This window comes from Pteronotus mesoamericanus, unplaced genomic scaffold (genome assembly GCF_021234165.1).
Source record: "Pteronotus mesoamericanus isolate MK-2021 breed Mesoamerican mustached bat unplaced genomic scaffold, CSHL_Meso_final contig_702, whole genome shotgun sequence".
Lineage (NCBI taxonomy): Eukaryota > Metazoa > Chordata > Mammalia > Chiroptera > Mormoopidae > Pteronotus > Pteronotus mesoamericanus.
The window spans coordinates 6,359,910-6,429,861 of NW_026555239.1; positions in this window are offsets into that span (position 1 = coordinate 6,359,910).

Here is a 69,952-nt window from a genome sequence, read left to right on the forward strand (position 1 = left end):
CCGGCTGCCTCACTGCGCGGGGGAGGGGCACGCAGGCCCCCGGACACCGAGGGAGCCTTTGGCCAGCAGCAGGGATGGCGGCCACCGCAGCCAGGGCGCCGCTGCTGGGCTGGGCCCTGGGTCGCCCTCGGGAGCTTGGGGGACGTGGTCTCACTGCCGTCTGACAGGCGAGGAGGCTGAGCTGAAGAGGGTCAACGTTGAGGTCTCAAAGTGTCATTAGGCCAGTAAGAGGCGGGTCCACCAGCTGAGGCTTCAAGGACATGTAGCATCCGCATCCGTGGCCTGAGGAGGCTCCTTGTCCCTCCGTTTCCCCAGGCGCAGATGGCAGCTGGGGTGGGAGACCCCGGCGCGGTGTCTGCCGCGGCCGGACCGGGGCTGCCCAGGGGATTGGCTCCTCTCCATGGAGGTCACCAAGGCCACTCCTGTCCCGCCGTTTGCAGACGACAGAAGAAAGGTGCCTTTAATTCCCCCAGGGCTGGGGTGGCCCATGGGAGTTAATGTGCGGCCAGGCGCCTGGCAACCGATCCATAAGGACCCGGCCCCTGCACTTTTGAACTCCCCGAGAAAGCCAACCGTTGTCGCGGGGGCGGCCGCCCCTGCACCCCGGGCAGCGAGCTGGTGAGGCCCCACTGGCCCGTCCCTCTGTCCCTCTGTCCCTCCGTCCCTCTGTCCTGCAGCTTTGCTGCGGCCCCACCCCAGTCTGGGGGCCCTGGGGTGGCTCAGGGGACTGCCGGCCCGCGTACTTATACTTTAATTTCCGGAAACGGCCGGGTGATGAGGCCTGTGTCCACACTACACGTGCACGCCGATCGCTTCTTCGCGTACCCTGCCTTGCGCGAGGCAAGAGCCAGGAAAGGCGGCCCGGAACCGGCCCCATTCAGTCCAAGAGGCACCGCCAAACAGCAAGCAACGTTACAAGCACGTTCTGCCTCAGCTAAGCTATGGTTTGGCCCCAGACCAAGGGGATCTCAACCGCGCAAAGGGAACGCATCAGATAAACATACACGGGGACACTGAATGCGCCACCTTCGCGGCGGCGACCCCTCCGCGCCACACGAGCAGTGGAGGAGCAGGGGACGTGGGTCCAAGCACCTTCCCACACGGCGCGGGAGGCTCAGGAAGCCACGTCTGAGAACGAGGCGCCGCAGGTCGGAGCTGGAAGCCTGTAACAAGCATCAGCCGCAGACCAGGCCTTCTGCTGGGGACGCTGACGGAAACTGCCCCAGTCGCAGGACAACCATGGAAGGCGAGTCTGCACGTGGCAGATGGGCCAGGCTCAGAGCAGCCTATGCGGCGGCATCTCGGGTGTGTTCTGGGGCCCGGGGCCCTGGGGGAAAATTCAAGGTGTTTATTAGGTCAGAACGATTGTCCTAAGCTTATTGAGAAGTTACGTGACGTGCCTTTTTAAAACTGTGTTGATGTTTGCACGGAGGCCCAAAGCCGACGGCAGCAGGTGAACCTTCAGGCCCCGGGCTGCCCGCGCGGGCTGCGCCCCCAAGCCGCGGCGCTGTCCTGGACCCTTCGCTGCCTGCCTCCCGGCAGCAGGACGGCGGGGGAGGTGCCAGGTCAGCCGCGGATGCGCCTGTTTTTTCCCCACGATGGCTCTCGTGGTGCTTGGTTGTCTATAACTTCATTCAAAACAGTTTTGTTAGATCGTATTGTGACAGCTGTCTTATCAGCGTGCCTTTAAAAACACACCCAAATTGGTGAATGTTTTTGCAGCCATTTTAATATTGACGATGGAAGGAAATAAACAACATTTTGGGCATGCTATGCGCTATTATTTCAAGAAGGGTAAAAACACAACTGAAAGCCAGTAAGATGAGTGCAGCACCCGGAGAAGGTGCTGGAATGGACCGATCCTGCGAAAAGTGGCTGCGAAGTTTCGTGCTGGAGATTTCTCGCTGGACGACGCCCCGCGGTCCGGCGGACCTGCTGCCGCTGAGAGCGACGAACCTGAGGTATTGAGGACATTCTGCCAGCTGGGAGACGGCCGGCATACTCGAAAGATCCCCGTCAATAAAGTTATTGGTGAAAATGAAAAGCGTGTCTTTTATTTGACAGAAAGGAACATACGGACGTTTTGGCCAACTCAATAAATGGGGGATGGATAAACGGATGGGTGGACGGATAGGTGGGCGAGGGGTGGGTGGGTGGGGGGCTGGGTGGGTACACAGATACGGGGACGGGGGGGGGTGGATGAGAGAGAGAGAGAGAGAGACCCAGACGGAGAACACCAGCTTTATTAAGAATGTTCCGAGAAAGTAGTAGCAAATACCAACTTTATTAACTCCCGGCCCGGGAACACACCTCACTTGGCGTCCGTGTTTTCATCGGGAACCCCCACAAGGCCCCCGTGCCCAGCCGTGTGGCGGCTGCGGGGGACTCGCTCGTAGACCTGGCCGCCCTCCCCGCCCTCCGCCCCGTCCGTGGAGCCGCGTCTCCCCCCGAGACAGTGCCCGACGCGCCCACGGGGCGACTCTAACCGGGCTCCTGGCAGACCCTTCCGCGAAGACCCTTCTGCGAAGACGCGCAGCGAGCCTGTCCTTCCAGCCGCAGCCGCCGGCGGTGCTGCTGAGCAATTGCAGGACAGAGACGCGTGGGGACAGCGGGCGTTCCGAACACTGGTGCCCACCCTGGAGGTGCTCACAGGGTCCCGACACTTAAGACTTTTCTGATGAGACAAGGGGCGATATTAAAGAATGTGATGTTTTATAGTCATCATTAATGCATTGATATTTGGAAGACATGCGTAACTCAGTGAAGACACGTTTTCCAAGTAACCATTGTAGATGCTACAAAACCACACGCGTGTAAGAGGTTATTTGAAGATGAGTCGATGTCGGTTTTTCTTCCGTGGAGTCCCCTGTATCGCTTCGGGGTCCACGCGGCAGTGAACCCTTAAACCAGGGGGACCGGCATCTGGGCATCCCTGGGCCACGCCGGGAGAAGAGGAGTTGCCTTGGACCACACATTAAATACACAAACACTAACGAAAAAAAAAAAAATCTCCTCGTGTTGTACGTAGGTTTACAATTCTGTGTTGGGCCGCATTCGCGGCCACCCTGGGCCGCGGGCTGGGCACCGCTGCGAGCGCGTTGGAACATTTCGTCACAGATCGAGAAAGGACGTCCACGCTCTGGCGACGCTGATTACAGCACCGACGCTCTGCGTGCCTTACGTAACTCCGCGTCTGGGCGAGGCCGACGTTCTTCAGTGGCGGGACCCACGGTGACATACTGCGGCCGTCGGTGGGCCGGAGCCGACAGGAGAGCCCATCTGTCTTCCACGAGACCAGGTGTTTTGCGGAATAGAAAGGAGGCCACGCTCCCCGCTAGCTTTCGCTTTGCTTTCGAAAGCACGCAGCTTTCCTTAAAAATAAGCTATTTACATTTATATGGGAAGACTTTGTTGCGCCTTTAAATTAGTAAAGCAGCACACGTTTCACATTCCTCGGTGCTAGTCCCTCGCACGGTGAATGTCTACAGACACAACCGGGCGAACGCAAGTTCTCTGGGGCCCAATCACTTCTGCGAAGAGATGCCCTAAGACCACAGGCTGGGGAACCGCCGACCCGGGTCAGCAGACTCCCGGCCATCGCTCGGCCTCAGGGGACCTGAAGGCTTGCTGTGTCTATTTGCACCATGTCCCCACCCTGTCCCCTCACAGGGGTGGCGTCTCTGGGCCCTGTGGGCACTGAGTGCTGTCTGCCCGCCCCCCGCAGGTGCCGCATGGGCACCCCTCTGCTGTCGGGGGCCCGTGGATTGGACGTGGGCTGCAGTCCAGCCGCGGGATGGATCGCTCACCTCCAGGCCTCGCTGTCCTCCGGCCAACGGGCCTGGACCCGGCCTCGTTCCTCCCCGCGCCACAGGGCTGAGAGAAGTGCAAACCGTGACTCTGAACATCCAGCTGCACAGGGACACAGGGGCCCAGACAGGGCCACCCCCGCCCCCGGCACCGAGGAGGGGCTTCCTGGTGCAGTTAGTCTGGGCGGGGCATGGGGCGGGGCACCCTAGTCCAAGGGCAGCAGAGCCAAGGAGCCCTTGGAGACCGGAGCGCTTGCAGGTGGGCGGGGCAGCAGACGCGGTGGGGAGGGGCCCCAGGGGTCCAGGAGACTGGGCACGCGGGCGGGAGCGAGGCTGCTGCAGGCGTGTGCCGGCTAAGACGCTCGAATCGCGCGCACAGCCTGCCAATGCACAGGGCGCGGGGCCCAATGCCCAGCCCCTCCCGCCTCTCTGCCCCACGGACCAGGGTCTGTTGCCAAGTACCCAGCTCCCTGCACCCAGACTTTTCCAACAGGAGGTCTCCATGCTCCTTGCCGCCCAGGACTGTCCTCGGGCCTGCTTCTGGTGCAGTCACAGCCTTCCAGAAGGGCCAGTGTGTGACGCGGGCCACCTGACATCGTGGACCCCCCGATGCGTCCCAGGCCCTGCCATGGCCACTGCTCGGCCGTGTCCAGGGACCCCTGCAGCGTTGCCCTGGGAACCGCCTTCTGCAGGGTCCTGGCACCCCACCCTTCAGGAAGGGCACCTGAGTGCCTTGGGCTGGGGGTTCTGGGAGGGGCCCGCACAGGACCCCGGAGGTTGAGGACAGTCACAGAAGCCTGTGTCAACTCCTATTCCGAGCGCCTACATTGTCTCCAAAGGTGCGCAGTTTGGATAATCCGAGGGCTCTGGGTTGATTTGTTTCTCCCGCGTCCCAAGCGCGGCGCCGCAGGCAGGGAGCGTCTCCCTCGCAGGCGGCCGCGAGCTGACTCACTGGGTTGCCCTGGCGGTCGCCGGCCAGGCCAGCCATCGCTCCTGCCTCAGTGTCCTCCTTGGTAGAAGTGGTGCCACTGCAAACGGCTTTTTTATAGTTTTGATTTTAAAATGATATGAATCACTAAATAATTTGTAAAGGCTGAACTTAAAAAACATAAAAGTTTAAAAACAATCGGAAAGGACCGGTTGGTGGCATGTGCGCACACACACACAAAATAATTACTGTAATCGACCTTAAATCTCCGGTGCAGACTCCATCTCTCTACAGGAATAGATCTTAAAAACAAAACAGCTGCATTCGGGAGCCTCCTTAGAAGCAACACCATTACTTTGAAACTAGGGTGCGTGTGTTTGTGCGGGACAGAAACAAACAGCAGTGAGGTTGGCGTCCGGGTCCGGGGAGTCCGCGTTTCCCAGCCTCACGGGAAACAGATTCGCAGGAAACACAGAAGAAGTCGCCCACAAAAAGCCAGAGGCCTTCAACCGTAACTGGAATGGCATATCTAAATGACTCTTCTTTTGAGGGTCCCGAGAGATGAGCACCCCCGGACCTGCACTATGTTCTCTCAACATAGTTCCCATGGAAAGAGTCCGGGCTTTTCCGACAAAGGGCAGGGTCCAGCTTCCGGCGGGACGTCTGTGCGGTGAGTGAGTCCGGGGAGCATTTTGATACCTGAAATCGAGGACGCCACGCGCAGTCTCTGCTTCCCCTGCGCACAGTCTACTCCAGGGAAACTGGAGTGTGGGCAAATGAGATCTTTAGAAGGATGTGCCAGGTTCCAAGGTCCAAAAGATGACAGAATGACAAAGTCGCCATGGCGTGACCCCCATGAACTCACGGACCTAGGACGCTGTCCCCCGTGGACGCGACAGCCGTGGGTGGAGCCGTGGGTGGAGCCGTGGGGACAGGCTGGCCCTTTAGGAACCAGGACTCAGGCAGGTGGCGCGGCCGGAGCTGACGCGGCTCCTGCTGCGGGACGGCCCACGGACCTGAACCGCGCCAGCCAGCCTCTGACCCCAGCCACCGTTGGCCGGCAATTCGCAAGTTACAGGGACACATTAGGGAACAAAAACGAGAACCATCGGCAGGATGAAAACCGCCCTCAGGTCGGACAGCCTGATACTTCCACAAGTTTCAAAGCGCCCCCAACACGCCCCCTAAAGGGAGGCGACGCTGTTACAGATTATATAAGACTAGACACACGATAAGGGGTCCTCTGGCCCTGATTCAAGCAAATCGCTACAAAGAGACACTTTGTGGCTTTCGAGGAGGCTCGCCCTGGAAGCGGCCTGAGGTGGCTCTTGGGCGAACGGTGGAGAAGGGCGGCAACTCCAGGACATCGCAGCCCTTGTTCCCGCAGCGCCGTGACCGCCCTGGGCGTCGCGCGAATGCAGCGCGACGGAGCCTCCTGAAGCCGCGCCGGTGAGGGCTGGCGGGCAGGGCCTTTGCCAGAGTTCGACGCGCGAGCGGGCGGGGGGGCCGTCAGACAGGGAACCTCAGCATTTTGACAGGACAGTCCCCGTGCAGTCGGTGCCCACTCTCCTGGGGGCCCCCCCCGACGGAGTTCACAGGGGGCTCGGGGGGCTCAGAGTCACTCAGACATGTGTCGCCCTGGGGCCCCGAAGCTGCACGGGGCTGACTTTTCTTCCAGAAGCCGAACACGCGTCACCACGAGGAAGAAAACGCAGACCTCGCGGCCGGTCAGCAGGCACCGCGCCGGCGACAGGCTCCGCCGGCTGGGGAGCGGCCGGGCCCGCACGTGTCCGCCTGCACCATCCGAACCCGGGCGGGCTGGGCCGGGGGGCCAGGGGGCCGGAGCCAGAGCAGGGAGCGGGTGTGAGGGCCGGAAAACAGAGCCCCCACGTGCTAACTGGGACACGCAGCCGCGAGTGGGCGCTAGGAGCATTTCACGTAAGGACACACGGCGTCCTCCCGGGCTCAGAAGGCGGCTCCTTAGGAGAACACAGCTAAGCACTCGAATCTCTCAATGCCACGCGAGAGGCCAACGGCAGCTCAGTCAACAGGCGCACGTTCTTTACATTTTTTCTGGAGGCTGCACTGCCTGCCCAACAGGAAGCAAGTGGGCCCGGCGTGGGCACTGCTGGGGCGAACGCCGGGCCCAGGGGGCGCCCTTCCCTCGGCCCCCGGAACCAAGGCGGCTGTCAGGAGGATCCCCGACCCCCCCGCCCCCGCCCCGGGAGCAGCCAGCAGCGGGGACGCCGCGGCCCCGGGCCAGCGCAGGCGGAGCCGGGACAGGGCAGTTGGCCCGAGCGCCCGCTGGCTTGCGGGGCTGCCGTCCCTGCCCGCTCAGGGCGAGCCTCTGGCGTGCGCACCAGCAGGCGGTGGCTCCGGGGGCCGCCCCGGCTCCCATCTGGACCCTGCCTGGGGGCACGCGGCTCGACCTGCCTTTCGAACTGAGCCCACCTGCGCCTTTGTTCCCCTTCTCTGTGTCTTAAGTCTCATTTTAGCCTCATGGGCAGATTCCAGAGGTAAATTCCAAAGCTCCTGGAGGCCCGAGGCCCGGGGCTGCTGACACGGGGCGTCCTCGGGGACCTCCCGGTGCCCCCACCTGGGAAGCGGGGTGTGCATGGCCGGGACCGCCCCCCCGGGCTCCCTGACAGGCGGCCCGCCGGCCCCGGGCCTCCCTCGCAGCCGCCCGCACGGGCCGCAGCCCCCGCCCCGTCTCCGAGGCCGCGCTCGTGCTCCTGTGAGAATGCCCGTCCCCGCAGCGAGTCGCGAGCCTGCCCCCATCAGCTCTGCCCAGCGGCTCTCCTGCGAGGAGGGTGTCACCTCTCCGGGGGCAGGCGCTGGCCGAGGGGCTCTGGAGAGGCCCCCTCCCGGCGCCCTGTTCCCATGTGGCCCTGGTTCCTCTGCCCGGGACGCCTGTCACCAGCCATGTCCTCCGGAGGGAGGCGTGGCCGGCGGGCGTGGGCGTGACGGTGACCGGGCGCAGCGGGCAGGCCTGCTCTCTCCGCGGCTGGCCCTGCTCTCGGGCCCGGGTGCCGGCCGGGGCGAGCGGGGGCCGGGGTGCCGGGCAGAGCTGGCTGCTCTGAGGCGAGGCCACACTCACGGACGCCCGTGGGCCAGGCCCCTCCCGCGTCTCCTCAAACACGCGCCGCCAGTTTCCCCGCCCAGCGCAGAGGACACTCAACCCCACGGTGTCCTGCCTTGTTCACTCCAGCCCGCTGTCCCCGCTGGTCAAGGAGCTCTTTGTCCTGAGTCTCTCTTCCACCACATTAACTGTCCCCTGAGATTTCATCTGCAAATTTGACAAGCTGGCTTGTGACGCCTTCATCCGGGCCGCTGATGGAAGCGTCCGACAGGCCGGGTGAGGACGGGGCAGGCCCCGGGGGCCTCCGCCGCCTGACACTGATCCGTTAATCGATGCGCTCGGGCGGCTGCTGACAGCTCCGCCGCCACCCCACGGCGAGGCCCCGGTCTGGCCGGGCGGCGCGGCGGGGACTCCGCAGAGCCCTGCAGCCTGCCTGGCCCGTCTCAGGGGCCCAATGAGCAAGGCCCCCGACCGTGCCCCCCGGGAACCACTGCCGTCCGCGGCCTTCCTCGCCCCGCTGTGTCCTGTCGCTCCCGGCCGGCCACGCCCTCGTCGGCACGGAACCCCTCCGGCCTCGGCGCGAGCCTCTCCCGAGCAGCCGCCCCGGGCTGCCCAGGCCTGTCCAGCTGTCAGGAGGCGCCAGGTCCTCCTGGGCTGGACACCCACGTGTGGCACCCACGGTGTCCAGGTGGGGCCCCCAGACTCGCTCCGCTCTGCTGCCCCTCCCCCAGGCAGGGACGTGGCTCTCACCCAACCAATGCCCATGGACGACGACTGTGTCTTCCCGTCCCCACGCGGACCTCGTGAGGCGGGATCAGCTTGTGGGGCCAAATGGGGCCTGTTCCCTGGTTTTGCAAGAACGTGAGTAAAGACATGCACATCTTTAAATGGCTGGAACAAATTATGAATGATACTAGCTCATGAGACCGGACAACAGCATGATGTCCCAGCTTCTGGGCGCATAAAGGCCTGCCCGGCGCCCCGTGCGCAGGCGCCCGCGTCCTGTAGCTGTGCACGTGGCAGCCGCCGAGGGACTGCGGGGCAGAGGTGCTGGGCCTGCAAACGCCGGGATGCGCTCGCCGGCCCGCCCGGGAGGTGTGCTGGCTTCCCCCGGAGGGAGGCGGACCCGGAGCCGGACAGAACAAACGTCCACAGAACGAATTCACTCATTTATTCAAGGAGTATCGATTTGCAGCCACTCCATGCTGAGCAAGGAGCTAAGTGCTGGCAACGTGAGGAAATCACCTTTAATGGGGGAAAGAGATAAGGGAGCCAGGAAACACACCAAGTAATTCCTTCTTACGAAAAAGCGGCCAACGCTAACAGGGCGGGGGCCTGCGGCGGAGCAGAGGGGTGAGCTTGGATGGGGGGGGCAGCTGCAGATGGAAGATGTGGGAAGGAGGCCCGTGCAGGCGGGAGGGCTGCCTGGAGGAGGGGGCACGGGGGGGGCAGGCTGGTGAGCCTGAGGCCCTGGAGCCGGGCTGCAACAGGAGCCGTGCTGGATGCACGTTCCTTTCCTGCTCTTGCTCCAATCCACACGGCGGCCACTATGGCCGTTTGAAGTGTGACACACACGTGTCCCTCCAAGTGCCACTCTGAGGACAAGCCAGCGTCCTTCTCACCGCCGGGGAGGGCCCGCCCCCTCTGACCTCGACTCTGACCCCTGCCCCTGGCCGCGGGGCCCTCTCTGTCCCCCTGCACTGGCCTCCCCATGGCTCTGAGCACCCGCGCTGGCCCCGGGCCCTGCTGCCTGGCTCCCAGCACCTGCCCGGGAGCGGCCCTGCTGGACGCACAAAGCGCACCCACAGGTGCCTGGCCTGCCCCTCCGCCCACAGGGACAAGGAGCGTCCCCAGAGCCTGGAACGCAGGGTGGGCGCTCTGAGGACGGCGGGATGGACCTGAGGCCCGCCCTGCCTTGCGGGACCCGCGGTGGGGCGGGCGGGCGGGCGGGGGTCCCCACGGTCACCTTCCCCTCTCAGCACAGCTCCCAGGTCCAGCCCTCCCCACACTCGGTCCTCTGGGTCCCGGGATGTAAGGCCCCCGCCCCTCGCGGGGCCCCCGTTGCCCCTGGCTAAGGCAGGCACGAGGCCACAGCCTCCGCTCAGCCGAAGGGGACCTCCTGGGGGGCGGGGTCAGCACAGCTGGCCTTGCCCTCGCTGGTGGCGCAGCTGGATGGAGCGCCGTCCTGTGCGAGAGAGAGGGGCAGGTTCGGCTCCGGACCAGGGCACACGCCCAGGCTGCGGGTCCAGACCCCCAGGCGGGGCGCAGACGGGAGGCCCACGGAGCGATGTTCTCACATCGATGTGTCTCTCCCCTGCTTCCTCGCTCTCTAAAACAATAAACCTGCCCTCGGAGGAAGATGGAGGAGAACTGGAAAAGCGCCGGCCCCCGGCCTGGCGTCTGCCTCAGACCCCAGGCCGGCACCACGGGTCTCTCCCGACGTCCCCACGCCCCCAGCGGCCAGGGCCCTCGCAGACCCTGCGTTGGGCCCCAGCGCTGAGCCACCCCAGGCAAAGCTTCAATCTTCGCTCTCTTTCAGGAGAGCCAGGAAACAATGGGGAAGCCCGGGCCGAGGCAGCAGATTTGCAGAGGGGCCCCGCTGGAGTGACGGGGTGAGAGCCTCTGAAAACCCACTCCCCACAGAGCCGTGAGGGCGCGTGGGAAAACTGTTAAAAGCAACCTTTCCATAACTGCATTTTCAACGAAGCCGGGCAACCGCACCAGGAGCGTGCGTTTCGGGAACGTGGCCGCGCCTCTGGTCCCGTGCCTGGCGCCGTCCCCGCCTCCGTCTCCCTCCAGGCTGGCGTCAGCATCAGCCCCAGCAGCACTGCTGTCAGCAGGCTGCGTTCGTCAGAATTTTATAGAGAAGCAGCACTGACCATTGGGCACGCACATGTCCTAGGATGTGCTTCTAAGTGTCAAAGGCGCGGACGTGAATTTATGGAAAGAAGCGGGCTCGCGCGGTCCTGGGGGCCAGGCGCTCCCGGGCCTGCCGCCTGCGCCCTCCGGACAGCTGGGTGCTCGCACCCCTCTGAACGCTTGAGGCCGGGAAGGGTCCGTCTCGCAGTGCGAGCCCAGACGGCATGAGAAGGTCGGTGCCCCTGCTCGTGCCGTCCGCCGGCCAGAGGTGCCCCTGCCTTCAATTCCCTCCCCGAGGCCCACCCACGTCGGGGCTGAGTCAGTCCACCGGCTCAGACGCGAATCTCTCCCAGAAACGCCCTCTCAGACACACCCAGGCTCGTGGCGCCCAGGTGGCCGGGTGGCTCGTGTGCCAGTCACGGTGACCTATAACCTCAACTGTCGCACGTGGGAAGAGCCGGTGGCCTCGGAACTGGAGACTGCCCGCCGAAGAATGAAACGCGCCCGCACGTGGCACCGCGCCTTTCGCGGGGCCGGGCCGGGAGACGCGGCGGCTGCAGGTTCGGCCGGAACCCTCCCCGATCACTCGCGGCCAAGCGGTCACCCAGAGCCCAGAGTTTACAGAAGCCACTGAGCGAGGGGCAGGAACGACACACGGGGTGGGGGGGTGAGGGGCGATCTGATATCAGAGCGGTTGCGTAGTATGATTTAAAATGTAAAGGGTTGAAAAAGTATGACACACGCACAGGAACAGGAATGTGTGACGGGTACGTGGCGGGAGGGGCCGTCATAACCTCTCCTTACGGCGTCCAGAGGGAGGCTCCCCCGCTGGCCCCGCAAGGAGGCAGGCGCGGCCACGGCAAGCAGGCTGCAGGTCGCTGTCCCCGGCGGAGGCGGCCCGAACACCCTCCGTGAGGCCCCGGAGACCGATCCAGCAGCGGATGAAAAGGATTCCGTCCCGCGCGGCCGAACGGGACCTCCGTGTCCAGCGTCTGCAAATCAATCGGTGCAGTTCACTGTATCGACAGAAGGAAGGACAAGGCAACGTGACGTTTCAGTGCGCGGAGAAAACGCGTCTGACAAATTCCGACACACTTTCATGATAAAAAGCATTCAAGAGACTAGGGATTGAAAGAACTTTCTTCATCTTTAATGAAAGAAATATACCAAGACCTCACAGCCCACACCGCCCTTCAGTGGGGAAGCGGGGAAGCACGGCCCACGCTCGGGCGCGAGGCGGGACCCTGGCTGTCGTATGTTCACCGGCAGTTTGCAGAGGGGTCTGGTCGGGACACCCAGGCGGGAAAAAGCAGCAAGCGGCCTCCAGGCGGGAGGGGAGAGAGCGAAGCCTCCCTGCGGGCAGACGTCATGGGTGCACCTGCGGGAGGAGCCAAGGGGCCCCGCACTCTCCCCAAGGCGATTTGCGCTAATACGCAAGGCCGGCGAGGCGGCGGGCCCACGGTCCTCGCGCAAGACCAGCGGCCTCCACGGACTGGGGACGCGCAGTCCGAACACCGCACGCTGACGCTGGACATGTGCTACGGATCACCGCGCTTTATAGTGAGGATGAATGTGAGAAATTAGGCCCCTCAACGCCATCCTTCTTTTTAAAGGTTCTTTGGACTATTCTGGTATCCGTATGAATTTGAAGACCAGCTTGTATGTTTCTGCCAAAAAAAAAAAAAAAAAAAGAGACATTTGGGATTTTGATAGGGATTATATCAAATTGTAGATCAATTTAGGGAAATGGTATCATCTTAACAATATGAGTCTCCTGGCCCAGGACTATGATGTGTGATATGTGGGTGTCTACATGCACATATATGATGCCTATAAGGGACCGGCGCACACAGTCCCTGAGATGGGGAAGCCCCAGGCGCCTCGGGCCGGCCCGGTGAGGTGGGGACGCAGGGCAGCTGGCTGGCGGTGCAGGCTCGGTCTGAGTCCGAACCCTGGGGTGCAGGAGAGCAGAGGAGACGGCGGTGCAGTCCTCTGTGAAGGTGGGAAAAGCTGCCGTCCAAGGCCAAAGCCCCCCTCTAGGCAGAGGAAATCCACCTCATGCCGGGGAGGGTCCCTCTCGGCCCCACCCTGCCCTTCAGTGGCTTGGATGCCGCCCACACCCATCAGGGGCCCCCGTCTGCTCAGTGAGGCCACCGACGTACACGGCAGCCTCATCGGAACACCCAGAATCCCGCTGGACCAAGTGCCCCACGGCCCGCAGCTCAGGGGGGCGACCCGCACAGGCACCATCTCGGGAGGCTGCCTGGCATTCCTGTGGCCGTGCCCTGGGCCCTGCTGCTGGGTGCAGGAGAGCAGAACCGGAGGGCCACGCGTCGTGGGTGGGGCTGCCACGCGCCCCCCGCCCACCTTGCCTGCCCGGCCCGCTCCCCGCCGCTGTGGACACCGAGGAGCGCAGTCCACGCCTGAGCGCTGAGGGGGGCGCCGAGGGCCGCGAGAGCCGCCTCCACCCTGCTCCCTCCGTCCGCTGTGATCGCTGGATCTGCCCTTGGGGAGCTTCACCTTCTTCCTTGCCTGCCTGTCCCCACTGTTCCTTCCACGTCTCGGTTCCATTCTCCAGAATGCGGGGGCACCCTTGGCGATTCTTCGCTTTGCTGTTGTACCTCCTCGGCCGGGAGTCGGGCCGATGCACGTTGGTGTTTGACACTTTTTTGAGTGAGTAGAATAAACTGAATTATACATGGGTAACTGAGCCAGAAATAAAGTAAGCCAGCGGGCAAACGGGGAGCTTTGGTCTTCTGCTGTCACCGGCGCATCAGGCAGGCGCCTCCGCCACACCTATCGGAACCCGGCAGCAGGAGCTCGGGGCACCCCAGGCCGCGCCCGCACCCGCCAGCGCCGGCCAGCGCCGGCCGGCAGCCCGCTCTCTCCGCCCTGCGTCACTTGAGCCCGGCGGTGCAGCCGGTTCCGGTTTGGGTCCCCCAAGCCTGATGCCCCAGACCCCCGGCCCAGCGCGCCGCTGCGGGGGGCGGGGGCCCCAGGGCCTAGCACGGCAGGTGCGGGGGGCACCCCGGCCCACCTCCTGGCTCCCGGCATCTCTCTCTGCCTCCCATCCAGCTCGTCCCCCTTCGCTCCGACACGAGCCCCCCGAGCTTTCTAGCTCTCCTCCTGTTACCCCGACAACACAGCTCTGCGGTCCGCCCGCCGCAGCCCAGCACGGCCCCGGCAGGGGAGCCCACCCAGGAACAGGACCCGCTTCCTGCAGTGTCACGGTCAGTGTTGTTCCAGCGATGCTATTTTTGGTCCGTTTCTGTGGTTCCCAATGTATTCACGCAGATGCATGTTATTTTGTGCTTAGGAAACATCAGCACTGTTTTTAAAATCCCAAAATGGCTCTCCGCTGCTTCCACAGCAGGCCCGGCGCAGCGAGGGTCTGGACGGCCCCCGGCCGCAGGCCTTGGATCGTGCCGCGCCGGCCGCCCCTCCCGGAGGCCACCCGGCACATCAAGTCCATCACCAAGACCCCTGGCTGGGACGCTCCAGGTCCCCTCTGCCACCCGGCTCTGCCCCGGCGCTCGCTCGGAATCCAAGGACGCCTCTCACAGGCACACCCAGCTCCCTCTCCGCCCTGTGGGCGCCGCGGAAGGCCTGTCTCCCCACACCCTGCAGTGGGTCCCTCCGTCCATGAGGTGAGGCCCTGACGCCCCGGGATCGGCTGGCTCACCGGTCCCACTCAGCTCTACCGGCCCCCGGCCCCACGTGCACGGAGCGTCCTTCACAGCCTGGCACCGCGCAGCCTGGCACCGCGCAGCCTGGCACACACCCTCGCGGCGGCTGGTCCAGGCTGCCCTGGGGACGCGCCGACAGACGCGGGCTGAGCACCCGTGGGTCCTTCCTCCCTCCCTTGGACCGAAGGGCGTCCCCGCAGGCAGCGCGCGGCCCGGGTGTTCGGGGGTCTCCCCCCGACGCCCGGGCCGGGCCCCCCTCTGCCCACCGCCCGGCACGTCCACGCCTGGACGTCCCCCCAGGTTCCCCCGCCTGCCGGCGCGCCCGAGGGTCTCATCTGAGCGGCCGGGTCAAAGGGCGAGGCCCTTTACGGCCAACGGGGGAGAACAAGTTGCCAGGGAGAACCACATACGAATTAATGCCACAACTAGCTGCAAGCTCGCCCTCCGTGTCTCCTGCAACCGGACTCCCAGCCAGGAAAGCGTAAGGGCGGAGGCGGCCCGACCCGGAGGGCGCGGGGTCAGAGGTCAGCCTCATTAGCGGGCACAGGTGAGCTGAGAAGGCGCAGCCCGGCACGTAAAGGAGCAGCTCTCTCATCTCCGACTGAGAAAGCGGGAAGTGGAGGCGCCGAATCCTTCCAGGTTCGCCTCTTTCCTTCGGCTCCTCCCGCGCTGCCCCCCGCCCCCGCCCCATTATGTGGCGCCGACGGCAGGCTCCCTGCCCCACGCGGTGCCCGGGCCCTTTGACTGAGCGGCCTACGGGCTGCTGTCAGCACCTGCGTGATGAGTAAACACACGTTTCACCCCTGGGACACGGACCGGAAGTTTCTCAAGGAGGGAGGGACGGCAGGGAGTCGGCCTGAGCAGGCCCCACGTGAGCAGCAGAGGTGTGAACTCAGAGCACCAAGTAACCGAGCGCCTTGAATCCCTACTGTGCGCTCAGGGCTTGGGGACCCCATGTGGAATAGAGCCAGCGGCCTGGTTCTCACCCAAGCTGGAGGCGAGAGCACCCTGCACGCCGTTGCGAACCCCGAAAGGCAGCGCACGTGTACACTGATCAGGGGTTACCCTGGGGGGAAGCCCGGCCTGGTCTGCCAGCCGCCCCGGCCCGAGCTGCGAGCACGCAGCCATCTGTGCCCGCCCAGTCCCACGCGGGACGCGCCTGTGCAGCCGACCCGCCCGGCGAAGACAGCACCGCACCCCCGCGGCTGAATCCGGCCCCGTCCGGGCACTGACGCCTCCGAGCCAGGGCGGCCTCAGCCGGAGGGCGGGCCCGTGCTTGAAGCCCATCTAAAACGCGGCGAGGGGGAGTCGAAACAGAGAGTCTACGACGCGTCCGAGTGCCCAGGGCGCCACGCCGGCCGCCCCGGGGGCGAGGGTGGGAGCGGGGCGCTGCCTGCGGGCGGCTGCCTGTGCCAACCCGGCGGCACCACGCGGGCACGGAGCCGGCGCCCGGGGATGCGGGTGGGACCTCCGCACCGACCCTCGCTGTCCCCGAGGGGCCGCCCCTCGCTGCTCCTGCAGCACGCGCGACCCCGAAGGCCCGTCCCTTTGTCTTGCTTTGCTTTGTGCCACGGGCTCGGTCTGTCCAATGATCTAACTTTTCACTGTGGATCGCAACCCCCAAGGAAAACGCGAGTTCGACGATAACCGGGGCTTGTTCTATTCGGTGCCGCGGGGGCCCCGCAAATCCTTGTGAAATGGAGGCACGCACGCCACCAAAAGCTGCCGAGGCCGGCAGTCAGCCCCCGAAGGCGGGGACTCGTCCATGTCACGCGCAGGGGCTGGAGCAGAGCCCGGCACACACTCCGCTTTGCTGAAGGAGTGAACTCTCGCCCTTCTCTGCCTTTCGTAAACGGCCGTAGGTTAGAGGTGTCTCTGGGCGTTTCGGGCGCCCGGTGCCTCAGGTTCGCGACCTCCTCTGGCCGCTCCGCAGTCTACCGGAGTCACCCCGTGGCCCTGTCCCACGGCCGGCCCTGCGGAGGCCCGGTGCGAGCTGCCCCTCTGTCTGCTGGGTGACCGAGTGCCGCCCGCCAGGAGGCCGCCCTGAGGCCTGCAGGGGTCCAGAGACACGGGCCGGGCAGACGAGCCGACTCCCTGCCTGCTCAGCATTTGGGGAGACCTGGTCTTTATTGCAGAGAATCAGCATTTGTATGGTTGGTACCTTGTAAAATTTTATAGCTGTGAAGTGACACATTTTCCTAACTGGTCCCCAAAGGGACATGAAACCCAACAGCAAAAGTTTCCCGGCGATTCAGGCAAAACAGGCAGCGAGAGCTGAGGGCGTGGGCGTGGCCCGCGCCGCCCCACTGTCCCCGGCGGCCCCCCCGCCGCCTCTTGGGGAGGACAGGCAGGCTCAGAGGTGCGAGGCGTCCCCCGCGGGCCCACTGCTCGCTCCCGGCGGGGCTGGAGGCTGGCCCTGGCGGCCGGTCCCCGCGGCTGTGCCCTTGGCCTGTGGCACCGCAGGCTCTGAGCAACCATGACTTACCTTTCACGTCGATCCATAGGCTTCACAGAAGCACAATGCAGATTCCAGGAGAAACTCTGTAGGGAGCAGACGTTGGCAAGTTGAATCTCAAGTTTATACGAAAATGCAGAAGGCCAAGGGGAGCTGTGGGCTGGGAAGGGAGGGGACAGAGCGGGGTCACGCACAGGACCCCGGTTGGGGCCCCAGCTTGATGCCGCGCCACTTGAGGTGGCCTGGTGTCAGCGCAAAGTTTACAGGTGAGTGCGCCGAGGGGACCCGGCAGAGCCCGGTACGAGGGCCCCGGCCTCGCCTCCCACCGCGAGCAAACGTCTGTTGCAGGTGGATCTTAGCGCTACGTACAAAAGGTGAAACCACCGAGGTTTTGGAAGAAAACCACGTGACCTCGGCATGGCCTTGGAGCAGGTAAAGGTCTTAAACTTGATGTGAACGTTGTTAAGCATTTTACACGGAACAAGACTGGCTGTGTTCAACCCTGTCCAGGCCAGGGGCTTCTGTTCGCCGAAGACGCCGCTCATCCCAGCACAAGCCACGAGGCAGAGTGGGTGGAGGCTCTCGTGACAACACGCGACAGGCGTGGGCGCCTCGTGGGGGGCTTGCATCCAGAGGGCAGCAGAATACGGGTCCCTTAACCGGGCGACGCAGAGGCAAATCGGGTCAAAGAATTGAAAAGACGCTTTAAAAATAAACCCTCAAGCGACAAGCTAAGAGAGGAAATTTGGAGAACAGAGAAGCAAGCACTTGATATTAACGATGTATAAAGAAGTTCTTTACCTCAACGGAGCCCGACGTACAAGTGGCCAAAATACGGGAATAGGTTTTCACCCCAGAGGAAACATGACACGGCACGGTCGCGAGTGGTAACAGGGAAACACGACCGAGGCCGCAGCGGGGTGCTGTCCCACGCGTGTTTGATGGACACGGCTTTTTAACGTCCGCCAACGTGGAATGGGAGGTTGGGCGCCCGGGACTGTCCTGCGTGGCGGATGCGAGGCTGGACCGCTTCAGGGACACGGGAAGCCAGTCGTTACATCCGGAAGCTGGCCATCCACTGCTCCCTGGCCCTGCAACCCTCCCGCTGGGCGTTGACCCAGGCGACCCCTCCCGGGCCCACAGCAGGGACGGGCAAGGGACTGGTCCCTGCTCCAACCGCCGCCCGGGACGCGGGTCACTGTGCGTAGCCAGGAGAGCGGACCGTGGGCTTCCCGGCAGCGGCTGCCTGCGTGTCTCTGTCCCTCGTCCTGCCTCGTCTGTGAGCCAGAAGCTGGGCTTGCACATCCGCGTGAGCTTGGCGTGTTCAAACCCAAGACGCGCACCGCGCTGCTTCGGCCCCCCGGCCCCGGTCCCGCCCCTCTGTGCGCACGCCCCGCGCCCCGGGCCAGCGAGGCCGAGGCACGCATGTGGCTCGCCCCCACGGCCCGTCCTGTCCCGCCTCCCTTTGCAGCTTGTGCCCCGCTGTCTCTCAGCTCTGAGCCCTTGTCACCATCTCTTACTGAGACAGCGGCCGCCTCCTGCCTGCAGCCTCTTCTTGGTGCAGTGGAAGCATCTCCTACGTCCCCGGCCTGAAGCCTGGGGGGGGTCCTGGTAGTTAGAGCGACACCCCAAGACCGCTCCCAGCCCAGGACGCGCCCCTTCTCATCCTCGGCGACCCGCTCAGCAATCGAGACTGCGGGGCAGGCTGCCTTTCACGACCACGACACAGCCAGCCCCTCTGGATGGGCGCGGACGCCAGCGAGGCGATCGTAACAAAAACAGAAACGCCACGTACGTCGAACGGCTGGTATCTCGAGGCAGAGACCCGTGATTCCATCATCCCGCGAAGCCCCAAGGAGGTCAGAGCGCCGGCCAGTCCGGCAGAAGAGCCGTGTCCCGGGCATCAGGTCGCACATGGGCTCTCGGCGAAGTTCAAAGCCTCTCCGAGGACGCGGCATGTAAACAAGACGGGACTGGAACGCGGTGGGTGACCGTGGACGGTCTCCGCCTTCCGAGACAGAAATAGAGGATAAAGACAAATGGAACAGGATGGGGTCCATACGGACAGGCCAGTCCTGGCCACCAAGCGCCTGTCCAAACAGCCTTCCCTGACCGAAGGAGGACACGCCATTGAAGAGAAAAGGGCCCCTCCCCCCACAAACACCAACAGCCAGAGGTCAACTTCCAGCTGCCGCCTCCTGTTGCTCTGAGTTTTCAACAGACGGAAATATTTGCATCAAAAATATAATGAGCTTAAAATTCAACCGCGAAACCAATGACAAATATCTTTTTTTTTAAATGCTTGCGTTTTAAAGACATGAATGCATTTTAATGTTGTGATTAATTTTATCCTATGTAGTCCTTATTTCAAATCCTTGAGTTTTATTGATTTTTCCCTCTGATTTATAGAACAGCAGTGTGTACTAACTTCTCTATCTTGAAATTTTGTATTTCAGTTCGTGTTTTAAAATACGCTTGATCATTTTGGTATTTAAATATATGATCCAGTTTCGATTTTTAAAACAAATTTTTAATGCTTCAACCGGACTCTCCGCATCTTGGCTTCACTTAAGATAAATGCTCTGATGCCGGCAGTTACTTTGCTGAAGAGCCCCCTCGTCACCCCGGACCCCCCCGCCCCGTCACCCCACCCGGCCCGGCCCCGCCTCTGGGCCGCACACGCCCCTCCCGTGACGGAACTCACGGCCTGTGTGTCCACAGGGCGCATGCCGCTCTGGGCCTGCCCCCCATTAAAATTCAGCACCATGACAAGGGGCGCCGTCAGGGCGGTGACGGAACAGCACCCAGCACGGAGTGTGCAGCTCCGTGAGCGGCCATCGGACACGTGAGCGAGCGTGAGTTCAGGCCAGAGGAGAAGGGGCCGGAGCTGCAGAGAGTAAACCACAGGCGGCGGCAGAGGGATGGGCCCCCCGGACGCATGGCGGCATTTCCCGGGACGGGGCCCCCGCCGTCACAGAAACGGCTCGACACGCCGCCCCAGACACAAGGGGGCCTTCGGTCTACGCAGCGAAGGGCACCTCATGGCCTAGGAAACATCGGCATCGGAAGAGCAGGCTCTGAAGCTCATCCCAATCAAATCCCTTGCATTTGAAATGATGCTAAGGGGTGAAGTTGTCGAAAAGGAGAGAAAAGTCTCTTTGCTTAAGACGCCTCCCCGGTCATGTTCAGCACAGTGACAACAAAAGCACATTCCTCAAAGGAGGACAGAGACCAGAGTTCAGTGCCCAGCTCTGCTCTTGGCGAAAGAGCAACAACAGACGCCATCGCCCACACAGGGGGCCCGTGGCCAGCGGACACACGGCCGAGGGGATTTAGCAGGCGGGTGGAGAGACGCTGCCGATCAGCAGTTGTACGAGGTCGACCAGTGACCACAGGAAAAAGTAAAATAGGCAGGTCTGTACTTTGCTCCAAGGGGACAGGGAGTTTCAGTCCTCAAATGTAAATGTCAACCTTTAATCGTTTAGAAGAAAATATCAGAGGAAGGTTTTATAAATACATAATACCGCAAACACATCCCCAAAACTAATACAAGGATATGTCAATTACATCTCAAGTTTAAATAATATCAGTGCAAACTGTAAAAGAAAAAACTTGTTATCATCAAAAGTGAACTGAAAGTGGCTTCCGGCCGCGATGGAGGCACAGGTGGATCCACTCTGCCTCCTCGCACAACCGAAAGGAGGACAACAACAGACTGAAAAACAAAAATTAACCAGAACCGCCAGAAAATTGAACGGTATGGAAGTCCGAGAACCAAGGAATTAAAGAAGAAACACTCACCCAGACCGGAAGGAGGGCGCAGACGGGCAGCCGGGGTGGACAGGACGCGCGGCGGCTGCAGGACCGGGCCGTCCCACATGAGTGTGCGGATAAACCGGAGGAACCGCTGGGGAGTGAGACAGACCACGCCACCCAGGGTCCCAGTGCGGGAACAGAAAGCCTCACAACCTCTGGAGGTAAAAACCTGAGGGGGTTGGGGCAGCAGGAGAAACTCCCAGCCTCACAGGAGAGTCCCTTGGAGAGACCCCCGGGGTCCTAGAACGCAGACAAACCCACCCACCTGGAGTCAGCACCGGAAGGACCAGTTTGCTGGTGGGCGGGGGGGGAAGTGATTGAAAGCTGGTGAGAGCCGCCGAGGAAGCGGCCTTGTTCCCGCTCCAACCCCTCCCCCAGACAGCGTCACAACACAGAGACCTGGGGGGCCCCGCCCCGTGAATGCCTGCAGCTCCGCCCCCCCCCAACGTCACAGGCGCACCGCGGCGGAGAATAAGGCCCAGGTGAAAGAGGAGGCCAGAGCTCCAAAAACAGGGCTAAGCAATGAAGAGATAGCCAACCTATCAGACGCTCAGTTCAAAACACTGGTAATCTGGGTGCTCACTGAATTGCTAGAGTATGGTCGCAAAATGGAGAAAAAGGCTAGGCAAAATGAAACAAAGGAAAATATACAGGGAACCAACAGTGAAGGGAGGGAAAACGGGACTCAAGTCAACGATTGAGAGCAGAAGGAAAAGATTATCATTCAACCAGACCGGAGTGAAGAAATAAGAATTCAAAAAAATGAGGAGAGGCTTAGGAACTTCTGGGACAACTTTAAACCTTCCCACATCCGAATCATAGGGGTGCCAGAAGGAGAAGAGGAAGAGCAAGAAATGGAAAACTTATTTGAAAAAATAATGAATGAGAACGTCCCCAATCTGGCCAAGGAAATAGACGTCCAGGAGATCCAGGAAGCTCAGAGAGTCCCAAAGAAGTTGGACCCGAGGAAGCACACACCAAGGCACCTCATAATTACATCACCCAGGATTGGAGACAAGGAGAGACTCTTAAAAGCAGCAAGAGAAAAGGAGACAGTTCCCTGCAAAGGAGTTCCCAAAAGACTGTCAGCCGATTTCTCAAAAGTCACTTTGCAGACAAGAAGGGGCTGGAAAAGGAGCATTCAAAGTCATGAAAGGCAAGGACCTGCTTCCAAGAGGACTCTACCCAGCAGAGCCATCACTTAGAACGAAAGGGCAGATACAGTGCCGCCCAGAGAAGGTCAAGTTAAAGGAGTTCATCATCACCAAGCTTTATTGTATGAAATGGTAAAGGGACTAATCTAAGAAAAAGAAGATCAGAAACTATGAACAGTAAAGCAGAGGGGAGGGGGAAGAATGGGGGGAAAGGGACAGGGAATAAGCAGCATAAATAGCAGGTCCCACAGGCGGGGGGAGGTGAAGAAAAGCATGGGAACTGGAGACGCCGAGGAACTCACATGTACGACCCACGGGCATGAGCTGAGGGGGGAGGTGCGGGGGGGGCACGGGTGGGGGGAGGGGAATAAAGGGAGAAAAACATGGGACAACTATAGTAGCATAATCAATAAAATATTAAATAAATAAAGTTACAGGTGAAAAAAAATAGTGACCATAAGACAAGGGCTGATTCAACCTACAAAACGTATTTGCAACTCATGTGGCTGATAAAGAACCGAAATGCAAAACGTGAAACAAAAAATCTTTGAAACGCTCATTTGAAAACGATCCCACTAGGCACAAAGTATGAATAAGTGTTTCACAGAACAGGGTGTTGAAAGGACAATTAACACGCGTCAACAATGCACCCAATTAATGATCAAGAAAATGAGGGATTAAAAATATATATGTTCAAGCCTAAAAGACTGATTGCTGGTTTTTAAAAGGTAGCTTTTGTTGACAACTGTGTGAAACAGCCGGATTGTTTAAATACCGCTTGTTCCAAGCATTTTGGCAGTAAAAATAACGAGGCTTTTGTCTTGTGCAAAACCCAACATATTCATGACCCACGGACCCAGCAAAACCCGTCCACTTGTGTAACGCTGAACGAGAGAGGAAATAACCCGAAAGCACAACTGCGGGCTGAACACGGGGGGGAACTTGCAAACCGGCAGAACATGGGAGGGTGACCGCGCCCGCTGTGTGTGACATCACACCGTGTCCACCCCTGCGGGTGACCCTCCGCCCTTCCCGTCAGTGACACCAGCAGACGGCGGGGTGGGGGCAGAAACACAGATACCGTTTCTAGGACGTGCACGGGCAGGAAAGCGCCGGAGCCCCGTCGCCTGGGGGTTCACGCTGACTTGGCCAAATAAGGAAGGTAACCCAGACGGCGGGGGGGCTGGCGCTGGGCGGGCAGGGCTGGGACCAGGCGGGAGCGCGGCCGGGGACCGTCCCGCTGCCGCCGCTGCCTCCTGAGGGGCGGTGAGGGCCCAGGTGCTGGCTTCCTCACACCTTTGGTAACGGTTCATTTCACACCCGCGTCCTCAATAACATGCCCTGCTCTACCGCTTGTTCCCTGTCCCGCGTTCCATGTGTAGCTGCCGGGGGCGGGGGGGCGGGCCGTGTCGAAGCCTTGCGCGCGATCGATCGATCGCACAGAGGCCGTGTGTCTACTGAATTGCTCCCGAGCCCAGCACGCCGTTTCTCGGGGGGCTCCAAGGGAGCAGGGGTCGTCCTCTGCAGACACGTGACCCAGGGGACGGCGCCCAGCAAAGAGCGCGGTAGAGAAGTCTCGGCGGCCAGGGGGCCTTGGCCTGGGGAAGGGGGACAAGGGGCGAGGCCGGAAACGGCACAGCAGGCGGCCGGCGTGCCTGCCCGGGACACCAGAGGACAGGCTACAGCTCTCCAGGGGTCTCCTGAGGGCTTCGCCGGCGCCCACGGGACAGCAGAACGAGACGCTGAACCCCAGGAGCGCAGGGGTCGCCGCCGACAGGGCTTCTCAAAATCCTTCCCAACCTCTGCACTGTATCTTCTGATGCTACTTGTTAAGTCATTTTCACACATCTGGGTCTCGCCCAGCGACAGACGAAACCGCCTTCACACGCTCGGGCGGGATCGGGTCGTGAGCTCCGGGACACAAGCGGGGCTGTGGGCCGTTTCCGCTGGTTCGTCGCTCTCCCCGCCTCTGCCCACCGCCCGACCCCGAGCCATCGGGAGGCTCAGCACCTCTCTGGGGGACACGGTTGTCCCCCGGCCCGCCGAGCACATGGAGTGCGCTCTCACGAGCCACGGAATGTCCCTCCAGCCTGTCCGCTCTGGCTGTTTCAACAGCGCGGTGCCCACCTGGTGCCCGGGGAGGCCGTGGCGGACAGAGCCCCCCCTGCTCCTGGCAACAAGCCCCTGGGAGGCCGTGGGCAGGGGCCGTGGCGGACAGGAGCCGCCAGAGCCCCAGGGCAGGCTTCCTCCGCTCTGACGCGGACGCCCGCCTCCGGGACCCCTGGCCCCCCTTTCCTGGCAGGTCCGCCTGGCCACGCCGCCCGCCCGCCTCCTCTTCCCACAGCTCGATCATTTTACAGCTCTGGTGCCGAATCTCTGCGATCTCCCTCGTAACTTCCTAAGGTCCTTGGGCAGGAGTACGTGGGTGCGCTACGTGCTCTCACTTGGATGTGTCAACAATTTGTATTTGAAAGGTAGAGATAAGAGGAAATAGTCTCTTTATAGGGGGATGTAAAATTGTAAAAGTTTCCAAGTGTTGACTGGATAGACGTGCGTGCGATCCCAGCGCCTCCCAGGGGGCCTGGTCTGCCTCCCCCTCGTCAGGGGCTCCTATTCTCAGCTCGCGCTCGGAAAGACGCCGCGTCGCTGTCTCGTGTGGGCTGTGCCTGATGTGGAGCCTGAACCTCCGCCAAGCCGCCCTCACCACGGTGCCCGCGCTGTGGTGGCCCCCGGTCACCCTGGAGAGGGCCTCCCGCCACCCCACCCGCTCCCTCTTTGCACCCTGGGGTTCAGGGCCTGGCTGGTCCCACAGGTGCTGGAGGTGGTGGGGCAGCCTCTGGGGCTGGGCCAGCGTCCCTCGCGGGAATCCTTGGGGGCAGAGATCTGAGCCCGGGTCCGGGGACCTGTTTGGAGGCTCCCATGGCACTGGCCACGGGATGCCAGCCAGCGGGGCCTCCCCGTGCAGTTCGGGGCCACGTGCGGCTGTTGCCTGGAAACAGAAGACGTGCGTGGGCTCCGCTCCGGGCTCTGCTCTCAGGCTGCAGCCTGGGGGTGAGGCGGGGGTGGGGGGGGGCGGGGGGGCGGGTGGCGGACTCTGCCCCGCTTGGCCACCACATCCTTAGCCGAGGACCCTCAGCCGCTCCCTGCTTGTGGGACCTGGTCCTGGGCGCACGCATGTGTAGACTGGTTCTGCCCCCTCCCCGGGTGGGGTCTGTCGGCCTGGGCGAGGGCGTCCGTGGCCCCCAGCGCCCGGGCTCCCGCGAAGCGGGGAGAGGAACGTGCACGTCGGGTGTTCCCGCAGCCGCTGTGAGCAGGGACCCCCGTGCCAGCGTCACCTGCGGGCCTCCTCTGTCCCGGACCCAGGATCCCCAAGTATTCTGGTCCCCTGAGCTCAGGACTTGGTGGCAGCTCCTGTCGCTGTGGATTGGGGACCTATTGGGGTCCCGGGTGGAGCGAGGGACCTGGCGACAGCTGCCTTTGCCGCGCGTCCCCCGCGCGGAGGCGTCTGCCCTTTGATGTCCCCGTGACACTCTCAGGAATCTCGCCTGCTTGTTTCTCCGCATCGGACCAGTGAACGGGGTCTTAAGGAGACGCAAGTAGACAGTGCGCTCGGGGCCGGGGGGGGGGGGGGCGGCGGGGCGGGGCTCCGCGTCGTGCCCGGCCCCTCCTAAGAGCGCAGAATGCGTTTCCACCCCCTTCACCCCGCCCCCCTTCATCACCATCCCCCGGCCCTCCGCATCAGCCCACGTCCCACAGCCCCCGGGTCTGACGGCGGTGCTCACCCCCACCACCCAGGGCTGGGGCGCCGACCCCGGGCCTTGTGCCTGAGACAGGCTGCGCCCCTGCTCACGGGCCCGACCCTTCCAGGCGCTCTGGGCCCCCGGGGCAGCGGCCGGGCACTTCGTGTCTCTGAGCCCCCATGCCTGGTGCGAGGCCGGCTCCCACGCGGCTCTCCCGGGGGCGCTGGAGCTCGCTCCCTGCGAGGTGTCTGTGAAGTCGACCCCGAGGACGCGGGAGCGGCACACAGCGGAATCCGTGCGCGCCGTTCTCCCGCGGCGCCTGCCGATCTGCGCGTGCCGCCGAGCCGCGGGCGAGGTGCGGGGCCGGCGCTTTGGAGACAGAATCCCACGTTCTCCCAGGATCCCAGGTTCCTCTGGTTCCCACGGCTCCTTTGCTACATAAGCTGCTGTTTTAAGCCGCTCCTTGTACGTGATCTGGACACATTTACAGTCTCCTCTGTTGCTTTGAATTTCATGATTCTCCATGAATGTCTCTTGATATTAAATTATTTATATTTATCTGGACTGGGATTTATGAGGCTCCCAGCGTGCAATGATTCGTGGCTTTAATTCACTCTCAGAAGTGTTTTTGCCGTTATGTTCGATGGTGCGTTTCTCCACTTCTTCCTCTTTTTCCTCTTTCCTCTCTCCCTCGCTTCTTGCTTTATTTCCTTCCTCGTTTCCCTCGAGGTCGTATTTGGGTGGAGAAACTATTTTTCACTCTATTTTTCCTCTTAACCTTTCTTCCATATCTAAGTCGCTCTGTGTTGAATTTTGGGCCTGTCGTCTCTTCAGCTTTTTCAAAACTCGAATATAACCTGCCCACTGGGAATTAAATTCCATTTTTAAAGTCTCATTTGCTTTTAAAATATGCCTGACCTTTTTAATTGTCTCTTGGTTTTGAATGCCAGTATTCAAAAATGTATTTCTTTAAACATATTAAACATGCCTATTTTATTTTTATGTTTTTAAAGATTTTATTTCTAGAGAGAGGTTAAGGAGGGAAAGAGAGAGGGAGCAAGGCCTCGAACAGCCGCCTCTTGCAGGCTCCCGAGAGGCCCCCAACAGGGGGCCTGACCTGCAACCCAGGCTCCTGCTCTGACCAGGAATCGAGCCGGCGACCGTCCGGTTTGCAGGACGGCACTGGAGCCCGAGCCATCCCAGCCAGGGCCACGCCTTGTCTTTTAAAAGGCGGCTCTATTTCTGGTGTTTTCCCCTGGACCTTTTCACCTGGCGTGCGCCGTGTGACTGCGCCGTTTCCAACCGCCGAGGGAGCGCGGCTCCGGAGCCCGGGCGGCCGCAGACGGTGTCTCCGCGGCTGCGGCCACGGGGCAGCGTGTTTGCGCCGCCCTGTACTGGCAGCGACGCCGTCGGAGACCAACAGTGATGAGTGTGCACAGCGGGCTTGCAGCCCCCCCTCCCCCAGGGGAGCCCCTGTCCCCTCCCCCGTATCCCGGGCACATCACCTCCTGGTCTCCGTTAGCCCGTGGCGGGGCGGGGGGGGGGGGACGGGACGGGATGGGACGGGGTTGCTTTCCTCATCCACTTCTTCGTGAGGGGCGGGCACTCACCCCAACTCCTCACCTGGGGCCCCTCCCGCACCCCCACAGCGCAGGTCCCGGGGTCCTGGGACCCACATGTCTTTTGGGACGGCGCGGCCGCCCGTGTGCAGGGAAACTCTCTGTGCTTTCTCATAAGCCCAACTTTACATTTAAAAGGCGACTTCAAAACCCCTTTCAGCACCGGCGGGCTGAGCCCCGGCCTTTTTCCCGAGCCCCGGGGGCCTTGGCGACAAAATGCGTCTGGTCCCTGCCCAGGGAGCACGTCTGCGGTCTGCGCCTGCGGCGGCGGCGGCGCACGGGGAGCCGCCATGTGACTCGGGTGAGGGCCCCGGCCGCTTGTGCCTCAGCGCTTCCAGGGCTGAGCGGCGGCCATGTTCTCCTTAAAAAAAAAAAAAATTCTTTGAGGCGTCTTGGGAGGCTTCCGCAGGCTTTCGCTGGGGAACACAGTTGGCGGAGGAGGTGGGGGATGTAAGGGGGGCGGCCACACACCGTGACTTGGACCAGAGGACCGGCCGCGGCTGCCTCCCCATCTCCTCCAGACCCTGCCCCCTGCCCCTCCTCGCTCGGCGCTTCTCAGCTGTGCAGACGGCTGCCCCCCCCCGCCCCCCCGCATCGGGCCCTCACAGGCCACGCCGGGCCCAGTCTCCAGCGGCCGCTCACAGCATCTGCCAGGCCACGCATTGCACGTTCTTCTGCTAGAATGTCAGCGCCATCCGTGAGCGACGCGAGCTGGCACCGCGTGCACGCGTCTCTAATCCTGAGGCCGGTGCCTGAGCGTGTTTATAAACAGCTCAGGAGCGAGGGCGAGGATACCAGGGACAAGTGCGTGGCCTGTTGTCATCATTCCAGTAAGACTCGCGTCCGTCTGTTAAGGCAAGTGAGGGACAGGAAATGATGGGCGTGCAGCAGGGACAGGAAGCGACAAGCGTGCAGGAGGCCCGGGCGACGGCTCGGGTCTCGCGCGGCGCACGCCCCGGGTCCCCCGGGGTCAGACGAGAGGCTGCTCATCCCACGATGCGCTCCGCCGGGCCGCGCTGTCCGTGAGGGCCGCCCTCTGAGTGGGGCGCGGGGCCCCGGGCCGGCCTGTGCTGCTGAGAACGGCAGAGCCGGGAGCGCGACCGCGGCCGAAGCCCCCGCCACGCCGGGCCACGCCCCGAGCGCGCCTGCTGCCTGCGGACCCGGAGGCCCGGTGTCAGGGATCCCGGCCACAGCTCTGCCCATGAAGTGCCGCGTGGCTGGCTGTGGGCCACGGGCTGGGTCCTTCCCTCCCTAAATTGACATCTGTAACTTCTCAGGAGGCTTCTGGGCCTGGGTTACTGTTTTTGTTACTGTTCTGTTCTATTTTATCATTGGCTTTGTTACTGTTACCGTTTGGGTGCGCGGCTTGTCTCACAGCGGATCTCACCAGCTCCAGAACGCGCTCCTTCCCCGTGGTCTCCCGCACCGGCAGGAGCCCCGGGGTGGAGGGGGGAGGTCCCGGTCCCTCCGCTCAGCCCACAGTTCTCTGAGCTGCGTTTCATTACGTTTTCGGGGAATCTGTGAGCCACGCGGTGGCTTCTGTCGAGCCCGGCCAGGGGCAGGCTTCCGGCCACGCTCGGGAACGTGACGACCGAGGTTACAGACGGCTCGCCCCCTCCCTGTCCGTCTTGTGATTTAAATAAAGCGCCAGGGACGGAGCCTGAACCCCCCAGGGCTGGTCGCCCCCACGTCCCGGTCAACGCTGCGGCCCTCGGAGGGTCCCGGAGCCCTGGCGCCCGTGCTCGCTGCTCCTCTGTTTTGACGGGCGGCGACGTGCCGACTCCCCGCCTCTCAGTCGTGGCCACCCCGCAGGCCCGGTACCAGCCGGGCCCCGCGTCTGCCCACGTGCTGGAGGAGAGGAAGCCCAGCCGGGGTGAGAGGTGAACAGGCGTGAGGGGGCGAGGGCCGCGCAGTCTGGGGTGACAGACGTCAGCGACGTGAATGACACCAAGGGCGATGAGACGCTGTCTCCTTGGGGAATACGCGACCGGACTAGACACTCCCAAGTTCCTCAGGTGCGAGTGCCAGCCGCATCCTGTGCCCCTTGGCGCGCGCTGAGAGCCCAGTTTGGGATGCGCGCGTTCGGAGCGGAGGCCTGAGGCACCGTCTCTCAGTACCAACTCCAGTGTCACGTCCCTGTCCTCTCAGCCCAGCGTTGGGAGCAGACGTGACCAGGTTTCCAGAGGGCAGAGGCTGAGTCCTGCTCGCTTGCTTTTGTGCGCTGGGAGAATGAACGGTGGGGCGGGGGACGGGGAGGGGAGGGGAGGGGAGGCGGGGGCTTGTGTGTTCCGGCTGAGGCAGGTGTTGGGGGACAGGGCGGCCCAGGAGAGTCGTCCGGGCCGGCGGATGCTGGGTAACCCAGAGCGCCAGCCGTGCGCACCGCGGAGACCGTGGCGGCCCGGCCACCCTTGCCGTCAGCGATGTGGCTGGCTAAACGCCACCAGGAACGCTGCATTTGATTGGCTTGTCCCCGGAAACGGGTTTCCTCTTCCCCCAAACACTCCATCTCTGGCGGATGCCGCTCTGCCTCGCTTTTCAAGGGAGGAGCTTCAGTCACAGAAAAAGCGTCCTTGGGACCATCACGCAGAAACCCCAGGCAACCCACACCTGGGGGCGCAGGGGGCGCCTTCCCTGGACCCCGGGCACACGGTCACAGGTGGCAGCAGAGGCCTCTGGGACCCAGGGCGGGCTCTGTGGGACGGAACCCCGGTGACAGTCCCGGGCAGGGGGACGTCCCGCCAAGAGCGGCCGAAACTGGGCAGGGGGACAAGGCTGGGGAGCGAGGACTGGGCACATCGGTCCGCCTGCCAGGGTTCGGTGGGTCTCGCTGTTTGCAGACAACTGTGCAGAAACGGCCCCGATCCTGTGCGGCCATCAGTCAGCGTGTAGGAATCAGACAGAGCCCCGTGCAGGCATCTCTGCATCTGTGGACATGAGTCCCCGCGCTGCGACCCACAGGCGCACCCACAACCGGACGAAAGCTCCTGTGGGTCGGACGACTCGCTGCTTCTGAGCGTGCCCGCGACGCACAGGAACGGCACCTCAGGTCCGTCTGCTTCGCTGTGGTGAGCCCGGGACGGCCAGAGAAACGGCTCCCGTAGAGCTGGGGGCAGGGAGGCGGCGGGGGGCGAGGACGGAGGACGTGGGGGGCCCGGCGTGGCCCCGGCGGCCCACCTCTGCCGCGGCGTGTCCAGGCCCCTCCTGGCCCTGAGGCTGGACGCCCCTGCCCAGCGCTCACGGCACTGCCGGTCTCCAAGGGACCCGGAGACAGGGCTGCTGGGAGCCCCTTCCTGGGGGGGATTCAGGGGATGATCGGGGTGGGCGTGGGGGCCCATTTCCGAGCACCCGCGCTGCCCCAGCCCCCCCGCCTGCCTGCCTGCCGTCGGTGCTCCTCTCCCTTCCCGTCCAGGAGGCGGGCGCGCCAGGGCCCGGGGGGCGTGACCGGGCGCCTCGGTAGCCGGGGCCGTGTCCTCGGATCACCCCCGCCCTCTCACGCAGCAGACACTACCTGGCATCTCCGGCGGCCAAGGCGCTGTGTTACCTGTTGGCGTTTCACTCGCGGGGAAAAGAAGCCCCGTATCCAGGACGGTCCCTGCCAAGTCGGCCTGGTTCCTGCCGGCAAGCGGCAGCTGCTCTGCTCTTGGCTGCTGTTCTCAACGTCTTCCTGGAATGAAAGTCACACAGAGGTGCATCGCAGGGAGGGGACCCTTATTTCTTCCGCCACTCACGGGCCTTAGACGCCTCTTTCGCATCTAAGAGACGGTGCCTCCACAGCTCAGCTCTGTGGCCTGTCCCTCGGGGCATTTCCTCTGCCACTGTCTGCTCTGAGGGTGCGGGTGGGGACGGTCGGCTCCCTTAGTTTCCTTGTCCAACCATCTGTTCATCTGTGTGTCCATCGATCCAGCCATCCATTGATCTCTATCCACCCGTCCACCCATCCATCAATCCATCTATCCACTGAACCCTATTCAAACATCAATCCATTCATCAATCCACCCATCATGGATCAATTCATCCTTCCATCTACCTATCATCCATCATCCATCCATCAGTCCCTCTACCCACTGATCCCTACTCAAATGTGGATCCGTCCGTCCATCCACCCGTCCACCCGTCCATCGATCCAGCCAGCCATCGATCCCTATCCAGGCCCTTATCCATCCATCCATCCATCCATCTACCCATTCACCTCTTCCTTCTCCAGCTTTTCTCCACCTCTTTTCTCACCATAAATCTAAGAAACCTGAGCCTTCCCGGTGCCTCTGCCTGGTGCAGGGGCGGGACGGAGAAACGCACGTGCCCCTGGCCTCGTGGACCGGCCGCCGTGCCCTGGGACGTGCGATTTAATGCCGGTGCGGCATCCGGGCCGGGGCCAGCTGCTCCTCGGCCGCGCGGTGCCAGACCCGAGCGCGGAGGTCAGCCAAGGTTACCCCACGGTCGCTGCCCCTGGGCCATGTCAAAGACTCCTGGGAAAGCGTTTTGGATTTCCCTGCCAATTCTTGCTCCAAAGGGACAATTCTTAGCCGGGGATCCGCCAGGAGCTTTGGTGGCGTAAGAGCCCGGAACGTCGGGTGAGGCTGTGGGCACCGGTAGCAGTGCGTTTCCCGGGAGACCCTGCAGGCAGCCGCTGACGCTGGGAGGACAGTGGGGTGTCACCAAGGAGCCCGGCTGCCGCCTCGCCTCCGGCTGCGTCGTGACGGTGACGGTTGTTCCCGACTCCTCTCGGTGGGGCCTAGCAGCTCACGGCCCGGAGATGGGAGCTACAGCGACAGGGCCCGGGGCAGGAGAATTCACCCCCAAGAGCCCGGCTATTCCTTCAACAGGAGGCCGCCTCCCCGTTGCATTGTCCGCTGCAGAATCCGCGGCAGAAGCGGGGCCACGGCCGTCCCTGGGCGTCTGCCGGGGCTGCTGGCACCTCCAGGCGCGAGCAGGGGAGCAGGGGCCACCGAGCTTCCTCGGCGCAGATCCGGCCGACGCGCTTGCGCACGCTCGCGGGGTCACACGCGGGCGCACACCTCTGCAGTGGCCTCCCGGTCTTCTCGCTCCACAGCTCCGTGCGGTCGTTCCCTCGCACCTCCCCCACCCCCAGCGCCCGGCCCGCCCCCGTCCTCCAAGGGGCCATTCCCGTGCGGGCCCCTCACAGGAGTCCCCTCGCCCGCCTCAGCGGCGCAGCCCCGCCTGCCACCCTCGGGCCCCTCCCACCCCTGTGGCCGGCAGCGCGCCCGCGTCTGCTCCACAAGGCCAGGCCGCCTGCGTCCTCCCCCCGGGCACCCACGGTTCTCCGCCGTAAGCTCTGCCGGGAGCGCCTCCGCCGCGGGGCGCGGTCCGGGAGCGGCCAGGCTCGGGGGCGCTCCGAGGTCAGGCCCTGCGTGAGACAGTGACATGGGGTGCTCCCTGGGGGGCAGGCCCGCCCCTTCTGCACCTCCTGTGCCCCCGGTGCAGCGTCCTGCATGCGGCGGGGACTCACGTGACCCGCAGGTGACCCTGCAGGACGGCGGGGGAGCCGCAGTCGTGCCTGAGCCTCCCCGCGTGGCTGCGCCCGATGCTTTCGGGAGGCAGGACAATGATGGCCGTGCCCCCTCCGCAGGCGGGGCAGCCACACCCGGCCAGCCCCCGCGCCTGCTCCTCTCCCGCAGGAACCCCGCTCCCGGGGCCCAGCTCCTCCTCCGGCCATGGACCTGCCCGCTCACTGGGAGCCTGGCACCTGTCACCTCACGGGAGAGCGTGACACCTGCGGGGCCTTCCGAGCCGCACAGTGCGTGGGCCAGGAACACACAGGACTGCGTCCTGCCTTTGCCACCGTCCTCTAGTGTGAGACCCCCCCCCCGGGGGCTGTGCGCCTCGCTGGGCGCCGGGCACAAGTCCTGCGGAGAGGCCGGCACTTGGGTCCTGGACTCTCCTCTCCCACCACGGTGCTGAGCAACGTTACACAGGTGCAGAGTGCGCTGCGCCTCTGTGCCCTCAGGACTCTAATGACAATGACCGAACGGTAACAGCAGCAGCTACCACACAAGCGAATGAAGGGGCGGGCGGAGTCCCCGCGCGGCCGTCCGCCCAGCCCGGCGCCGCGGTCGGCCGCCCCGACCGCCGCCCTTCTCCCTGCGTCTGCGTCTGTTCCCCCCAGTGCCTTCCGCCCATCTCCTCCCGGTCCCTCCGGCCCACGGAGCCGCCCGCTCCCTCCCCCGTGACAGCCTCCGAGACGTCTGGAGACAGGGCCCATCTTCCTGCGGGTGCACGCTTGTCTTCCTGCGCCGACCAGCTCCCTCACGGGCGCCGTCCCTGCTGGGCGGCCTGTCCAGCGCGCGGGCTGGCATGGGGCTGCCGGCGAGGCGGGCCCCTTGTTGTCACCATCCTGCGGACCGTGCATGATGGGGTGCCCCATGCGAGAAAGGTCTCAGCAGCCCTGCAGGCGCATCCTTCCTTTGATAGTTTGTTGGGAGCACCGGATCTTCCAGAAGGTTACCTTTTCACTCGGGAGCTCAGAAAGGGAAAGGTGTGCAGGCTGCGGCTCCCTGAGGACCCTGCGTGCTGGGTCCCTTGATCGGACGGCCTACCGAAGGCAGACCCCTGAACACGGGCTGAAGAAACCCCAGGCTCCCCTCGGAGGGCTCCAGGGTTCAGACTCAGCCTGGCACCTGCGCTGGGTCTGCCGGCCCTTCCAGTGACGCATGTGTCCGCACCCTCGGGGGCCCTCTGTGACCTCGCAGGGCTCCAACCGCCCACCATGAGCTGCTGGGCCCTGCTCAGCGTCAGGGCTTCCCACGTGGGATGGACTCGCCCCCCCACCTCCGCCACATCCCTCAGCCACACCCGCGGCCCGTCCTCGCCCTCCTGGCTCGGCCTCCGGGCGTAGTGGGCGCCGGGGCGGCTCCGTCCGCGGCAGAGACCCCCGCGCTGCGCGGGCCCTCCAGCGGCGCTCAGGTCCACTCCGTGAGCACGGCAGGCCTCCGCTTTGCACTGGGAGCGTGCCGCCCTCCTGCTAGACCTCGTCACACGCTGACTCACTCAGAGAAGGCCCTGCATCGTGCCGGGATGCGCCCCACGGGGGGTCTGCCCACGGTTGCGTGACCTGCAGAGCTGGGTTTACCCCCGGGTGAGGATTCTGAGGCGTGGGGGTCTGCAGACGCGCCCGAAGCCACACGCGGCTTTTGTGAACAGGTGGTGAAACGGAGCCGCCGGCCCGGACTCGGGCAGCTCTGAGGCCCGGCCCCGGCACCAGCTTCAGCACCTCCCGCGTGGACAGCGACTGCCCCCTGGGGCGGGGTGGGGAGGGGGCTGCGGCAGAGGGGGATCAGCCGAGGAGAGAGGACAGAGGCGCGCAGACAGGAAGTCAGTCGGGGAGGATGGCTCTTGAAACCCCGCGGCCCCGCCCGGGGCCCGGGAGCCTGGGGAGCGGAGGCAGCTGTCAGCGGGAGCGCTTTGACAGGTTGCTTCTGTCAGCCTCCGAGAGCCACAAACAGCCCCGCACCAAGACTATTTATAACTCGGAGCCTCTCGTCACCCGGAGACAGAGGCAGCCACACAGAGCCATTCGGCGAGGGGCTGGGGCAGCCTGCGCGTGGGGGCCGCGGGCTTCGGGGCAGAGCCGTCCCTGCCGGTGGCAGGGCCACGAGGTCTCCCCCGGGACGGGGCGCCCGCTGCCACCCTCACCGGGAGCTCCGAGGCCCTGGGTGCCGCAGGCACCCCCTGCACGGTCTGGCACGGGGCCGCACCCAGCCCACCCGCCGGCCTCGCTCGGGAGCCTCAGAAGCGCGGGGGGCCCTTGGTCCCGCCCCCTCGAGGTTCTGGGGGCCTGACCTCTGGCCGCCGGGATTTTCTCAGGCCCTCTCAGTGATTCCAGCGGCGCTACGTGATGGGGACCTAGAGACAGGACGTGTGATTGGGGGCAGGCTATTCCTCCCTCAGAACCTGTTTCTTCTCTTCTAAAATACACAACTCAGACTAGACCATCCACAATGTTTTTCTTCTTTTAGCTTAGCCCCTCTGGGACGCAAAATGCTACATCCTCACACCTGGGCCCCCGTAACCCACAGCTTCCGGGGCGCCCTGCTCAGTGGGTTTCCTCAGGCTGCTGAAGAAAACAACGAGAGAGGAAAGGGCTGGGCTTTGGGGACCCCCGGGCCAGGCGGGTGCCCCGCAGGTGCCTATGTGCCCGGGGCCACCCTCGCGGGAAGGGGCGGTGCCCCTGGGGCAGGTCTGCCGCAGCGCTTGCCCCGCGGCGTTCCCTGCCGGAGCCGCCCACTGTCCTGCGCGTCCGGCCGCCCTGGCACCCTGCCACCCGTCACCCTTCCCGACCGGGGTGAGCCTTCGGAGGAGGGAAGGGCTGCGCGGGGCGCTGAGCGACCCCTCTGTCCTCATGACTTACGGAGAGGAAAGAGCCACCCCACACAGGAGGCGGGCCGGGGAGCGGCCAGCCCGCCTGTCCCACCCCCAGCGGCCGGCCTGGGCCTGCGCCACAGCGGACGGCGGTTCTGGCGGCAGCTCCGCGAGCAAGGGGCGCCCACGCGTGCCACATCGGGCCTCGTCTGGGGCCAAGTCACCGCTCCTTCCAGGGTGGACGCGGCCCAACCCCCCGCCCCTACGAGGGGCGGGTCCCCAGGGAGTGGACCGGGGTGGGGGGTCCCTAAGGGAAGAGGGCAGCAGGGGCCAGAGGAGGGCGCGGTGGCGGCAGCGGCGGATCCCGGAGCGAGGGGCGGCCCCAGCCAGGGAGTGCGGGTGGCGCTGGAGGTGGAACAGACGAGGCAGTGGGCTCCCCGCCGAAGGACGGCAGCCCCGCCCCGCCTGGGGTTCACCCCTGTGAGACCCGCGGGGGGCAGCTGAGCCCCGGGAGTGGGTCGCAAATACATCTGTGCTCTTTTCGAGCCACTGTGTTTGCGACGTGCACCTTCCTATTTTCTGTTTCTGTGCTGCTATATATGTTTATCAATCTCCTTGTCCTTCATAAATGTAAAATTTATATATTACTTCTGTTTTCGATTTTATTCATTTCCGCTCACCCTTACGCTTCCCGCCTCCGGCCTGCCTTGCGTTTATTCTGTGCTTCTTTTTCCAGTCAATGTGAGAACGGGGGTGGTCGGTCCCGGGCTTTTCTTCATGTCCCCTGTCCCAACGCTGCAGTTCCGCTCTGGGTGCCGCCGCGGCTGCTCCCTGCAGCTCTCGAGAGGCCGCAGCTTCGTCTTCGTTCTTTTCGCAGTAGGTTTTTTTTTTCAAATGTCTCCCAGAGTCGTCCTTTGTGACCCGAGGGCTATTTAATAGTGTGCGGTTTAATTCTCACGTGTTTGGCGCGCTTCTTGATACTTTTCGGTGACTCAGTTCCAGCCTAATTTCACTGTGGTGACAGAACGCACTTCGTGAGGCTTCCGTTCTTTTACGTCTGGTGCGTCTACGAGCCCGGATGTGCGCATTCTGCCACTGGCGGTGAAGTACTGTCACGTCAGTTTGGTTCAGGTGGCGGGTGCTGTTTCCCTGACTCCTCGAGGCTCATCCACGTTCTGCGGCTGGTTCCGCCTGCAGAGAGAGGAGCGCGGACGTCCCCGGCGGACGGTGTGCATCAGTCCGACCCTCCCTGTAGGTCTGTCAGTTTTGCTTCATCCCTTCTTTTTTAGATTTTATTTATTAGAGAGAGGGGAAGGGAGGGAGAAAGAGAGGAAGAGAAATATCCATGTGTGGTTGCCTCTCACACGCCCCCAAGCTGGGGACCTGGCCCACAACCCAGGCCTGTGCCCGGACTGGGAGTCGAACCGGTGACCCTTTGGTTCACAGGCCGGTGCTCACTCCACCAAGCCACGCCAGCCAGGGCTGCTTCATCCACTTGTGAGCACTGCCGTTACGAGGTGCCCGCGCGTTTATGATTGTTACGTCAACGTGATGACTGGTGTTTTATCACCATGCTCCTCTCTATCCCTGGTAATTTTCTTTGTTGTATAGTCTAATTTATTTGCTATTACGAAAGCCACCTGGAGCCAGCCCGGCCATAATTTGCTTTTGTCTTCTTTTCTGCCGTCACTTTATAATAATGTGGTGTGTGTTGCAGTAACAGCGTGCGTGCACTGCCTGGACCACACACGCACACCCTGCCCCAACGTCTCGGCACAGGCTACCGACGGTGCTAACTTCGGGCGGAGGTGATGGAAAGATGGCTCGACAAAGGGGTCTGGATTCCTTTCGACACGTCCTGTGAAAGGCGAACACATCCACTCACTAAGTCATTCCCCTGCCAGAGTTAAAATACAGAGCTCAGTGCCCCCGCCCGACTGGAGAGGCTCCGAGCGCGCCCACGCCGACCGCACACACGCGGCGCGGGGGCGGTCGCAGCGCGTGAGCCGGGAAGCCCGGCGGCGGCCGCGCAGGGCTGAGGCGGCGCACGTCGGCCGGCCTCGTTCCCTCTCCTTCCCCTTCAATTCCGGAAGCGACGCTGAACAAAAGGGCCCTGCCGGGCGGGCCTGCAGCCGGCTGCATCTGGCCCCCGGGCTTTGAAGTGCCAGCCCCTCACGTGCCAAGGCTCTCCCGGGTCGAGAGGTGCCACCACACACCCGTGTTCAACTGCGAGGAGCAGGGACGTGACGGGGCCTCGTCGGCGCGGGACCCCTTTGAAGCCGCGTCCCATCAAAGCCGCCTCGCCGCTCGCGGCCCCTGCCTTTCATGTCCGGGGCGCCCCGGTGCCTGGTGCAGCCGAGCGAGTTCAAAGCGCCTGTCAGGTGAGATCTGGGCTCTTTTCAAATCGGGGCGTGCAGTGTCAGGCTCCACGACAGGTCTGATAATTAAATTTTCATGACTCCAACCAGGTCAGGCGTGCCGGACGCGCTTCCCGCAGCCGGGAGTCACGTGCGCGGGGCGGCAGGGTCTCCGTGCTGACAGCAGCCCTTTGGCTGAGGGGGTGGCGTTCACCAAGGGGTGGCCGGAGGCTCTGGTTTAGACTAAACGGGAGAGGGAGGAGGGGCAACGCAGGGGAATTTGGTGCATTTGTTCCTTTTGTAAATATTAACCGAGCAGGTTGGTGGCCCGGGGGTCTACACGCAGCGAAAAGGGTCTCCTCGGGCACCAGGGGGCCAAATGCAGCTTTTTCTATCTTTACTCCCATCGGCGCCCCTCCGGGGCCACGTCCGCCGCCCCCAGGCTGGAAGGGGAGTCTCGACCTTGCCCGCCGAAGGGGCCCCCGTCACGTTAGGGCTGCTCGCTGACGTCAGTGGAAGCCAGTCCCATCCGGCGCTGCGCCACGACCCTCCCCCCCCGCCCCCATCAGCTGCGTCTGTTGAGAGCGGAAAGGGGCTTGTTGGTGATGCCATGCGCGGGCGGCAGGGGACATCGGGTCTCCGGTTTCTGTCGTTGGGCTGCTGGTGTTCTGTGGGCACGACGTCACGTTGCTGGCGTCTGGCAAACACGCCTTCTCCCCTGCCTGGCCAGTGGCGACAGAGTCCCCCTGGTCTCAGCCCATGTGGCCCAGGGCCCCCCCCCCCCGCCCCCGCCCGGGGACCAGGAGGCCCCGCCGCTCATGCCGCGTTTTATCGCAGGGACGATGTGTCATGGCCCCTCCGTCGAGCCAGCGTCTGCAGGGGACCCCTGGCCAACGTCCACCTGGGCCGCTGTCTCCGTGCCGTTCACGGGGCTCCCTGGGGCAAGGGCGGCCCCTGCGCGGGCAAGCCTGGGACCCAAGGGACAGCGTCTCGCTCGGCCGTCCCCCTGGGCCCCTGGGCTCCCGTCACTGCCGCCCACCCTGCTGGCTCCTCGGGGACCTTCTCAGGGCCCCCAGCAGCAACTCTCGCTCTCGCTCGACTCTTCTGCCCGCCCGGCGTGCGGCACGGCCGCCAAGGCCGAGCCCAGCCGTGGCCCGCGACTCGCGCCGCGTGCCCGGGTCTCTCGAGCTCCTAGAGTCTGGGGGCCTCCAACGCCCTTCCTTAAGTTAAAAACCGATCCCAGCTCCTGGGGGGCCCCAGCTCCCAGTGGGACGTGTGTCACTGCGGTCCCGGCAGGGAAGGTCCGCCCTCCCGGGGAATTTTCGGCGCGCGGGACGGCGGGCCGTTAGCGACGGGCCCAGTGTGCCGGGCCGAGTCTGAACCTGCTGGTCTCGCGCAGCGTAAATGCTGCGCTCCTTGGTGGACACAAATGTTTTCATTTAAAACTGTCCGGGGTGGGAGAAAACTTCTGGAGGGGATGGGTTCGCAAAGGGTCTTCAACACGACGACAAGCCGGCGGGGCACACTGATCTCCGAACGCACAAAGTCGCACATTAAATGTGTACCGTTTTTGGTAGGTCGGTCGTATCTCAATGACATGTGTTTTGTTTTGTTTTGTTTTGAAAGGCTACTCTATCTGATACGCATCTCAAAAACTTACTTTTTTGTAAAAAAAACTAAGTCAGATCTTAGACTCCGCTGCTGCATCAATCCGCTTCTGATGCAGCAGCCAAGGGCCAGAAGGGCCCTTCCGTTTTCTAAAAACGGAGCCCCGAAGAATAACACACCACGGACAAATAGTTCAAGAGGAGACAGACCAACTCTCTAGCAGTACCGCGGTTCACCGGAAACACACCGGTGAGGGCGGGCTGAACAGCAGCGGCCGGGGCCACAGGCCCGGTACCCGCGGCTGTGGCCGGGGTGGGGGTGGGGCGGGGGCGGGGCGCGGCGCGGCGCAGAGGTGGAGCCCTCCCAGCCCGAGCTCTGGCCTGCGGCCACTGAGGCTGTCCTGGGTGCGGCTGGGGATGCTCTGCCCGTCAGCCCCGCGCTCCCTGGCTCGTCCTGGCAACGCCAGGAGCCGGGGTGGGGCGGCATGCGGGCAGGAGGGTGACCCACAGCACCAACTTCAGACCCTGTCCCTCCGCGAAGCTGCGGCGCCGACCCCATGGGCGAAGGAGCGAGCGCATGGCCGGGCAAGCATCGTGGCCGCGGTTCAACTGCTGGTCACCGATTAGCCACTTGTCATTGTCATCCCATACAAAACATGCTCCCCTGCCCCGCGTGGAGGACACCGGCACGTCCCACTGAGCGACTTTATCCCGCTTCCAGTCGCGGTCACTGGAGAGCGCCCGGTCCTTTTCACAGCGCACGCGGCTCGTAGCCCCGCCCCCAACACACACCGGCTACTTGCGCGGTGGGGCAGGACCAGGGTGTCTGTGCAGCCAGCCCCGTGCGTGGCCGGGACCAACGCGGGGCAGTGCGCACCCAGGCCCCCTGCCCACGGGAGGTCCTGGGTCTGCGCCCCAGGGGAGCCTGTGTGAGCTGCGGCCGCCACCGCGCACAGCCGCGCACAGCCCCGCCCATCCCGCGCAGGACCCGCGTGTGTCCCCGGGCGTGCAGGTGGGCGGTGAAGAGGGAGGGTGGCGGGGAGGGGTGTGTGTCCGTTCTGCAGGCTGGTCCAGTCGGGCTCCATGGGAAGGGTTGGGCTCCGGGACCCTCCCCTGACGCGGGCACCTGCTTTTTGCTCCCTGTTCCCTTCTGTGGGTAGGGTCTGGACAGCAGAGAGGGACTTGAAGTGAGAAACAATCTAAGAAATAGACTTTTTAGAACAAAATTTTGAAAAACAGAAATGGGATTTATTCAACTAACCTTCTAACCCCTGGTGAGATGCAGCTGATAGAATGGAGGCTTTTGGGGGAAGAACTGTTGTTTTGCTACCTGGCCACGTCCGCGGTCACCGGGGCCGGCGGGACCCGGGCTGCGCCCCAGGCTGGCCTCGGTGGCCTCCCCTGGGGTCCCGGTGACAGAGTTTGTCACATGCCCCTCCGCGTGGATTCTGAGCGTCTTTCCACACGCCTCTTCTATCGCCGGGGTTCTGGGGGGGAAGACCAACATTAGCACAGGGAGACAAAGGACACCTCTCCCTAACAGCTTTCCCTGAGGAATTATGCGATTCTACGGTAGAATCCACCAGAAGCCTCTTCACGTCCCGAGGCTGTCAGGGATAACCTGCCTGTCTTCAGAAACAACTCAAAAACGGAGGAAAACCATCCAGGAGAGCGATTATGAGACAGCAAGAGAAAACGGTGGAAAATGAAGAAACACCTTCTAGGAGCAGCAGCTACATCAGAAGCGGGAGCCTCTGGGGCAGCCGAGTGCAGTGGATAGTTGTGTCCTGTGAGGAAGGACAAAGGACAAACGATGCAGATTGGCATTCTTTTTTTTTTAAAGATCTTATTTATTTATTTTTAGAGAGGGGGTGGGAGGGAGAAAGACAGGGAGAGAAACATCCATGTGTGGTTGCCTCTTGTGCACCCTCCGCCGGAGACCTGGCCTGCACCCCAGGCCTGCGCCCTGACTGGGAATCGAACCAGCGACCCTTTGGTTCACAGGCCGGCGTGCAAGCCACTGAGCCACACCAGCCAGGGCTAGACTGGCATTCTTGAAGAATAAAACACAAACCTGCAAACACTCACACACATTCTTAACAGCGGGACCCGTGCGTGGGCAGCCGGCAGCGCGTCCTGAGCCGGGAAGGGCTGCTCGGAGAAGCCTGGCCCTGCACGGCGCTGAAGGGCGGGGGACCCGCAGGGCATCAGGGAAGGCCCGCAAGGCGGGCGGGCTCCGGCCCGATCGGAACACAGGGAGACACGAGGTCCGCGTCTGCAGAGCTCTGGCGGACAGAGGCAGCCTGTCCTTCGGGCGTGAAGATGAGAGAGGCGCGTTCGCGTGTGCAGAAGGGCAGAGACGGCTGAACCCAAAAGCCCTTCGTGGGGAAAAGAAACTCTGTCTCACGAAGAGAAGCATCAAAATGGACAGAAACAGAGACGCCAGAGAGAAACAGCCCAGGAGGGGGCCCTGCCGCCTGTCCGCAGGGAATCGAATTTAAATGGCTGCGGAAGCCGGGGCGGGGCTCCGGCGCCGGCGGCTGCTCCCCAGCAGCCAAACGAAAGTAACAGAAGGGCAGAAACAGCGGCGAGCCCGAGACGGGGCTCACGCTCCGCTCTGATGGCAGAGCGTGGCTCACGCTGCATGTACTTCAGCCCCGGGCGCTCCGCGTTCGACAGCGACACCCGGAGGCTCAGCGGGCACCGGACGTTTGCAACACAGGGCGCGGGCAGCTGCGCGTCCACGTGGGGAAGAACGAGGCGGGGCCTCCGATCACACCAGCCACACGCACTGACCGGAGGCGGGTCACAGGCCCGCGCGAGACCCGAGACTGCAGCACCATCAGAAGAAAACAGGGGCGGACCGTGGCGGACGCGGGGCAACGGCACAGGCAGCGAACAAAAATGGGCACGGGGAACCGGGTCGAAGTTAGAAAAGTGGGTGCTTCACACGATGCCATCAAGAACCTGACAACGTCCTCGGAATGAGAGGGAGTATTTGCCAAACAGCCGTCTGCTAAGGGACCCGTGGGTCCAGAGCAGGTACAGATAAATGGTCAGATGGCTTTTGAATAGATATTTCTTGAAAGAAGAGACCTTCGGTATCATGAGGTATTAGGCAAACGCTAAGCACACGCCCAGCAGCTAGCGGTTTCCCCCACTAGGGGCGCTGTTGTGAAAAGGACAAACTGCGCAGCGTCGGGGAGGATGCGGAGAGAGACCCTCGGCCGTGGGCAGGGCCGGGCCCGGTGCAGGTGACTCGGCTGTTCTTGGAACCCTTAGGCCGCACGGCAAAGTGACCTGACAACGCCCCTCCAACATGTGCCCATACACACCCACAAGGACCACGTATGGTCACACAAAAACATGTACACAGATGTGCACGGCAGAGTTATTCCTGGCAACCAGAAGTGGAAACAGCCCGCATGTTCACATGTTCACTAGACGTCGGGTGGGGGAGCAAAATGCGGTGTAGTCACCAGCGGGATGTCATTTGATCGGAAACAGTGGCGAAGGGCCGGGGCCGGGGCCGGTGCCGGTGCCACATGGGTGAACCCTGGCCACGCACCAAGGGGAGGAAGCCCAGCGCAGCCCGCACCGAGCGGCTGACTTCACTGGTACGGAAGGTCCGGACTAAGTGGGTTCACGGAGGCGCGAAGGACGCTGCGGGGTCAGGAGCGGGGGTCCGAGGACACGGAGGGGGAGCGGGCAGGGTTTCTTCGGAGCTGGTGGGGCCGCCCTGAAACCAGGGCGTGGGCGCGCCTGCCCTACTGTGTGCACGAGAACCGCCGCCCTGGTCACTGTGAATGAGTGAATTCTGTGCCACCTCAATCACCCCTCAGCAAAGCAGCCGGAAAATGCACAGCGACCCCTGTCTCCCAGGGCACTGGTGATTATGCGGTGCTAAAATGTGTGCGCAGTGTTGAAACTGGTAACTCCTGCAAACAAATCTTTGTTTGAAACCCCTTAATTTCATTAACTTCCCTTCCATTAATTCGTTAGCTAGTATGTATACTCTTACTATTTGAATCAGTCTACGTAGAGCAGTATTTATTCTTTTACTTCCCACACGTATGAAGAATATGCTGTTACTATTTTCCCATTTTACGGAGCGGGAGACTGAGGCGGGGAGGCGGGTTCGTTTGTCAGCCACACGGCCAGTGAGTGGTACCCGGGTCTGGGCGCGGGCCGACCGCTTCCCAGCTGCCCCCCGGCCCCGGCTCCCGGGCTCCCCGGGCAGGACCGTGCGGACTCTCCATTAAGCCGGAGGGGCCGGAGCGCGCCTTCGCTTCTGCAGCCCCAGCCGTCTCCTCCGGCTCGCACGCAAGCCCGTCGGCCTCTTAAAACGCCCTCCAGCCTCTGTGCAGCCGCAGAGGCGCGCCTCCAACAAGCCTCTCCAACCATCGTCTGCGGTGACGGTCAGGCCCTGCGAAGTGCGGAACCTGTCCTTTCCCTCCTCTCTGCTCCGGGCCACTTGACTCGCTAATAGTGAGCCTGTGCCGATTGTCACAGAAAAGAAAACTCATCGTCCTTCCAAGATGGAGAGTCTGGTGCGAAGGGGGGCAGGTGTATAAGTTGGTAGGTGGATGGATGGATATTAGCTGTAGAAGGTCAATACACACGTACGCGGTAGACGATACAGACAGGTGGCAGACAACAGATAGATGGATGACAGGTGGCAGGTGGGTCGCAGAGGGTAGGTAGGTCGGTAGACAGGCAGGTCAATAAAGCGGAGGGGGGAGGGGAGGTGCCACGAGACGCAGAAGGGACCTGACGCGGTCGCAGGCCTCCTGGCTCAGAACCAGGACGGGGCGGGCGGTGCTCTCCGGGCGATGACAGCCCGCTGGGCCCGCTGACCGGGACTTGGGGCCCGAGGGCGCAGCGGGCCCCGCGGGCCGGGGTCTGTGGGCCTGGGTCAGCGCCACGCCCACGCCACGCCCCGCCCCCTGGGGCGCGGGCCCTCGCCTCACAGGCTGCCGCTGTCGGAGGCTGAGAGCCGCTGCGTGCGGGTGCCGGGCTCTGTTTCACTGTATCCGCGCCTCTCCCGCCATGGAGGTAGCGGGACAGTCGCCGGTGTGCGTGCCGCCCTCCTCAGCTCCCGGCCCTCCTCGCTCCCCGGCTCTGCCTTCACAGGACTCCTCAATTAGCACTTCACTCCGGACCCCGAGCGCCGAGTGGACGTGGCTTCGTTGCCCACCTCAGGCCCCCCGTTTCCGCCGTGGCTCCCGACGGCGGGTGGCAGGCGGGTGGCAGCGTTTCCTCACGCAGCAGGCCGGCTCCTTCCCATCCCGGAGTCTTGCTTTGTACTCCCGCCCTCCCTCTGAGAACCCCAGCCCCCGCCCCAGACCTTTCCTTCATTTACTCATCCATTCGTTTATTCATTTGCCATTACTGTATTTTGCTGTGTATAATGCGCGCTTTTTTGCCCAAATTTTTGAGGGGAAAATCAGGGTGCGCATTATACACGGGTAGTTCCGGAAATACCTTGTGTCTCTTCTTGTGTTTTGTAATTATTTGCTCCATAAAATCTCTTGTACCACAATATGTTCAAAAATAAATGCTGCAATTCCTTCATAATACAAAAAAAACCCAGGTATCTAAATATAAATAAATAAAAAATTGATTTACAAAATTAAAACCAAAGATATTTTTCTCATGGAAGTTTGAGCCAAAAACGTGGATGCACATTACACACGGCAAAATACGGTAATTCCGAGGCCTCCGTGGGCTGGGCTCGGTTCCAGAGGCGGGGCCACCAGTGCCCGGCAGAGCCCACGTCCTGGTTCTGTGAAGGTGCCTGGGACACCGGGGTCGGGTCAAACAGCTGCAAAATAACCAGGGGCTCCGGCGTGGGCCTCACTCGGCGAGCCAGTCGCTGGCAAACGGGAGAGGAAGGAGGGGGGACCCCGTCCACCCGTGGGGTCAGGGCCGGTCTGCGTTAGGTCAGGCCGGACGGCGAGGGGCTGAGCGAGTGACCGTGGCAGGAGGCCCGGGACCCAGGGAGGCCCGTGGGGAGGACGAGGCCTGGAATGAGCGCGCCCCCTGGGGTCGTCACTGGCCCAGCAACCGGGCGGGCGGTCCCAGGATGCGGGTCCTGGTTCCGCGCTGACAGGGCCGATGCGGCCCAGGCTGAGGCTGGCGCAGGGCCTGCCCCGGGGACCTCAGGGCCGGGCCTCCCTGTCCCTGCAGGGGGACCAGCCAGGGCACGGAGACCAGCCGGGAAGGGCTGGCCATCCTCCTGGTGACGGAGTCGATTTGGCAAAAGTGAAGGCCTTGCCAACAGGGGGGAGGGAAGGGCGGAGACGAGACACAGCAAGCGGAACGTGCGGGGCGGTGGGGCGAGCGAGAAGCAAGGCCCAGCGGGTTCCCAGAGCTCCCGCCTGTGGGCACAGGTGCCCCGGACGCCGCAGAGTGAGGCAGGGCCACCGGGCCGCCAGCACCCAGGCGGAGGGGCACCGGGCTACCGTGAGTGCCGTTCTGCCGGCCTCCCCACAAGCCCAACGGCAACAAGAACCGCCGCCGACAAAGGGCAGGGAGCGCGGTTCCTCAGGGGGACGCCGACCACAGTGTCGGGGACGTACGGAAGTGTCACAGGGCGTCCGTGACGGAGCTGCCCTTCCGCACACACCCCCCAGCAGGAAGAGGCCGGGTGCTCGTTTCTGGCACCATTGCGCGGGGCGGGCGGGGGGCACAATTCCCCTGGGCGTTGGGCTCTGTTGTCTACGGGCTCTTTCCTCACTAAAAATAAAAGCAACAGCAAAACCCACATGCGGCACCCTGACATTCACAGGTCCCTCCGCCGGGAAGATGCCTTCCCCACGGGCCCCGTTCAGCCTCCTCCCAGGTCACGCAACTACAAGCAAAACCACAATCACTCTCCTCACCTCGATCATTTTATTGCGAGGAGAAAAATCAGTGATACAACGTGCGACGTGCCGCCGCATGGAACACGCACACGGGCCGTCCCTCACGGCCACCTGGGTCCGCGGGTGATGTCGCCCGACGTGTGCTTCTTGCCAGGGGGCCTGGGGCCCTGCAGACACCCAGCAGGGGCGCGCGTCCCCGAGGGCCCTGCTCCCAGGGGCCACACGACGTCACGCCTGCCCGCCCCCGGGCCCCCCGTGGCCCGCGTTTCATCTCTGCCGTTGACGTACGAGGGCAGAAATAACCGTATTTGTGAAAAAGTGCCGTGTTCGGCCATAAAGCCCAATAAATAGGAGATGAGATTTAAAGAGGAGCTGGGCTTTGTCTTCAGCGCGAATTTACGGGCTGGCCTCTGCGGCCCCTCGCAATGCCCGGCCGTAGCAGGCGCCTCCGTCCCCAGGGGCCGAGCCCCGTGGTGGCATCCGGCCTGAGGCCGGCCGGGCCCCATGCGGCACCCTGACTTTCACAGGTCCCTCCGCCGGGAAGATGCCTTCCCCACGGGCCCCGTTCAGCCTCCTCCCAGGTCACGCGACTGTAAGGAAAAGACCCAGGATCTGGAAAGGCCTGCGGCTCTGGCTCTTCCAGGTCACGGGCTGCTGTCAGGACTCGGAGAGCGGGTGTCCCCCCGTTGCCACCCCATCGCCGGGCGAGACGCTCGTCTCGGCGCGGCGGCCTCCCCAGGCCAGGGCGCCCGGGCCCCTTCTGCGCCTGTCAGTCCGCCCTGCCGTCCTGGGCCATGTGGCCTGCCGTGAGCGCTTTAGGAGGACTTGTCTTTTAGTTACTGGCTGGTTTCTACACCCCAAGCCTGCAGGGCCGTGGCGGGGGGGCGGGGCCGGGGCGATGTTTTCCTCATACAATGCTTGTAAGTAACAGAAACTAATGATAACGACAATAACAGCAAGAACAGTCGTTAGTGGGCACTGCCCACCTCCCAGGTGCCGCCCTGCGCACCCTGCTCACGAACCGCCCCCCGCCCCTCCCCCCGGCCCCCGCAAGCCCTGGGGCGGCCAGGTCGGGCGCCCGGGAAGGACCACGGGGCTGCGCGGCAGCGGCGCTGCACTGAGGGGTTTGGAGCTCGGCTCTCTGGCTGCGCGCTGAGCACGTCTTGTTTTCCCTTCAAGTCACTGCGCAACACACGCACAAAACACACCGCACCAGGACGCACCTCTGAAGAATTTCATAAACAGAGCCGCCCACGTAAACAGCATCCAAACAGCACCCAGGTAAAGAACAACTCCAGCATTTCAGAAGCCACCCTGGGACCTGTGCGGGCAGCGCCCACCGCGTGCTGACCTCCTGCTTGGCGGCGTGTCTCCGCCGGGAGCCTCACCCCGGCGTGGTGACACCGTCTGCCTTCCATTCGCCCGCCTGACTGCGGGCTGCGCTCAGAACTGGCGTGCAGGTGCCTGCGCGCTGTTGCACAAGGAGGGGCGTATCCACGGTTGTGGGGGGCGTGTCCACGGTTGTGGGGGGCGTGTCCACGGCTGTTGGAGGGCTTGTCCACGGTTGATGGACTCCCGTTGCTGCGCTGAGCCCTGCTGTATGGCAGCAGGACATGCACCTGTCCAAGTGCCAATGACACAAATGTCAGCGCCTCCCCAGTTTTCGTCCTTGTGAAGAGCGTTGCTAAGAACGCGCAAGTGCACGTGTCCTGGTGGAGGTGGGAATGTACTTCCGGTGCGTCCAGAAGAGACCGGATGCTGCAGGTCCCAGTGAGCGGGAGCCGCGCGCCGGATGGAGATGCTGCCCGCGCGCCCCGCGGCACCGCGCGCTCTGCACTCCGGCTCCACACTGGCCTCCGGGACGGGTGCGCTTGCCCGACCTGGAAGGAGGTGCAGCGCCCGAGGCGGCCAGGACCTGTCGACCCTGCTGCCGGTGTGTGCGGGCTCCTGCCTCGGCCCCGGTTCCTCTCGGTGGGAATCGGATGTTCAAATCACCTTATCTGTCCCGAGCTGGGGTGTGAAAGTATCACGAGCAGGACTTGGGACGAGAAAAATGCCACGCCTACCGCGTGACAGGGCGGAGCCCTGCGACACTGTCCCCAGCCCCTGGTGTCCCTAAACTGGTTACCTCCGTGAGCTGGAGGTCCACGGATCCCTGCAGCTTTTCGGGGTGGCCTGTGCCCCGGTCCCTCCTCCTGGGGGCCAGCAGCCCCGACGCTTCCTTGGCGGAGGCAGGGGCCAGGCGCGGGTGGGCCCGGGGGAGGAAGCATCCCTCCAGGTCGGGAGGTCACGCCTGGGAGGATCCCGTCGGCCAAAGCAGCGGCCTGGAAGCAAACAGACACCCCCACCACCCCACTGGCTCCCGGGGCGCACGCGTGGGCGCCTCCATGTGCTCCAAGTCAGGCGGAGATTCCAGCAACACGTGGAGCAGCAGCGGGACCTGCCCTTGCCTTCCGCTCGCCCGGACGGCGGGACGCCACGCGGGCCGTGGCCCCGCTGCCCTCCAGCGATTCCGAGGCAGGAGAAGGGACGGCACGTTGTGCTCCGTCACCAGTCCCGGGGCCTTGCAGCTGAGCGGCCTTCTGCCACCCCCAGGGCAGGACTGGGTCCTCCCGCCTGTCGCCGCGTGCTCACCCATGAGAGGCCAGGGACAGGGACGTGGCGCTGGGTGAGTCCCCACCCCCCATGTCTATGGGCCCGGTAGCCCTGGTTGAAAAATAAATACCCTTCAGGTCTGGCGTCATCAATCCCCTTGCACAGGTGACTCAGCGGTGGCCTGAGAAACTGGCCCTTTGGAGAAGGGCCGCCGCCGTTGCCCGAGGCTCTGACGACACCTTCATGAAGGTGGCAGGGGTGGCCCCTCAGTGACGAATGAGTGTGAGACCCTCTGTCCCTAACAGGGGCGCTAACCACCCAGAGGACACCGGGCTGAGTGAGGACATTAGCATGTGGCTGGGTCAGGCTCAGGGACCTTGTAGGACAGTGACCCCCCGCCATGTGCAGCAAAGACGCTTGGCACCAGCAAGGCCAAGGGGGAGGGCAGGCCAAGGCGCAGGCGTCTCCCAGCCCGCACGCTGGGGCAGGGGGCGGGCACCGTTTAACTCCAGATCTGACTAAGCCTGAAAGTTATAAAAAACAAGGAAAAGCAGTAACATTTTTGATACTGAATGTAAAAATTAAAATTATAAACAGAAAGGAGGAAAATGGAGGCCATTCGATGAAACCCACGTAAGGAGGAAGAAAAATAGAACAAGCAGAGGCCACGCGCTCGGCCAGCGCAGCGTGGAGAGCTGCCTCCCCCCGACCCCCCCTCCCCAGGCCCCACACGTGCGTTCGGGCCAGGGGGCGGCCTCGCGGTGAAAGGGGGTCCTATGCGAAAGCCATGCCCCCGGCACACCCGCCCGCTGCCTGGCTCGTGGGCCCTGAAGGTGCCTGGGGCACCAAGAGGTTGACGGTGTCGGGAAAAAATAAGGGATAAAGCGCAGAACGAGTTGGAATAAACACGAGGCCTGTTCAGAAAATATTCAACCATGTACTATGAAAAAGAGACATTTATTGAAGGAGATACAAGACACGAGAAACTGTCCACAGGACAATGACGCCTCCGAGCCCTTCAAAGCAGGCACCGTACTACCTTACACGGGTCTCCCAACGCCATCAGCTGCCTGGTCGTATTTTCCTGAATCTCATCAACGGTCTGAAATCTCTTCCCTTTCAAAGGTGATTTTAGTTTTGGGAAAAGTCAGGAATCGCAGGGCCCAGAATCTGGGCCGTAGGGGGGCTGAGTCACCTGAGGGATTTGATGTTTTCCTAAAACACTCTGCACAAGACGTGATACGTGGGTGGAGGCGTTGTTGTGATGAAGCTGCCAGTCACCAAGTGCAGAGCTGCGGCCTTCTGAATATCTGAATAGTTTCTGCAGAGGAATGCTCACGCTTAACGCGAAATTTGATCCCGATTCATGGCTCTACTCCCTCATTTTGAATGCGACGGCCACACAGTGCACAGGCTCGCTCGAGGGCGTCTACCGCCCCCACTGACCAGTAAAGCGAGGACGTCATTGTTCACGCATGCACATTCCAGCAGACGCGGCGGTAGGGCGCAGGCCCCACTTACTAAGTGATCGGCCCAGCGGGTGGGAAATTCCCAGGGACCCAGGCAGGCGCGGGCCCCGCCCACTTTGTAAAGAAAGTTTTCTTGGGGACCGGCCGCACTTGCTTCTGGGTTGCTGCCTGTGGCTGCTCTCAGGCTCCAAGGAAGGCGCGGAGCCGTGTGACAGACGCCAAAGGGCCCCGAGGCCAGACGTCCCGCCCTCTGGCCCTGCCCCGGGCCCGGGGCTGGGAGCGAGCCAAGCTCGTCTGCCCCGAGGAACGCGGAACGCAGGTGGAGCCGCGCGCACGTCGGCTAAGTAGAGCGTCACCCTCCTGAGGACACACGGGACAGTCGCCAAACCTGATTGTGTCCCGAGTCATGGGGAAGACTCAACACTCCCAGAAAATCGATATCTTCCAAATCCTGCTGCCTGACGGCAGCGTGATAAAAATGCGTTTCTAAGCGATTCGTGGGGAGGAGGGAGGGCCGCGGAGGGAGAAGGGAAAGCATTTGAAACTAAGAGGTAAAGCAAATGCTACACTGGCAAGGAAATTTATACCTTCAAGGGACGCTGCTTGACAAGGAAAATGTTAAAATTAATGACCGAAACGTCTTACTCAAAATATTAGAAAAAGAACAAGATAAATCCAAAGAAGGTAGAAGGGAAAAATAATTTCCATAAATCCGTGGATGTGAGTGAAAAATGGTCTCGGGTGTTACCGGGTGGCACATGACCACAAATGCTGGTGTCGGCGGAGTCGCGGGGGCTTCCAGAACGGGGACACCCTCTCACGGGGAACAGCGGCTTCGGGACACACAGACTGCGCCGGTCCGCGAGGGGCGCCTTGCGTCCTGCCGCGAAGGCCGGGACGGCTCCGAGAAGCAGCCGGGCCCCGCGCGCCCGGGCCCTGAGGGTGAGCCTTGTCTCCCCCGGGGATGCGCCGCCGCCTTCGCCCCAGCCGGGCTGAGTGTGGCCGTTGCGGGAACAGCGTCTTTGCTGAGTCAATCAAGTGAAAATGAGGCCACTGAGGGGGTCCCCAGGCCCGTAGGGCTGTGTCCTCTTAGGAAGGGCTTCAGGAGACAGAGCCGTGCACAGGGGGTAGGCAGCCCCCTGGGGGGAGGACCGAGTGACACTTCTGTAAGACAAGGGACACCGGAGGCGAGACGGCTGTCGGACCTGCGGCCTCCGGGCCGGGGGACGGTGTGTTCTGTGCTCTCGGCCGGCGGTTCCCGTGCTCTGCCTCAGCCGCCCGCAACACACAGCCCCCTGGCCCCCGGACTCCGTGCCCCGTCCGGCGCCCTCTTCAGCGCCCAGCCTGGGCAAGTGCCACCCCGTCCCCTCTCCTGGCTGTACTGCCCCCTGGGCTGCCCAGCGCCGTCCCTGCGAGCGAGGCCCATGGCCCCTGCTGCCCTGCCACCTGTCACTTCTCCTGGGGAGGGAGCCTCAGAAGGGCGAGGACGGCCGGTCACCCCCCGCCCCCCCCGCCTCACTTCCAGGGCCTGAAACAGGGCCCGGGACCCGGCGAGAGCTGTGTGGTGTTTGTTGAGTGAATAATAAAACGGATGAACAGACACGTACTTTCAACTCCCCCTCCACAGACGTTAGAATACAATAATCATAAAGACCATAAGGCACGATAAACGTCCAAAGGTAGGTAAGAGGATTTATGGCAAAAGTAATGAGCCCGCGCTCCACGTACCGGGACCCGCTGCAAAGCCTCCGTCGTTATTAAAAATGTGAAATGGCATAAAAATAGACACAGAGATGAGCGGCCCGGAACAGGGTTCAGAAACAGCACACAACGTATTGAGGAATTTAATATAAAACCACCAAGTCTTTTAACTCGGTGTGAAGATGAAGGTTTATCACTCAGGGAGGAGAAAAATGAAGCTGAACTCTCGCTTCTCACCGTACGCAGAACCCAACGAACGCGGGAAGGGAGATTCCCGGAGCTCCGGGGACCTCCGCGCCTCATCCCCCGTGTCGAGGGTACATTCCTACATCGATTTTAAAAAATGCCTCCCCCTCCAACAATCTCACAGTGACAACGGTCCCCCTGTGAGCCGACAGAGGACGGAGCCACGTCTCTGTGGGGTGGGGGTGTGAAGGGGGACACCCCTGCTCTCCAGTCCCCCCCACGCTGCCGCAGCCCCAGCGGGGGACGTTCCTGCGGCTGTGAGCGCCGTCTGCCTGCGCACGCAGCGGGCCTGGTGGCTGAGGCCGCGTCCCCCCGCAGGGCTGGGTCTGGGGCCATGGCTTCCGGGAGCTGACGCTGGTGGACACTGGGGACGAGGCCGGCCGGCCCCGCACCGCCCGCCCCGTCCCTTTGGGGTCTCTGCCCGGGGCCGTGGGCGAGGGACGAGCTCAGAGCGCCGCCCTGCAACACTGTCTTGTCCAGCGGCCGCGCCCCCGCGACGCCCGTCTCCGGGTCTCGGGCCCTCTGTGTGCCCCGTGGGAGCGCGGCCGGCCCTGCGCCTGCTCCCCCGCCCACGCCGGCCCCGCGGCTCCTGCCCGTGTGAGTGCTGATTCCCGGTCCACGCAGGTCCTCCTCCTCCTCCCCCGGGAGAAATGTTGGCAGTTCCACGGACCCATCCTTTCCCTTTCTGTGTGGCGTGGAGCAGCACCAGATGACCTCGGCTTTGCGACACGCGCTTGATAAAGGGCACGGATCCACCCGTTGGTGCAGCCTAAGCTGCGACGTCCAGGGAGAGGGCTGCGGGTCCTGCGGGGACATTTCCCACGGCGCGTCCCATGGGCCCCGCACCTTCCTCGCCCTGCCGGGGCCGCCGGGGCCACCGGTCCACAAGTGGGGTTTTAAAATCATGTCAACACGATTAAACGGGATATTTCTTAATGTCGCTGTGAAGTTTCCTTTTCACAGCCAAGTCACCTACAGTTACTTCCAGAAAGCGCGCCTCCATCGCGAGGAAAGTGACGGCGGATCAGAGCGTCCGAGGGCCTGCCGTTCCGACGCGGCCGGCGCCGGCGTCCGCCGCCGCCACCGCTCAGGGAGGGAGGATGGGCCGGCCCCGGGGCCTCGGTCAGGCGCCCTGCGCAGGACGGCCGCCTCAGAGCCTGCAGGGCGTCCGGGAGCTGGCGGCTGTGAGGGAGCCGCCCGCGGGGCGGGCGGGTGGCGGCTCCTCCCGGGTTATCAGGCGGCCCAGGGACCCGCTCGCAGACTCTCACACACAGGCGCCCACGGGCACATGGCGCACGGACACACGTGGATGCACACGGACACAGGCACACGACACAGACACACATGGATGCACAAGGGCACACGACACAGACACACATGGACATGGACATGGGACACACAGAGACACACAGGCGCCCACGGACGCGCACACAGAGACTCATGGATGCACATGGACAGCAGACTACCAGGCAAACACAAATGCCCAAGCACCGCACTGAGGGGTCGGTCTCGCTCTGCTTGGTCCGTTGCAATAACCGCATCCACGGCGCTTGGACGAGAATATCTTTAGTGCTTTAGTTAAGGGGCGCGTGGCCCACCCAGTAACGAGGGGCTGCAGGGGAGGGCTCAGCGACTGTCCCCCAGAAGCCCACGGTGACAGGGGACGCACATCTCGGTTAAGGGGACGCTACCTCCACGTTCCCGAGCGTCGGCCTCGTCTGGAACCTGGCCGCCCCGCGTCCCGGGCCGGGAGAGGCGGGGCAGGGCAGCTGTGGGCTCCCGATGTGCCCACAGGACCCTCCGCAGGAAGCACAGAGACGGGGGTCGCCTGGAGACCACACGGCTGGGCCGGACTGGAGCGCACCTGGCAGCCGCTCGGCGCCCCCCCTTCGGGTCGGAGCCCCTGAGCCCGCCTCCTCCACCCGCCCAGGAGTAAGCCTGAGCGGCGTGGGGGCACTCCCAACGCGGGGCGGCTCCCCGCCCTGCCCCCGCACTCACCGGCTCTGCCCGGGCGGAGAAAGGAGAAACACGGGGGAGTGTGTCCTGTTCCTACCAGGCAGGATGGTAATTCAGCTGGAGACAGTGGGCCTGGGGCTCGGGAGGCCGGGCACTGTCCCCACCCAGATGCTGCAGGCGGGCGCTGGGTCCAGCGCGGAGGCCCAGCTGCCCTCCCGTCACTGGTCTCTGGCCCCCGGTCCCTGGTACAGGGCCTGTGCTGGTCTCTCTCAGCCACGGGCCTGTGTGGTCCCGGCTTGTTGCTCTGCCCTCCCCTCTCGTGCAGACCCAAAGTTAGACCCCAGCCACCTCTCCACCTCACGCCCCGTGCCGTCCGAGGTCCCCTGGCCACTGTGGGAGACCCTCCCGGGGGAGCCTTCCGGGAGCCCGTGCCACCATCATCGTGGGTCTCGTTCAGGGGCCCCCGGCCCCCTGCCGGAGGCCTGAGCGGTCCCAGAGCCGCGGGGGTGGAGGGCAAGTGTTGGAGCCGCCCCCGCCGGCTGCCCCTGCCCAGCCTGGGTCCTCCGAGCCGCGGGTCCCCAGCTCCTGTCCCACGGGATGGGAGCCCTCGGAGGCCCCCAGGGACCAGGCCGCGGGCCACATGGAGCTCGGCGGTGTCGTTGGCGGGCACCAGAACACCCGGTTTGACTATCTGTGACCATGGAGAGCCGCGGGTCCAGGAAGGTGCGGGACCACGCCCGGGGCCCCCCAGCGAGCGACAGCAGATGTGGGGCTTGGCCCTGGACAGAGGACTGTCCAGTGGGTGAGTGTGACCCTCTGCCCCCCCAGGAAGGGCTGAGGAATGGCTTTCACTGTCACCACCGTCCCCCGGCCTTAGAGTCCCGTGGGACGTGCTGATTCCGTGAAAACAGGGCGGGATGGGACGGAGGGTCAGCGGCGCGGTGCGCTGGGGCACGCGGGGGCCCCCCGACCCCCGAACAGATGGGCAGCCGGCCGTCTGCCTGAGGCCGGCGCTCCGGGCGCCCCCCTTGGCCTCCCCGTGGAGACGTCCCTCGGAGTCTCACCCAAGAGCCGGGACCGGGAAGCAAGCGCGGGCGTCGAACTTCTGGCCCAGCCGGGGCCCCGCTCGGCCCACCGCGCCCGGGCCCTCGGATGTCCCAGGCGCCCGGCCTCCCCGTCCGTCCCCGTCCGTCCGTCCCCGCCCGTCGCAGTGTCCAGTCCGTCCTCAGCGGCCCCCAAGAGGAGACGGCGAGTCTCAGGACCAGCGGAGGCGGAGCTGAGGGGCCGCGCTGCCCTGACGGCTCCCCCGCCCCTGCGGTCCCACCTGCCCCCGCAGGCCCCGCCTCCACCCGCCCTCGTGGCCCGACGCCCCACCTGCTCCCTTTCTCAGCTCGGGCAGAGCACCGTTGTCACTGATTTCCCTGCTAAGGAAAAATGTCACCAGGTTGGGCCATTTCCCTGATTTCCCCACAGTTTCTCACCAGCAACGATGCCGGTGTTGGAGCCCATTGTCGTCAGCGAGATGGGCGTTTGGGGAGCCCGGCCGCCCTCAGCCATCCTGCACGCCCGGCTGCCGGGAGGGCTGGAGCGCGATGCAGCCCGGCCATCGCGGTCTCCTCTCTGGCCTGTTGCCCGGCGGTGGCGGCGAGGGAGGCCCTGCCCCTCCACAGGTGGCCGGAGGCAGAGGCCAGGCGCCCGCTCGGGGGGCCTCCCTCCCCGGGCCCCGTGAGTGGACGGCACCAGCCCTGCTCAGTCCCCTGGGCTCGGACCCTTGTGCCGGACACCCCGGCAGCGCCCTCTGCCCAGCCCGTCCCCGAGGCCCTGGAGGACAGCCCCCACCTGCTGCCGCCCAGGTGTGCTGTGTGGGCGCAGGGCGGGGCCTGGGGCGAGGACCCCCTGGCTGCTCCCGAGCCAGCCCCTCACACCGGGGCCGCGGGGTGACTCTGGGGTCCAATGCGGGACCCACCGGGGCCTCTGTATCCCTGCCACACGTGCGGGGCAGAGGAGGCCAGGGGTCCTCTCCCGACCTCGCTGGAGCCCGCGCACTCCAGGTGCAAGGGGAGATTGTTAATTTTTCAGAAACAGTGTGAGTGGGTTTAGCACAGGTGACGCGGGCTCCATTCTGGTCCCCCCCAAAGGCACAGGCACTGAACCCCCTTTAGAGGGGTCTGGGCGGCGGAGGCTCCTGAAATGAGAGCCACCTGGACAGGCGGGCCTGTGTCCCGTCCCGCGGCAGGTGTCCTCACGAGGCTCCAACAGGGGAGGTTTGAGCCTTGGATGCGCAGGAGGCGCCCCCTGCAGGCGCGGGCACAGCCGGGACAGGGCGTCCCTGGGGCGGCCGGGGTGGACGAGGCAGGGAGGGCCCTCTCCTGAGGCTCCGGAGGGGGCGCGGTCCTGAGACACCCTGATTTCAGGCTTCTGGCTCCAGACTGAGAGAGGACACACTGCTGCTGTTTAAAGAATTTTCTTCTTTTATTGATTCCAGAGAGAGGGAAAGGGAGGGAGAACGAGAGGGAGAGAACGTCAACGTGCAAGAGGAACATCGATCTGTTGCCTCTTTTGTGCGCCTGGACCGGGAACCACACCCACATCCCCAGCGTGTGCGCTGACCGGGGTTGACCCTGTGACCCCCGGCCGGTGGGATGACGCCCAGCCCACCGAGCCACACCAGCCAGGGCCACGCTGTTGCTGTTTTAAGCCACCCAGTATGGGGTCACCTGTTCTAGCTGCCACAGGAAACTAATATAATAGGCATTACGGAAATTATACTACCTAAGTGTACAATTACATAAATTAAAATAAGGACAATATACACTTAAACTCAGCGCTTCCTAATTGCCGCATTATGTTTCACTTTTTTTCCTTTCTTTTTTTTTCTTTTTTTCTCTTGAGGTCTTACTTCCGTCGTTTTCTCTGTGAGGTGGAAGGGTTGTATCACATTGTGTTCTTGGGCGTCCACGTTCAACGGGGCCCCACGTGCCCTTGGGAGCCGGCCGTGGCAAGGGCGTTGGCATCGCGGAAACGGAGGGACGCAAGCGGCGGGTGTTTGATTTAGCGCCGGGCTGATCACCCAGCGGTGAGGCGATGGAGACACCGCTCCCAGCGCCGCTGACACGGGAAGAGCGTGTCCTGGCGGGAGCTGCTGTGTTGGGTGTTGCGCAAACACTGGAGACGGACTCAGCCAGCTCAGGACTCACGCAGGTCACGCCGGCCACGCAGGCCACGGGTCGGCTTCCGGCGTAGTCTTTGTGGTCCCACTTTCATCTCACATATGACTCCTTCCTGCCGGCGAAATGATCCGATGATGCGCGTGCGGAGCGGCGCGCGGCCCGACCTGCGGCGGCGGGCAGCCGCGTGTACAGGCCCTGCTGAGTCCGGCGCGGCGCTCCGGGGCCGGCGATCCACCCAGGGCAGGTCATGACAAAGGACGCTGTGCGGCCTGTTTTCATTTGTAAATTGCGTGCCCTGCGTCCTTTATTTTTTACAATGAACAGAGGTCCTGGAGGCCGAGATATCTGGCCCAGGCTCCAGCCCACGTGAAAGGGAGCTTAGCTCCCTGAAATTCCCTGGGATTCGCCGGAAAAAGCAATTTTCAGACTTCAAGAGACTGAGATGCAGGAGCGGTTTTATCAGTCTGTCCCACCTGGTGCGTCTGCTAAGTCCCCTCCCACAGCGCGGGGAGCGAGCGCGGCGCGGAGCCGAGGGGTCTCTCGCTGCACAGGCCACAGGCCGCTCCCCACCAACCATGGGAGGGACGAGATGCAGGCTCTTCCCATGACGTCGCCTGCTTCCCCCACCCCACGGCCACCGGTGCTCTGGGTCTTGGATGACCCGCTTGTTGAGAACAGCGAGTCAGTGGGCGCGCCGGCATGTTGGTAAGACCTCAGCGCAGCGCGTGGGGGGCTGGGCCCAGGTGGAGGCCAGAGGGGATGGGCCGCTCCGGTCCCCACAGCAGCTGCTTTCTCCGGGCCCATGCAGAGCAGCAGCGGCGTCACCTTGGGGCTCCACGCGGAGTGGCCGCTAACTCGGCCCGTCGGCGGGCGCAGGGAGCCTGGCCCCGGGCGGGGGCCGTGTTCCTCCCCGAAAGTCTGACCTGGCTGGGGTGCAAAGTCAAGGACAAAGTGCCAGGGCCAGGCGGCTTGCTGCGCCCTGTCCCTTCGGGCCCGGCCGTGAGGGTCCTGCCGCGCAGAGTGGCCGGGTGTCCGGTTTGCCTGGACGGGCCGAGACGCTCCTGTGGTTTGTCGTGTGTCTCTGCGTCCCCGCACACGGCGTGGTGTGCGGCTCAGAGGAGCGGGCCTCCTGGGAAGCCCTCACATGCAGAACCCTCCCCTGGGCTGGGTGTAAACTGTTGGGCTACGTTCGAAAAATATATTGGAATTGTCTGTGGAGAAAAATAAATGAAGGACCTGTGAAGGCCACGAAGGCTGGAGGCAGGACATGCTCCCCCTCCAAAGCTGCCTGTGCTCGGGAGGCGGGCCAAGGCGAAGGGCTAGGGTGCGGGGCCAATGGCCTGCGGGGGGCGTCAGGAGAAGCGGGCAGGCCCCGCCTGGTGTTGGCGCTAAGCCCAGCCTTTGGCATGATCCCTGGCTCCTGGGGAGCCGTGTCCTCCGAGAAAGGACGGAGAGAGGCCCCCCCTGACAGCGACGGAAGCAAACGTGCGCTTGTCTCCTCCGCCGCTGTCCCCGGGAGAGGACAGATGGCACCGATGACGCCCATCTCATTGATCACTGGGCACGGCCACCCCGGCCACACACGGCTCTGACGTTAGTGATAGATCGGCCCCGCTGCCACAGCGCTCTGGCTGGGGAATTAAAGACGCTCCAGGTCGCCTCATCCCCCCCGTTCCTGGCAGGAGCGACATGGAGGCTCCCCTGGAAAAGTCCATCCTCCATCCAGACGCCTCGGAATTTCTAGGTTAAATTCAGGCAAACATGGAGGTGAAACAATGGAAGTAGCTATGCATGTTAAACAAAAATTAATGAGACTACAAGGAACAAGCCACCAGAAGAGGCGGCGTGAAAAGAGAGAGCGATTCGGCCACCCCCTCCTAGGCGTCAGCTATGTAACTGTTAGTTACAGGATGTAAAAGAATTCTGTGCCAGAAAATTTAACATTGAAATATAATATTAGAGAAACAAGGCAGAAGGCATAGGCTACATAAATGGCCAGGCGAATTTTATTATAATAATAACACTTCTGAAAATTAAAGCATAGAATGTAAAATGAGAAGCCCAATGAATAAGGTAAATAGCAGGTTAGATACAGGTAAACGTGGAACCAAAGAACTGGAAGTTTAAATCAGATAAAATTACCATCGTGTGGCTGGGACAAAGAGGAGATAAAACAGTGACAGAGGGCGGGAGGCACGGACAGCAAACCAGGGTGTCTGCAGCCCGGGCGCCGGCCGCGGCGGCTCGAGAAGCGGAGCCAAGGAGGTGCCTGAAGTCGTGGCGGCTGATTTATTTGTTTTCTAGAACTGAGGAAAAGCATAAACTCAGAGATGCAAAAAGCAAAACACACCCCCACAACGTGTGAAGAGGAAATGACACCTCAGTGGTCCCGCTGAACCTGCCGAGCACACAGGGGCCTTACAACTCTCCACGCAGAAGGCGGGCCACCCACGGGGCAGGCCGGCCACCCACCCTGAAAGTGTTAACACGTAGACTGACAGCAGATCCCTCCACAGCAGCAGAATATCCTGTGACTGTATCTTCACGTTGCTAAGAAAAAAGCATGGTGACTCTATACTTCTGTGACCGGTAAAAGGACAAGGGGGAAATGAAAAGTTTTCAGAAGAAAACCATCCACCGATCCTCGCCAAGAGGACTTTGACTCTGTGTTTTAAGAAGAAGAAAAATGACCCCCAAATAAGTACACAGGACGCAAGAAGGGGCATGGAGCAGAACTCGAGGAAAAGTGGAAGAAAACACGAGAGGCGAGAGCAGAAGCCGACCGCCCCCCATGAAATGTGGATGAACACGGGCAAAGAGTGGTGTGCAATTTGTGAGATTTGTTCATCATATGTAATCCGTTCTACCTAAAAGTACTAACACGTAGTCCACTGAAAATACTGGGAAAAAGTAACCTTTACACTGGGTTAGGGCGTCAAGCACCGGGTTAAAGAGGCCATATGGCTTTGGGTTATTCAGGAATCATTAAGTGTTTGATGACCTTCAACATTTGTACTGAACATTAGTCATGGCAAGTATTAATTTTAATTCCAAAAGTGTAAATGGGAAATCAGAGAAGGGGAAAGAAAACTAATATAAAAGAAGGTAAGGACAGAGAGGAACTAAGAAAGAGCAGAGTAGGTAAATAGCAAGCACAAAATAAGGTGGCAAGGAGCCCAATAAACGTCGATAAAGAAGAGGGAACGCCTCGAACGTGAACATTGCCCAAGTGTATAACAAAAGATACTATTATGTGCTTTAAACTAGATACACAGATGAAACAAAAGGAAAGAGCTGATGAGACTGAAAAGACCAGAAACCCGAGGTCTGTCTGGGAAACGCCCCGCCATTGTTAATACAATGAGGATGGTTTGTGAGACATGGATGTGGCCTGGCAGCCGAGGAGAGCGGGTTGGAACGCACGTGCGTGAACAACGGCGACTTCACTGTACCAGGCAGCGGGGGCGGCAGACGCCGTGGAGCGAGCCTGCGTGCTGTGTGGCCGTCGCATTCAGAATGACTGAGCAAGTGCAGCAACGAATCTGTATCCAACTTTGTGTTAAGCTTGAACCTTCCTCCACGGAAACTATCTGAACAATTCGGGAGGCCCCAGCTGTGGGCACCGGTGACTGGCAGCTTCCTCATGACAACGTGCCCACTCATGCATCACGTCTCATGCAGAGTTTTTTGGCAAAACGTCAAGTCACCCAGGTGACTCAGCCCCTCCTACAGCCCAGATTCAGTGCCCTACAACTTCTGAAAATTAAAATCACCTTTGAAAGGGAAGAGATTTCAGACAATCAATGAAATTCAGGAAAATACAACGGGGCAGCTGATGGTGACTGAAAGGACTGTGTGAGGTCCCAAGGTGCCTGCTTTGAAGGGAACTGAGGCATCATTGTCCTGTGTACAATGTTTCTTGTAGCCTCTATCTTCTCCAAAAAATGTCTCTAGTTTTCATATTACATGGCTGGATACTTTCTATCCCCAGCAAACACTCCCGGAGACACAGCCTGGCAGCAGGTACAAAACGCGCACTTCAACTAAGTTATTCGGGGTAAAGAGGGTCACATGGAGGGAGAGATGCTGAGGTCTGGTGCTCTGGAGAGACACCGACAGGTCTCCCGCCCCCCACGCCGACCCCCCCGCTCTGCCTCCCGATGCCCCCCCAGACCTCATGGGGTGCCAGCCAGGAGGGAGTCTGGGGACATAAGTCCCAGCCCGGCGCGGGCGGCGGGGCAGGGGGCGGGCCTGAGCGGAGAAGCGAGAGGCTGAGAGCCGCCCAGGAATGCGTCACAGATTTGCGGGGCGACCCTATTTCATCAACCGTGGAATCCTTTTACTTACAACCGTGAATAAGAAGGGATAACTCCTGTGTCATTATTTTTATAGGGGACGTTTCAGACAGCATGATAAACTACGGTAGAAATATAAGAAAATGAAAAGGGATATATTGTAATTATTTAGATGTATTCCAGTTGTCTAAAGAGAAGTCTGGAAGCATTCTCCAAAAAAAATAAATAAACAAAAATTAGTATACATTTAGTAAAGCACTCGGTATAAAATTATAAATATAAAAAAACAAATACAAAGAAACAGACACATTACTTTTTAATAAATTGACAATGCTTAAGTGTAACTTTTAAGATATTTATAACAACAGTAATAGTGTACAAAGAAAGAAATCTGAACAAAAACGTCTGCGCAACCTCACATGAGAAAAAGCATACATCTTCATTGAAAAAGAGAAATACATGAAAAGCTATTCCATATTTATGGGGAAGAAGATTCAATATTTAAAAATGCCGGATCTGCCGCACTGAGATTCAGCAGAAATGCCAGCGCTGATCTCTGCAAAAATTGACAAGATAATTCTAACCTTTATAAGGAAGAGCCGGGGACCAGGAGCGGCCAGGATGCTCCTGAGCTGACGTCCAGGGTCATAAATCCACAGTGTGGTGGCGGGGAGAGGGCGGGGCGGGCGGGGAGACGGCAGAACGCAGCCCGGAGCGCAGGGCGCAGCCGGGGGACCGCCGCGGCTCCGCCGGAAGCGGGGGCGCAGTCCGCGCGCGGCGGCTCAGCGTGGGACCACCCCCGCCCCGGAGAAAGGGAAAGAAAAAGAAATCGCATCCTACTTCACAATGTGAAAAACATCCGTTAAACTTTTAAAGAATTAAAAGGACATAGGCATGAATATTTTAAAAGAAAAAACTGTAAGATTTCATGAATTGCTTTAAAAAGACACAAAAGCACTAACCATAAAGCATCTTGGCAGTAAAAACCTTTGTTTATGAAATGACACCACTCAAAATAAGGGAAATGCCACAAAATGCAATAATTTATAATGCAGTTAATATAGAAAGCATCAATTTCCGGAACAATGATCTACTATAAATTCATAGGAAAAAGATGTGCCAACCAAGGAAAACTGGAGAGAAGACGTAAAAACACATTTCACGAAACTAGACAGATTAGTAGCTAATAAACATTTTAAATGAAGCAAATTTATTATTGATGGAAGGCAAATTAAAGTCACATGGAGATGAATTTTGCTCAGGAGGGAGAATGATAAAAATTCAACAGACCGACACCACCAGGCCTGGGCGAGGGAGGGCAGGCGCAAACGGTCGCCCCCTGCTGGTGGGGCACGTGCGTTTGTAAGTCACAGCGCGAAATGAGATACGTTTTTCCGCGGTGGGGCGGGTGTGCGCGCCGCCGCCAGCGATCCCGCCACGGGACGCCGCCGCGCAGGCCAGGAGCGCTTGCGGAGGAAAGGCGGGCCAGGAGGGACGCGGACACGCTGTGCGTGGTTTCACGGCGTGTGATGCTAACAATACGGATACCACCCTGCGAGGGGGACCGAAGCCCCGGTGGGACTCTGCAAGGGGCGGGTGCGTCCGTGTGGGACGGAGTCCCCTGAGGGGGAGGGCGGTCACAGAGGACCCCAGAGAGGAGGGACGCCGCGTGGCAAGCCCACGCGCCGCAGACTGCACCACGGGGTGACCGTTCCGGACTCCACACAGTGAAACGCGGGCTGCCCAAAAAGTCTGTATGGCTTTTTCCATAAAATAAGAGAAACACTTTTCATTTTCACCAACGACTTTATTGACTTGGATCTTTTGAGTATGTCAGCTGTCTCCCAGGTGGTAGATTGCTGATTGTTCTCAATTAATGCCTTGATTTGATCGCTATCAACTTCAGCTGGCCTGCCTGACCACGGAGCCTTGTGCGGCAGCGAATCCCCAGCACGAACCTTTGCAGGCCGCCTTTGGCACGTTTGATCGGTCACGGCACGTTCTCCACGCACGGGGCGCATCTTTTTTCTTTTTTGCATTTCAGTTGCCCTTTACCTTTCTTGAAATAATAAAGCACGATACACTGACAATGCTGCGTATTTCCTTCCATCTTCCGTCCTAAAATGCCTACACAAAAGTTCACTGATTTCATAAGTTTTTCTTAAACGCACGCTGATACGACAGCTCTCACAGTGCTACCTAACAAAATTGTTTCGAATGACGTTAAAGACAACTAAGTGCTCCTGGAGCCGTCATGTGGAGAAAGCCTATAATGAAGAAGGGGAAGTTCTAGGTAAACGCAAAACCCACGGCAGCGTGTGAGCAGGGCAGGCAGACGGCTGGGGGGCGGGTCCGCGGAAGGTCGCACAGTAAGGGGCCGCCTCCTCGCCGCACCGCGGAGGCGCTTTACCACACTCTTCACAGGTTGACCCTGTGTGCATGCGCATCAATTTGTTAATGCAACAACTGTAATATTTTTGTCATAAAAGCAAACTCATGACCCATGGAACGAGCACGAGAAGACGGCTCATTTTTACGGCCCCCTTCTCTGTGCTGGGGACTCCTCACCTTCCCAAGAGCCAGGAGGGAAGGCGCCCTAGCGGTCCCGTTGCGCAGAGGCAGACGCTGAGGGCCCGGCTGGGACAGGGTGCCCCCGGGCCTTGGCTGCGCCCGCCGCCCCGCACCGGGTCCCCTGGAAAGGCAGTGGACGGCGCCAAAACCGACGGAGGGACGGGCCGAGAGGGGCCGGCCGCCGCCGTGCTGGCTCCAGGCTCGCGGGGACTCCTGTCCGGCCGCGTGCTCGTGTTCCCTGGCCTGTCAGCTCGCCACAGATCTCTCGCTTCATTCTCTGCAAAGGGATGAGAAGGTGCCGGGTTTGATCATCCCTTTCAGCCTCGTTCTCTGATCTGAGCGCCCATGGTTGGTGGGTTCCCTCCTGTTCATCTAGTCTGGGGTCCATTTTACTGTCTGAGCCACGAGAATAAAGGAGGGCTGGGGGGCCCTCCTCCTCCGTCCCTGACACCCCGGTAGTTGCTCCGAGGGGAGGTGGGCCCGCAGTCCTGGAGGACCCTCAGCGGGGAGGTGGATGGACCGCGCCTCTGCAGGACCAGCCACCGCAGCGGCGGCACCTCGCTGTCCCCACAGCGTGGGGTCCCTGCGGCGGCAGCCTGCGTGTCTCCCAGCGGCTGTGTGCATGTGGGGTCTCAGTTCCCAAGCCCGGTGTTTCTGAGGCTCCCGGGCAACCGGCATGCACACCACCATTCCAGGGGTTTGGCACCCTGTCCCTGGCGCGCACCCAAATGTCCGCAAGAGCCCCCGTGAGTCGCTGAGCGGGTGAGCCCAGGACCCTGGCCACGGTGGCTCGGAGCCGGGCGGGCCCTGTCGTCTGCTCGGCCGCAGGCCGGCGGCTCCCACGCACGTCCTCTGTCTCAGCGGCGGGGGCCAGAGCTCCCCGCTCACGCACCGGCAGAGATGATTCCTTCCGGGGCCGGGAGGGGGTCCAGGCTGGGCGTGTGTCCTTTGCTGGCAGGCGGCAGCTCCTGCCGGTGAACCTTCACCTGTGTCTCCGTGTCCCCACCCCCCGTTCCGTAAAGACCCCAGTCTTGCTGGGTCAGGGCGCAGCTCGCTGCAGCCTGGCCTCGCCGTACCAGATCCCATGCCCCGGCCCTCTGCCAGACCAGGGCGCACGGCGCGGTCTTGGGAGACAGGACTTCGGCGCGTGAATTTTGGAAAGACACTCTTCACCCATAACCAGTCCCAAGGACCTGTGTTCTTGACAAGTGTCCTGTGGGAGACGGAGGCCCAGCCAGGTTTGCACAGGCAGCTCCCGCCAAGGGCAGTGGGCGGGGCGGGCGGCCCGGCTCCCAGGCCCCGCCCCGCCCCGGCCCCCACTGGGAGGGCGGTGAGGCGCTGGAGCTGGCGGTGGCGGCGGCGTTGGCGCTGTTGCCGGAGACGCCCCCACTGGGGCTGCCAGTGCTGCAGAGCGTTCCTTCTCCCCACTTCTGGTCCCAGAAAAACAGAAGCAGCTCCCCAGAGCGTCCTGGGCGGCTGGTCAGCGCCCGGTGGAGCAGCGCCGCCACCGGAGGGAGCGTGGCCTTCGCACGGGTCGTGGCCGAGGAGGTGGCTGCCCCGCCTCCGCGTGTCCGAAGGCGGCCTGCTCTCTCAGTCGGCTGTTTTAAAGCCTCCAAGTCTGGAAGCCTCGCCGGCCCTTTGCAGAGGAAGATGCCCGCTCCCGCTCAGGAGCAAGGCCGCGCCGCAGCAGGGACAGCCGGGGGGCAGGGGCGAGGCTGGCCACGCGCTCAGACGCGGGGGCCATCGCCGGAAAACGTAAAACATGGCCCGGCCACGGCGAGACCGGTGCCGGCCCAGGGGCGCGGGACGTGCCCAGCCACAGGTGACCTGTCACAGCGCGAAGACGCTAACAAGGCCCCCTCTTCCCGCCCAACTCACCGGAAATAAATGGGCCCCGTCTGCCGCTCCCCTCCCCGCACCGGGTCCCCGTCCTCCGCTGCACCCAGCTCCCTCCGTAGACCTGGGGTTCTCCCTCTCCTGCTCACCCCACGTCCCACGGTGGCCCCCCCGTCACTTCCCAGAACTGGGACGCGGTGTCGGCCCTCAGGTGGTGTGTGTGGCTCGCAGCCCCAGGACCGGCACGCAGCCTGCGGGGTCCCCTCGGGGGGCCTGAGCCCCCTCCAAGTGCGTCCCTCTCCGGGCTTCCGGCGGGAATCCCAGGCCGGCACTGCCAGGGCGGGGTGGCCTGCGGTCCCCTGCCCAGCGCCCACGGAAGCTCCCGGCAGAGACAAAGGGAGAAGAACTCGTGGCTGGCTGAGAAACAGGCTTCGAAATCGTTCCCTCGAACAAAGACGGACAGGGCCAGTTACGGAAGATCCTTCTCTCATCGGGCTGCGCCCTGCGGACGTTCGGATGAAGCTCTGCTCGCTGCCCAGGAGCCTGCTCTGAGGGACGCCTCAGTCCTGTCCCTGCCTTCTTAGGTCCAGCTGGTCCGCCTGCCCCGCCACCTCCCCCTCCCCCGCCCTGCCCGCTGCCTGCGTCCTCAGGGCTGCGTCCGGCCCGGCCGCCAACGTGGCAGGTGGAGGACTCCCTGGCGCCCAGCCTCTCCCGCTGTGTCCTGGTGACCTGGCTTCGGACGCTGCGCCCACGTGTCCCGTATGCTCCTGAGACACCGGGGAGGGCGGCCGTCCCAGCTGCCGGGAGGCCACGTCTGGCTGTCACAGCTGGCCCCAGCCCTGAACCCCCAGGACCTGGCTTGTCCAAGGCAGAGGAGGCGAGGGAAGCAGATGGCAGAAATGTCGCGTTCCGCGTTTCGGCTTCTCCTGGGAAGAAGGGGAGGGGGCTGTGAGCGCCGGGCCCGCGCGTCCCCAGTGCTCCCTGCAGGAGCCACGGGCGGCGGGCGGGCGGGGCAACGGCACAGTGCAGTCCGTGACGCCAGCACCGAGTCCACGGGGGGCGGGGGCTCGGCTCTGCGGGAACCTGGGGCCCGGTCTCCGGCAGCTTCTGTGCTCTGCGCCTCCCTGGCCGCGCCGGAGCTCACTGGCCCTTGGATTTAGGAGCCGAGCGAAGAGCCGCATCTTGTTTTCCCCAGGGAATGTCATAGCTACCCCCCCCGGGGGGTCCTGGGAGGAGCTGAGTGGGGACGTGGAGGACCACGACAGCCAACGGACCCCCCCGCCGGACCCTTGCCGAAGTGGTGACACACTCCCAGGGGCAGGACTGTCCTGGGTCGTGGGTGCGTCACGGACCGTTGGGCGGAAGCTTCCCTGAGGAAGACACACGGGGGCCTTCGGAGCCCGGCCGCGGGCGCCCCCCAGGCAGCCCGCCCCTCGTCGCCCGGTGGCCACCTGGCCGGGTGGCAGCACCCAGCCGGGGCCTCAGCCAGCGGGTCTCTCGTCGGGTCCTCCTGGAGGAGGCGGGGGTTTCCCTGCCGGTGTTTGTGGGAGCAGGCTGGCGCCCCTGGGGTGCTGGTGAGCCTCCCTCGGGGCCCGCGGAGCATCCGTGCGGCAGGGACGGGGCCCGTCTGCCGGCGCACAGAGCCTGGCCCGAGGGGGGCTCAGGGGCCGCCGGGTCAGGCGCGCCTGTTGTCCCGCCCTTGTGGTCTGCGCTGGAGGCAACGGGGCGGACTGGAAGGTCCAGTGGGCATCTGACTTCTCACTGCATAGCAACTGTCTCATCGGTGTATGTATTATATTGTATTAAAAATAATATAGGCATCCGCCCTTTCAGGCCTGGGGCGCACCCCCCCGACCCAAGGCCACCTGCCCCACACACTTGTCCCCCGTGCACTTGGGGGTAAGACAAGGAAAAACGGCCCTCCAGGGCCCGCCTTGTCTGCAGGCCCGCAGTGCCAGCTCCGAGCTGGCCAACCTCGGATACGGGGCCCTCCTGGCCAGGCCTCCGCGAAGCTCGGGGTCTTTGGTGACAAGGAACATCACCGAAATGAAACGGGAGGATAAGTAGCAACTGAAACCGGGCCACGGCGGTGTAGCCAGGCTGGCAGCGCAGCGCCAAGGCGGTGGGATGGGGCCTTGTCCGCCATCCTGCCTCCTTCGCGTGCAGGCTTGGCGGCTGAAGACTCGCGGGGGCAGGAGAGGTCTGTTGAAATGCCTCTCAGCCCTGAGTAAACGAGGCCTCCCCTCACGCGCAGTTGGGGGCTGCCGCGCTCAGATCAAAGGCCGGCCGCTTGCTCAGAAGTTCAGGATGACATTTCAGGTGAATTATAAGAAGAATGTTTTGTTCCATGTAAAAAGGAAAATGAAAGGAAAAAGAAGCTTCCCCTGCAGCGTGTTTGCCTTTTCTGAACTGGAGAGGAACCGCACGCAAACACCGGGAGATCCCCCGCGGCTCTCGTCCTCAGCCGGGCCCCACGCGGTGCTGCCGCCGCTCGGGCGCTGCGGCTCGTGCGCGCGCTGGGCACCGCGGGCAGTCTGAGCAGCTCGGGGTCCTCGGGAAGGTATTTCATAATAAGCAAAACACAAAAATGGGAAGGAGGCGAAGCAACACAGTGGGAGGACAGCAGAGTGCCCGCCTGCCCGCGGCCGTGACAGGCAGATCCGAAACCAGTGCTCCCGGCTCCGTCCCGGCGGAAACGCAGCCCGCACGCCGCCGCGGCGCCGCCAGCCCTCCGCGCCAGGCTCTGCAGATGGCAAGGCCTCTCAGGTAAACAGACGCCTCGCGTTTGCTGAGCAGCTTCGCTGCAGCTCTAACCTGCGGGTGTGCTGAGTTTCTCTCTGGCAGCAAACCTCGGACAGAGCCCACGTGGTGTGCGGACATGGGTGTCCCTGGTCCCCGTGGGGACCAGGGCTGTCAGCGCCCCGGCCCCACGCCGCCTGCGTGAGCCGAGGCCTGGCGTCGCCCCTCTGCTCTCCGACGGCGGCTGGGTGGGGAGACCCAGAGAGAGGTGTTCCCGGGATGCGCAAGACCCCGCGGTTTGTCACACGGGGGTTCACGTCAGCCTGGTTCTTGCTCCAGCTCCCTGTTGGCCTTAGAGGCCAGGGGACGCGGGATCTGCCCTCTGGGGCCAGGACGATGCGGGAAGCCCACAGGAATCCCAGCCGGGGAGAGAAGGCCGACGCTGTGCCGTACTCAGGAGGCGCCTCCGACGGGCTGGGCCGCGCGGCCCGTCTTAGAGCAGAGAAGGGCCGCACACAGGGCCAGGGAAGCGCGATTAGGTTTGAAGTAACCCGACAACGTGACGCGACCTTCACCCCGCCACGTGATCACCGCCCCCCAACATCTTGCGGTCAGGGCGCCTGCGGGGCTACAGGACAGGCCTTTTGCTCCTGCAGCGGGTATCCACGCGGCACATCCCCCGGGCAGGTCCTGGGACAAGCCCCGCGCACCCAGCGGAAGGGGAGGAGGCTGGCAAAGCCTGCAGAGAGGACACGGTGGCAGGGTGATGGCTCAGACCTGGGCGAGGCCCCCCAGGGGGCCCGAGGGCAGGGACGGAACCCCATCCGGCCCCCACCCTGGGGCGAGCAGTTCCTGAGTGACCAGGTTAACGAATATGGCAGCTTCAGAGGCAATGGGTGTTGGAATCCGAACAAGGACATAGTGCCCCGCGGGGACAGCATCCATCTAGTGGAGTGAATACATGGGGCTCAAAGTGTCACCCTTTCAAAGTGTCTCCAGGCCACATGGAGGCCCCCAGGAAGCAAGGCAGGCGTCCCTGCCTGGCCTCTGAGCCGCTGGCGTGGAGGACGAGGGGAGACAGGTCCC